General features: G+C 36.4%; 1 protein-coding gene and 1 non-coding gene across 2 annotated transcripts; one reads left to right on the top strand and one right to left on the bottom strand.

The window, feature by feature from the left end:
- Positions 1-3,108: 3,108 nt before the first annotated feature.
- LOC115934216 (small nucleolar RNA U13) lies at positions 3,109-3,212 on the bottom strand. Its single transcript, XR_004070037.1, has one exon. It is a non-coding gene; the product is annotated as a small nucleolar RNA U13 (small nucleolar RNA).
- Positions 3,213-8,417: 5,205 nt separating this feature from the next.
- DHX36 (DEAH-box helicase 36) lies at positions 8,418-59,461 on the top strand. The gene is made up of 25 exons (XM_019024430.3): positions 8,418-8,743; positions 16,733-16,857; positions 17,612-17,846; positions 21,186-21,224; positions 23,010-23,180; positions 26,545-26,624; positions 27,675-27,749; positions 27,871-28,037; positions 29,413-29,494; positions 34,219-34,359; positions 34,654-34,756; positions 35,429-35,516; positions 40,047-40,102; positions 41,574-41,638; positions 42,673-42,816; positions 45,224-45,341; positions 46,086-46,184; positions 50,074-50,247; positions 50,392-50,478; positions 51,798-51,881; positions 54,205-54,304; positions 54,397-54,487; positions 57,357-57,477; positions 58,189-58,341; positions 58,732-59,461. Exons 1-25 carry the CDS (start codon positions 8,501-8,503, stop codon positions 58,915-58,917), a joined length of 3,027 nt encoding a protein of 1,008 aa, XP_018879975.1. The 5' UTR covers positions 8,418-8,500; the 3' UTR covers positions 58,918-59,461.
- The last annotated feature ends 675 nt before the right edge of the window (positions 59,462-60,136 follow it).

Below are 60,136 nucleotides of genomic sequence, written 5' to 3'. Positions count from 1 at the left end.
TAACATGAAATAAATTACACATTTCTTAAAAGCCTATCTATGAAGTCTGTAGCTCGAGGGAAAAACAATTATCTCATTTATTTTCTGTCAATACTCTGCAATATCTCAATGTTTCTCAACTCCTTTATGTATCACAGAGGCTAGAAGACAGAAAACTTTATTTCCAAGACCTTCTTTTCCGCAAAGTTCAGGTTTCGCATCTAACAATGAGAGGCATTTGTACAAGATTTGGAAGGCAGAGAGCAGCAGCAGTTAAATGAATGTTCCTTATCAGTAGGGCCTTTCTTCTTTAAGATATGGTTCAGGGGCCTAGGTTCATGTAGTTTTACATTTTTAATGTACGGTTCTTATGATCATTATGCTCATCTGCATCAGCTGACAGATGGGAAAAGGACATGAAGGATTCTGCACTGGAGTGCTTAGTGAGACTGGCTTGGAAGAACTGCACCTCAGTCATTGCAGCTTCTGCTATTGGATAGAACTCAATACAGAACCACAGCTGATTCCAGAGAAGACTAGGAAATATATCTAGCTGTGTACAGGAAGAAGAACCCAAAATATGGTGAAGAGCTAGCTAGCCTGTCTCTGTTACATGCCCTGTAATTAACTAGACAATCACATACTATACCATAACAGAATGTAAATAGCGCTCCCTGCCCATTTTTATAAGCTGCAGAGGCAGAGGCACTGCACACGGTAATTGAACAATGATACATTTTCCCAACTTTGAATTGTATGGTCTTAACCCTGAATCTGTGATGTCAACACTCTAGTTCAGACTATACTGCTCCAAATGTATGTTAGTTTATACAATCTCTTTTATAGTTTAATATACAAAGAAGATCATATCTACTAGTCTTTCCTACAGTCTTGAAGTCTTAATTTCAAATACATAGAGAATACACATTCACAAACATTCATACACATGCATAGAAACATACATTCCTCTCAAGAATACACAGTCACTTTCCGGAATTGAGCAGTCAAAGATCCAAATACAAAAAAACTTTGAACACAATCTTTTGCAATGTCATATAGAGCAGTTTAGATATCCGGAGGCATGTCGTTTTTGCAACACTTTGTTACAGAGGAGGATCTTTGCTCTACCTTCACATATGCATAGTCTCACTGGGTAATTTTTCAAGAATAAGGGAAAAAACATGCCTCAGAGGTAAATTGTATTCTCTACCATTTAGTACAAATAGAACTTCCAAAAACTTTCTTTTTTCTTTTTTTTTTTTTTTTTTTTTTTGAGACAGTCTCCTTCTGTTGCTCTGGCTAGAGTGCAGTGGTGCGATCTCGGCTCACTGCAACCTCTGCCTCCCAGGTTCAAGCAATTCTCCTGCCTCAGCCTCCTGAGTAGCTGGGATTACAGGCACCTGCCACCACACCCAGCTAATTTTTGGTAGAGACGGGGTTTTACTACGTTGTCCACGCTGATCTTGAACTCCTTACCTCAAGTGATCCACCTGCCTCGGCCTCCCAAAGTGCTGGTATTACAGGCATGAGCCACCGTGCTCAGCCCCAAAAACTTTCTAATGTCAGGGTCAAAAAATATTAGAGTTTAGACAAAGCCATGGTTACCTAGTTAGAGTGGCAAAGTTACATTATCTACTTGCTAACTGAAAACTTTAGGCCTTACATTTTCATTATCCTTTTTAAATTAAAAAAGTTCTATTCATTAAATAAAATTTCTTAGCACTCTTTCACAATATTTTTTCCTAAGAACTAAGATTGCATGCTTAAATTGGGTGAGGAAAATCCACCAATTTAATGAGATTCTGTAGTTTTAAAAGGAAAATGTTATGAAAATCTCTCAAGAGGGTCTTTAATGTGGATCTTGAAATCCTATGACCTCACAAAGTCACAATTTTTGTTTTCCTTTTTGTGGGAAACAGATGGAATTAGTAGGCAGACATGGCATTTGTTCATACAAATATCTGATTCACCTAGGATAGTGCTATTTTAGAGTTGTTTTCCTTCCATCCCACATGCTCTTCCTCTTCTTCCTTTTTTTTTTTTTTTTCTGAGACAAGAGTCTTGCTCTGTTCTCCAGGCTGGAGTGCAGTGGCATGAATGCACTCACTGCAGCCTCGATCTCCTGTACTCGAGCTATTCTCCCACCTCAGCCTCCCAAGTAGCTGGGACCACAAGCTTTCCACCACGATGCCTGGCTAATTTTTGATTTTTTGTAGAGCAGGGTCTCCCTATGTTGCCCAGGCTGGTCTCTAATTCCTTCATCCTGCTCTTCTAATGTGACTTTGGCTCTACTCCCATGGTGTGCTAAGGCCCTAGCCACCCTTAAACCTAAGTGGACATCTGTAACTGCCTCAACTAGTAAAACACAGTGGAAGTGATGCTACGTGGCATTTGAGACTAGTTCATAAAGATGTCAAATGTCATGTACTTCCACCTTGCTTGGTGACATTTGCTCTTGAATCCAGCTGCAATGCTGTGAGGAGGCTCAAACTAGGCCATACAGAGAAACCAAATGGAGAGGTTATGTGTAGGTGTTCCAGCCCATAGCCAGACTTTATATTCTATAGAAGGGTAGGGTCACTTTTATCTTCATGTCCCTATCCCCACCTCCAAGTGGAAGTAGAAGTTAAAGATTTCATTTTCCAGGAACACTGAAGAAAATCTCCTTCACCCCCATGCCTTTGTGAATATTACACCTATGAATAAGTTATATAAGAGTTGTTTCCCAGGGTACAGATAAAAAAAAAAGATGAAGAATTCATCTTTAAGGTATTCAAGCAATACCTTAAATACTTCATGCTGAAGAAGTATGGAAAACATAGTAATTTTACATTTATAACTAAGAATCTACTTAGGATGAGCAAACATGAGGCGAAGGGCAGTAAAACAATTTATCAGAAAATAAAGATAACACTAACTTTCTCTGGGGCTGTCATGAGGATTGTGTGAAATGAGATAAGGAATTGTATTACTTTTCTAGTGTAGCCATAAGAAATTACTACAGTCTTAACTAACACAAATTTACTATCTAACAGTTCTGTAGCATAATGTTTTGACAAGAGTCTTCATTGGGCTAAAATCAAGGTGTCAATATGGTTGTATTTCTTTTTATTTATTTATTTTTCTTCATGTTAGATGAGCAATGTGCCGATGTCATAACAAGGTTCGAGGGTGGCACATCTCACACATGTGCACGAATACCCAATCATCATGCTCATGAACTGCAAAAGGATCAGTATGGTTGTATTTCTTTCTGGAAGCCCTGGGGGAGAATCTGTTTTCTTTCCAGTTTCTAGAGGCTGCCTGAATTCTTTTGCTTGTGACCCCTTCCTCCATCTTCAAGGCCAGCAACAGCTAGTCAAATCCTTATGTCACATCACTATGACCTTCTGTTCTACCACCCTCTTTCACTTTTAAGGACCCTTATGATTACATAGGGCTCACCCAGATAATTCAGGGTATCTTCCTATTTTAAAGTCAGCTGCATTCATCAGGTTTCCCAGAGAAACAAAACTAATAGGACAGATATAGATACACAGAAACTGACCTATATCATGAGAGATTGGATCACATGATTATGGAGACTGAGAAGTCCCACAATATACTTTCCATAAGCTGGAGACCTAGGAAAGCTGGTGGTGTAGTTCTAATCCAAGCCTAAAGGCTTGAGAACCAAGAGTGCTGATGTCCAACAACAGGAGATGGATGTCATAGCTCAAGAGGAGAGAGTAAATTAGCCTTCCACCTTTTCATTCTACTTGGGCCCTTAATGGATTGGATGAAGCACACTTACATTAATGAAGGTGATCTTCTTTAGTCAGTCTATGAATTCAAATGCTAATCCCTTCCAGAAATACCCTCACAGACCTACCTAGAAATAATGTTTTACTGGCTCTCTGAACATCCCTTAGCCCAATTAAGTTGACATATAAAATTAATTATCACATCGGCTGATTAGCAACCTTACTTTGCCCTGGCCATGTAATATATTCACAGTTTCCAGGGAGTTTCCATGAACATCTCAGCCAGGCACAGTTGCTCACACCTGTAATCTCAGCACTTTGGGAGGTTGAGGTGGGAGGATCAGTTGATCCCAGAAGTTCAAGACCAGCCTGGGCAACATAGCAATACCTCATCTCTACAGATAATAATAATAAAAAAAATAGCCAGGCATGGTGGTATACACTTGCAGTCCTAGCTACTTGGAAGGCTGAGGTGAGAGGATTGCTTGAGTCTGGGAGGTTGAGGCTGTAATGAGCCATGGTCATGCAACTGCACTCCATCCTGGGCAACAGAGTGAGAGCCCACCTCAAAAAAAAAAAAGACAAGGACATCTTTGGGGCCATTATTCTGCCACAAATGCCTGCCACTTAGTCTAATACCTAGCAAATGCTAAGTCACAAATAAACACTAATTCTCTTCCCCTCTGACTTTCCGTATTAGTCTGTTTGTGTTGTCATAACAAAACGCCACAGCCTGGGCAGCTAAAACAACAGAAATGTGTTTCTTAAAGTCTGGAAACTAGGAAGTCCAAGATCAAGGTGCCAGCTAATCCAGTTCCTAATGAGAGCTGTCAGCGAAGAGTCAAACTCTAAAACATTTGAAGAGATTTATTCTGTGCCAGATGCTAATGTCCATGGCCCATGACACAGTCCCAGGAGATACTGAGAACATGTGTCCAAGGTGGTCAGGGTACAGCTTTGTTCTATATATTTTAGGGAGACATAAAACATCAATCAATACATGTAAGATGCACATTGATTCCATCTGGAAAGGTGGGACAACTCAAAGGAGGAGGGAGTTTTCCAGGTCATAGGTGAATTCAAAGATTTTCTGATTGATTGAAAGAGTTTATCTAAACACCTGGAAACAACAGAAGGGACTGTCTGGGTTAAGATAAGGAGTTGTGGAGACCAAGGTTCTTATTGTGCTGATAAGATCTCCAAGGTTGCAGGCTTCAGAAAGAATAGATTGTAAATATTTCTTATTCAACTTAAAAAGGTTCCAGACTCTTAGTTAATCCTCTTCTGGATCATGGAGAAGAAATGGAAAGGGGGAAGGAGATTCTCTACAGAATGTAGATTTTCCCCATGAGAGACAGCTTTGAAGGGCCATTTCAAAATATGTCAAATAAATATATTTTGGGGTAAAATGCTTTCTTTCAGGGCCTACTACTATGTTGACATCATATTGCTACAAAGAGTCTGTTCTGTCAGTCTTAAGGTCTCTGCTTCAATGTTAATACTGGTCAGCTGTACCTGATTCCAAAGGAAGGAAGGTATAATGAGGCATGTCCAACCTCCCATTCCCATCATGGCCTGACCAAGTCAGGTTTACTTTAGGATGCTTTTGGCTTAGAGGATGGGTCCATTCAGTTGGTTGGGAGGGCTTCCAATTTTATTTTGGGGCAAGGTGTGGTGGCTCACACATGTAATCCCAGCACTTTGGGAGGCCGAGACAGGAGGATTGCTTACGCCCAGGAGTTCAAGGCCAGACCAGCCAAAATAGGAAGACCCCATCTCTACCAATCTTTTTTTTTAATTAGCTGAGTGTGGCAGTACACGTCTATGGTCCCAGCTACTTTAGGGGGCTAAGGTGGGAGGATCATTTGAACCAGGGATGTTGGGGCTGCAGTGAGCCATGATTGTGCCACTGCACTCCATCCTGGGCAACAGAGTGAGACTCCATCTCAAAAAAAAAAAAATTTATTTTTGGTTTACAGAGCTACTCCTGGAGCATGGATGGCTGTTTTGTCCTCACATGGCCTTTCGTCTGAGAGGGAGGAACAAGCTCTCTGATGTCTCTTTTTAAAGGGCACTAAACCTATTATCAGGATCTCACCTTTATGACCTCATTTTGCTTTAATTACATTTTTTAGAGGCCTCTGCTACAGCCATATTGGGAGTTAGGGCTTCATCATGAATTTTGCATGAACACAAAGATTTAGCCCATAACACTCTCACCATTTTCTTCCCACTTTGCCCCTATCATCTTCAATATGCCTACTCAATCTCATCTCTTAGACAATTGACATATTTTTCACATCAGGAGTGCCCAATTGGGATGCTTTTATAGAAACTATTCATTCCTACGGCCTTAATCACATGTGCCAAGGACTCCCAAAACATAATTTCAGTCTACTCTCTTTGTACTTTTAACGTTTCAACTTTTCTTTTTTTTTTTTTTTTTTTTTTGACAGAGTCTAGCTCTGTTGCCCAGGCTGGAGTGCAATGGGACGATCTTGGCTCACTGCAACCTCCATCTCCTGGGTTCAAGTGATTCTCCTGCCTCAGCCTCCCGAGTAGCTGGGATTACAGGCATGCACCACCATGCACAGCTAATTTTTGTATTTTTAGTAGAGACGGTTTTGCCATGTTGGCCAGGCTGGTCTCAAACTCCTGGCCTCAAGTGATCTGCCCACCTTGGCCTCCCAAAGTACTGGGATCACAGGTGTGAGCCACCACACCTGGCCTCTGTGCTTTTAACTCTTACAGCCTGATTTCTAGATACTCCGTTTGTATGTTTCATAAGTTCCTCAAAGTCTACATGTACAAATAAAACACATTAACTTGCCCTGCCCCTCACCCCCAAAATGCTCCTTGTCCTGTGTTTCTCATCTCAGGATACAATGTGCCTCCCCATGGGTTAATAATTCAAATCTTAAACTTGGAGTCATTTAACCCTTCCAATTCTCCACATTCAATGAATCATCAAATTTAAGTAATTTTACCTTCTAATGTCTCCTGATTCCAATTCTTTCCTCATGTAATGCCCTGTCATCCCATTTTGCCTCCCCTACATCACATTAACTAGTTTCCCTGTATCCACTCTTGTCTCCGCTATTTATTTCTAATTGAAGCAGTCAAAATAACCACTGCTCTGCATAAACATATCACTGTTCTTTAAGTGGCACATAAGTTGTCCATAATCAGACCCCTATCTACCTCTTTGGCCTTCCCCATCAGGCTTTAAGGTTCAGGGTAGTTGTCTAAGTTCTCCGATGTCTCACATCATTATCTGTCTTTACACATTGTTCCTTTCACCTGTCATACTTTTCTTCTGCCCATTAGTCTGGCAAAAGTCTACTTATCTCAAAAGTTGTTGCATAACTCACCTAACTCCAAAATTAAATTCTTTTGCTGTAGTATCTCATGGCTCTTAGGGAGGAAATACTTTTTGTCTACTTTCTTAGATTCAGTGTTTGCAGGCCCCAGACTTAAAGTGACAAAACAGATTAGCAAGAGAAAAGACAGACTTAACCACATACATAATAGAGTTCACAGAAAAAGGTGATTCAGGGAGGCAGAGTTCTGACTTATCTACCATCTTAAAAGGGGAAGGGAAGGGGAAAACAGCACTTATGGAAAAAACAAATGACTTTTAGTAAAAATAAATGACACCTTAAAACAGATGCCAGATATGATAGCTTTGTGACAATGTCTATTCAAGTGTGTTGCCAGCTTCTAACCTCCAGTGATAAGAGTCAGTCTTCCTGGGTTTCCCTCCCAGGGAGGAGCTTGATTTGAATTCTTCCGTGTGGTTCTGCATTTAGACAGGTATATTTCAGAAACTCAAATGTCTTTGCTCAAAATAATTTTTAGGCCACAATGGTGTATTGTAGACCCCTTCCTGGCATACAGCATTTCCCTTTCTTAATTCACTGCACAAAGATAGCCTTTGTCTTTCCCTTAAGACTGTAGGCAAATAAAAGCTCATGCCATACTTGCTTTGTTCAGTGAGTATTCCCAGCACCTTTACATCAGTTAACTGTAACATGAGCTGGATATCTCCTGGTGTACATCCAAGCCTGTGTGGCCCAATTACTTGATTATTCAAGAACAGCTTGTACAAAACAGTCAGTGTGCTGGTTAATAAACAGTATGTGGCTTCATATGAACACATGAATCTTCAAAGTAGTTTATTTACATTGCCTAAGAGCTCTGCACTGAATTTGGGTAGACACGCTCATCTTAACACTATTGGATAAACGTACTAAATAGTGACAACACTTTCAAGGAGGTAAGGGTATTTTAAATTACATATTTGAATAGTTGTCAGGCTGTTTCCAAGACTAGAAGAACTCATTTTTTAGAGACTTTTCTTCAGAAGACGGCGAATTGATCCAAGGGTTCTTTTGTTTCAATCGACGTTTACTACCCTGGGACCTAAGTGCAAGAAAACTGCGGATTTACCAGGAATAAGAAAGTAAAAACCAAAAGCTATTGGGTCACTTGCTGGGCCTAGGGAAAGAAAATCTACGAGCCTTTGGCTGGCTGTTGCTCCAGAGGTACAAAGATAAACAACTCGGGGGCTCAGACAGAACCTGATCCCTGCCACCCTCCAGACCACCGGGGGTCATCCTCCCGTGACGTCACCAGAAACCACTGCTTGTGACGCTAAATGGCCCGCCCTCTTGCGCGGCGCTACGGAAGCAAAACGGAAGTGGGCGCACAGTGGCTTCCGGGCCCGGACGCCATTTCTAGCGGTTGCTGGTTCTGAAGGGTTGTAGTCCGCCGGGACAATGAGTTATGACTACCATCAGAACTGGGGCCGTGATGGGGGTCCCCGCAGCTCCGGTGGGGGCTATGGAGGGGGGCCAGCAGGGGGTCATGGAGGTAACCGAGGCTCCGGAGGAGGCGGCGGCGGCGGAGGGGGTGGTCGAGGCGGCAGGGGCCGGCATCCCGGGCACTTGAAAGGCCGCGAAATCGGCATGTGGTACGCGAAAAAACAGGGGCAGAAGAACAAGGAAGCGGAGAGGCAAGAGGTAATCTCGGATTCAGTAGTGGAGAGGATGAGGCAGCACAGGTTTTCTTCTCTCTCCCGCTGCCCCCTTTTTCCTGGTTTCGTTTCTTAAGTGATGCACGTGTTTTGTGAAATGTAAATGAGGCGCAAATATATTATGCTGGCGCTCCCCGTAGCGGGTGTACTGCGTAACATTAGCCATGCTCATCTGACCAAAAACAGGCAGGATTTATGCAGGCTGAATATATACTTTGCTTAAAGGAGTTGAGAACTGTGACAAAGCAAATGTTAAGTTCACGTTCCAACCGAAATTAACTTTATTAGGAGTGTCGTTGTATCTCTGGCCGTCCTTTCCCTTAGAATAATAATTGTCACTTTAAGGTCTTTGCCTGGTGAAGAAGCACATAGCGACCTTTCTACATTTGAGATAGGTTTGCGCGGAACAAAAGCAGGCAGACACTGTTTTGGATGTGGATCATTCAGAAAAATAGTCCAGCTTTTATTATTAGTGTGAAAATTATCCGCAAACCTAGGTTTTTGTTTTTTACGTTGGGGTGGAGAAATCTCTATTGATGAGCAGATTCTCTTTGAAAAGGAATCTCCAGAGATGATTTGGCTTACTCTCCTCTCTTCAGGTGATTGTCAGGTTGATTTGTGTCTTAAAGATCTGTAGTAAAGGAAACAAAGTTCTCCGAGTGACTAATAAATAAAATTCTAATAAAAGATAATTTTTATCATTAAGCAGGAACTTTCTTAGTATAGGCCTTTGGTGACTTTTTAAAAGCACCTTATGAAATGTATTATAGAGTGTAATTAGATCATCATTTAGGCAACTTTTTTTTTTTTTTAAGACAGGCTCTCACTCTGTCGCCCAGGCTGGAGTGCAGTGGCGCGATCTCAGCTCACTGCAACCTCCGCCTCCCAAGTTCAAGCGATTCTCCTGCCTCAGCCTCCCGAGTAGCTGGGATTACAGGCGTCCGCCACCACCTGCGGCTAATTTTTGTATTTTTAGTAGAGATGGGGTTTCACCATGTTGGCCAGGTTGGTCTCAAACTCCTGACCTCGGGTGATCCACCCACCTCGGCCTCCCAAAGTGCTGGGATTACAGGCGTGAGCCACCACGCCAGGCCTAGACTACTATTTTTAAACCGTTCCATTTCTTTTTATTCTTTTAACCATGTCATGTTCATTCAGGTGTTTTGGGGGCCTTATCCATTTATCTTCATAATTTAAACTTTTCTTTAAAAAACAAATCCATTTCTTTTACAGCCCCAAATTAACTTTTTCGTTGGGCATACTGGCTTGAAAATCAGGATACGGACGTCTAAGTAACTTTACAACTTTTATTTATTAAGGCTCTGTTTCAAACAAGGTTTTATGCATATTGCTCCAGGGACTTGAAGAAATGTGGTATTCAAAGAGCTTACAGTCTAGCTGAGAAAATAATACCTAAACAGATGAAAAGTTAAATAAGTCAGGAAAAAATGTTCATTATTGTTTCCACATGAAGGGTATAGCCAGTTGTGCGGTGGATGTTATGAATAGAACTTTTGATTTCTACTTTCGTTCCCATCCTCCTTTTAGTGGTGACATGACCATTTATTCACTTGCCAGGGCCAAATGAGATTTATCTTTGCTTCTTCCCCTTCATTTCAGCAAATCTCTGCCTTGTTAATATATCCCAATCTAACCACTTATCTCCAGAATAATTACCATAGATCAAGCCACTGTTTGTTTTCTGTTCTTGCCTTCTAACTAGTCATCTAGCTTCCATTCCTGCTCTGCATTGTCTGTGCTTTACAGAGCCGCCTGTGGTGATCTTTTAAAAGGAAAAATTAGATCATTTTATTACCTAATTCACAACTTCAGATTGGAAGTCATGTCACTTCTGTCTCAGTCTGATATATTTCAGTTGCATCTTGACGTGTTTTCTGGAAATCTTGGTAATACGGCTTCAACGTAACAGGTTTACCACTGTGCACATTTCTCTGAGCCCATGTCTCCAGTCTGATATAATTATAGTTTTTTTAGGCATACTTTATTTTTACTTTTTATTACAGTGTCATACTGTTCTCCTGTCCAAAATGTACCTTTCTTTCTTGTTTAAATAGGAGTATTTTTCAATGGGCTCGTCCCAGCTCTTCTTTGACCACCTTTAGCTTGATATCATTGTTTCCCAGTCAGAATTTCAGTAGCTTTCACTTCTAAAGTCATGTCATGTGTTTTCAAAATGAAGACTTTTTTTTTTTTTTGAGTTGGAGTCTCACTCTGTTGCCCAGTCTGGAGTGCAGTGGTGTGATCTTGGCTCACTGCACCCTCTGCTTCCTGAGTAGCTGAGATTACAGGTGTGTACCACCACACTTGGCTAATTTTTGTATCTTTAGAAGAGACAGGGTTTTGCCATGTTGGCCAGGCTGGTCTTGAGCTCCTGACCTCAGGTGATCCACCAGCCCCAGCCTCCCAAAGTGCTGGGATTACAGGCGTGAGCCATGGCTCCTGACTGAAAATGAATACATTCTAATGATGCATTCTTGAACAAATGTTCTTTCAACAAATATTTATTGAGGACATTATTTTTGTGATAGTATCTTAAGCACTGTATTAATTAATAAAATAGATATAGGCTCTACAGAGATTGTGGTGTGTTTGGAGCGATAAATAGAATACAGTATTAAGGTATTAGAGAATATGGGCTATCACCTAACTCAGGGCAAGGTATTTTAGAAGATTTTTCAGGGACAGTAACCCTTAAGCTGAAACTTGAAAGATAACAAAGTGAATGTACGTGTGTGTGTTTGAAGTTTGGGGTTTGGAAAAGATTCCAGGCAAAGGCAGTAGCATGTGCCATAACATAGAGATCAAGGAAGCACATTTTCAGTTCGAGAAACTGTAAAAGATAAGAACATGGATGTGGAGTGTATTGAGATGAGGTTAGGGCAGTCAATTTCAAACTTGTTGGCCACTTTGCCCAAAAAGGAATGTATTTGAGTTTACAACCCAGTACACACATATGTATAACTAGATGAAAAGTTTTGTAAAATAATATTTAATTATCTGCACATTGCTTTGAGGTTTTTTTGTTTTTGAACTTTTCTGTTCTCTTTTTATTAATGCTGGTCATGATCCTTTAATATAATTTCAGAAACAGCAATTTGAAAATCTCTGGGCTAGAAAAATACGCGGGGCCTTCAGATACATTGAGTCTTTCTAAGGACTGTAGCAAGTCATTAAAACGTTTTAACAAAGAATGAAATGAGTGGATTTTAAATGTTTAAATTCACTCTGGTAGCAGTATAAGGAATGGATTGAAGAGAGGTAATCCTGGTTCAGGGGGACCAGTTAAGTAGCCCTTGCAGTAACTAAGGTGAGAAATGACAGCTTGAATTAGCACGTTGGCAGTGGAGATGGAGGGCAGTGGACAGATTAAAGTGATTTAGGAGGTAGACTCAAAATGATTTTGTGATGTATTTTATCTGAAGGGACGAGTACAGTGTTAATGATGACTCTTTTATGCCTATCTGTAAGGATCAGGCTTGTTGGAAGAAGGTGATAGGCTCAGCTGTGGACACTATGAGTCTGATATTGTTATAGGGCATACAAATGAGGATTTGCAGGAGGGAGAGGGCTGTGTAGATCTGATGCCTAGAAAAATCTAGACTGGAGATAAGTATTTGACAGTTAATGGGCTCATGGGTAGTAGTTGGAGTGTGGGAGTGAACAGTCAGAAATAGAGTGGGCCCAGCCTGAATTCTATAGACCATTGCTTCTCAGACTTGAATGTGCATAGGAATCACCTGACATCTTGTTAAAATGTAGGACACTGGTGGGATCAGAGATTCGACTTTCGTTACAGGCTCCCAGGTGATGCCAGTGTTGCTGGTCTGTAGATCACTGAGGCTGTCAAATACGGAAAATGAAAATTTAAGGACAGGCTGAGGAAAAGAAGGTTACAAAAGAATCTAGGAAGGATCAGCCAGAGAAGAGAAAAATAAGGTGTGTGTTGTTTTGAAATCTAAGAGTAGTGTTTAAAGGAAAGAAGAGCGTATCAACAAGAAGTAATTAATAGTGGCAAGCATGCACAAATGATGTAAGAGCAGAGAATGTCTATTGGATTTATCAACAAGGTCATTGATGATCTTAATGGGAGTCCTTTCTGTGGCATTGTGGAAGTAAAAGCCAGATTGCAGTAGGGTGGCAAGTGAAACAGAGATTCAGAAGTGGAACATTTTCCAGTGGTTTTGCTGTGAAGATGAGGAAGAAAAATAGTGCCGTAGCTGATAGGGGTAGGGGAATTCACGAGAGGGTTTTTTGTTTTTAAGGTGAAGAGATTTGACCATGTTCATGGCCTGAGGGAAGCACCCAGTGAAGAGGAAATCAAAGTGGGCCAAATTATGCTGCAGTAATAACCAACCCCCAAATCTTAATGGTTTATAACAAGCAAGGTTTGATTTTCTACCACATTACTAAAAGAAGCAAACCAGAATATCGGTTGACTGCCTAATGTCTACTGGAGAGGTTAGAAATTTAGGAAAGCAAGGTAAATTTCAGTGAAGGAGGTGGCCCTGAGGACATGAAAGGAATTGGACTGCAGAGCTCAGGTTGAGGGGTTAGCCTTTAAAATGCACTTCTTTTATAACAAGAAAGAAAAGAGAAAAGGATAAATTCTGATACAGGTGGGTTTAGGTTTGGTGATAACCAACTGAGGACCTTTTCTTAGGGCTTTTGTTTTGTGAAGAACGCCTGTGAACGCTGAGGGCAAACAAAAGGGTGGTATTGGCCTGTTACAGAGAATGGGGAGACAGTGTGAAGTAGTTGCAGATAATTAGAAAGCTGATAACATAAATTTGATGGACATCATTTAGGGTTTTTTGCCAGGAACTGAAAACTAGAAGCAGGGTATTTGAGAATGTCCAAGAAAGTGGGAAATAATCAAAATTCTATGATAAAAGAAAATAGTCATGAAAAAAATGTGTTTTGAGATTCTCCAGGCAAGGAGTGAAATAAAGTGAAGCGTGGTAGAACTAGAAGAAGGTTGTTGAGAGGGGAGAGAGGCATCCTACAAAAAGGCAAGATCCAAGTTTGGAGTTAAGGTATGTTCTCTGCTACCTGCAGCATCCAGAAACTCATTGTGGGGAGAACATCATTAAAAATACAAATGTTTTTATTTAGAGTGTAAATTACGTTTTCAAGGGCTAATCATACATGCTCATTGTAAAAGATTCAGCTGTTTATTCCTTCCATTGACAGACTTCTCTGGGGCACATACCATGTGCCAGAATTATATCTGGCAGAGACACTGCAAAAAGTATAGGATATAGAGAGTGAATAACCTCTTTTCAAATTAATAGTAATAAAAACAAGATCCTACTACACAACTGACTTATTTAATACTTTGGTCATCTTTCCTGTTTGTATACTTGCAGAAAGATCTACCCACTGTTAACCACTGGGTGTACTACAATTCAACTAATTCCTTATTTATTAGCAGATGCTTACTTTGTACATATGCATTGTGTAAGGTATCTTAAAGTCTACCAACTGATGTTGACTTTTTAATGAAAACGAATTTTGTTGTGATAGTTTGGACTGAAAGATTGTGTAGATCTGTTTATTTTCAGTAGACTGTTATGTTATCCAGTAATTCACCTTTCCCGGGGGCGTGAAATCTCATAAAATTAGAATAATCTTTTGTGCTGTTATGGGCAGGAGGTGGGCAATGTATTGTGAAATGTCAATCTAGGAAATTGTTTACTAAACAAAATACAGAGTAATGAGTTAACATGGAAAAGTGAGAACTGTAGGAATAGCAGATATAGGTTATATTCTAACTAAACAGATACATCAAAAAACCTTAAGAGGACTTTTAGTAGAGACATTTTATGTCCTGACAACTGAAATTAGCCACTCATTTTCACTTCAAAAAAGGAGGAAACATATAGTTCATTTGCTTTGCTTCTTCAGGTTTGTTGTTTTATCACTGATTTCTTATATTTATTACATTAGGTTATCCTCCTACCCATGTAAACTTATTTGAGCTTTCACAAAGCATGTAATACTGATTAGAATTAGAATGTCTTATAAAACCCTCTCTCTTGTCTTAAACATGCTTATGTCTTGTTCTCCTGGGACACATACTCCTCTACCCATCCTGGGTTTTCAAACTTTATGTTAAACTTTGTTGTGACCCGCTATTTTGGTGTTTGTTTAATTGGGATAGAATACAGTGAAGAGAAGATAAGAGTTGCACTGTACAGAGTAAGGAAAGTATTTTGTGAAATTACTTACTTGTATATGTGTGTACTGGGTCATTAGTTTTACTGTGGATTGCTATAAAAAAAACAATTGAAATCTATTGCTCTAGATTTTACAGTATTTTACACATTGCCTTCTGCTTTCATCAGTCTCCTTACACTAGCTCCTGCTTCCCTCTTTTCTCCCCAAAAATCAAAACCAAACCTCAAAAACCAAAAATACCTTGAAGATCATGCCCAACTGCCTAGTTGTTGGATACAGTAGTAATTTTTTCAGTTCTCTGCCTTAGTTACGTCCATTTTATACTTCTGAGTCCTTTTTTAACACCTTTCTTCACTTCATAGGAGTGGTTTTCTCACTGTGTGCTCCTAGTCTTTTGTTTGTTCTCTTGATTATTCCTCTGACTTATTTTCTTGCCTTGGCCCCGTGAATGCCAGACTTGGTCATCCGTCTGTCCTCATCTTTGGAGGTGGTATTATTTGTAAATTAAGAGAATTCCTGTGTCTCTGTGATTTCAACTTTGCAGAACACTCCAAAATTTCTATCATAACTCTAAAAACAAAACCTCTCAGAGATCAATTTCCATATATTCATCTACCTAGTCATTATTACAAGTCGGGAAATTTCATCTTTGTTCTTAATTGCCTAAAATCCAAACTTAGCATCCTTTTGTGACCTCCATCACCACCACATGTACACAAAAATGTACAGTAACACAGAGCCTCCTTTTAATGATTCATCTTACTGCTGCTCTCTCAGGATCCACCCTTGAATTTGAAAACAGTTCTTCTTTGATTCTTTCTTCCTTTTTGTCTCTCCCCAACTTCCACCAAATAGTCATTAAGTCCTATGGTTTCTTTCTTTCGATTTTTGACTGTTTTCTTTTCATTTATACTTTTACCTTCCTCCTCCTTTGGTTCTTTAACCTAACACACTCTAATTTTCACCACTCCGTGTGTGTTTCCTTTTGCCTGTGGATTTATATGCACGTTAGAACCTAAGGTTTGTAGTCCCATAAATTTTGAAGAATCTGTTTTTCAACTTTTCAACTTACTGTATCTAAATATAAAAGTCTCCAAAGAATTGGGTTTTGGCATTCATTCTCTTTTTTTTTTCCACCTTGGACATTTCTTAGATGCGTAAAGTTTCTGCAAAGTTTCATAGTTCACCAAGGACCTTTATCTTTGTCCAGTCTGTTGTGTTTTATTCTCATTCTTTGAAGCAACTGCGTCATTTGCCACATTGGATCACCTTATAAGCACTGATGAATTTTATTTACTCCTTCTGAGCTCAGCCTTACTTACCAATTTATTCTTCAGTTTAGTGTAAGAACTTTCAAATGTTCATTACAACCAAACTGTTTCCAGTTTTCAACTTTTTTCGTAAACCATTTGAGTTTTAATAACTTTGAAATTTTAAGATAAGGAGAAATTCATAATAATTAGTATGTGAGGGTTGGGGGTAAGAGAACCAGAGTTGTAGGAAGAGACATAAATGAGCTTTCTTTGCCAATCATATTAGGGCTAATTTTATAAATGCTTGTTGGAAAAGGTCTAGAAGGATATGTATGGAAAATTTTAACATTAATTAATTAGGTCTGGGAAGGGGGGAATTGGGCTAGAGGACACGTGTGGATAACTTTCTTTTATATGTATTTGTTGAACATATATTACTTAGCCTTTATTTTCTTCGGTATCAAATAATTTTTGCATATGCTTTCTTATGTTGACAAGGATGCTTTTTTCTTTGCACAAACTAGAGAGCTGTAGTACACATGGATGAACGACGAGAAGAACAAATTGTACAGTTACTGAATTCTGTTCAAGCGAAGAATGATAAAGAGTCAGAAGCACAGATATCCTGGTTTGCTCCTGAGGATCATGGGTATGACAAGAAATTTTTTTTAAAGAATAGGCAAAGAGTAACACTTTAATAATAAAAATAACATCTTTATTTTCTTCGATAAGTGAATTTTAACCTTGACGTACTTCTTTTCCTTATGTAGATTAAACAGATTTAGAAAATGACTTTTAAAAATTTAGATGGCATGTTTCCATAGGAAAGCTAAATGGTATGAATAACAGTGTATCTGGATATGAGATGTATTAAGTTGTTATTTATTGTTCTCCCTACCTGTCCTCTTTGTATTTATGAAATTATTCTGTCTGGAAGATCTGCAAGAAGTGAAATTGCTACCGTTTTAGAAAGATTACAAGAACTGTATCATTTAGAGGAAAAATTAGTACAAGTATTTCAAAGACTGTGTATTGTAGCATCCTATTTGTAGCTCAGAAAGGGTGGCAAGAAAAAAAGATGTTGTGACATAAAACAAGTTCGAGAAAACCAGAAAAAGAGAAACACTGTAAGTAACCGCAGTGAAGGAATGACTATTCTGTGGATTTTTATTTTTAACTATCACAAGGAATAACTTAATCTGGCAATATCTATTTAAAGGGAAGAAAAACTTGAATTTATTATAAGAATCTAAGTATATTTTCATAATTACTGTACTAAGAGAAAAAAGCTTTGGATTTGGATGACTTTGAAATATTTCAACAGCATATTGTTTTGTTTTGTTTTGTTCCAGTGTTGGAGTGGCTCATCTGACCTTTCTTCCTTTCTTATTTTGTCAAAACAGATACGGTACTGAAATTTCTACTGAGAACACACCACGCTCAGAGAACAAACTTGACATCCAGGAAAAGAAGTTGATAAACCAAGAAAAAAAAATGTTTAGAATCAGGAACAGATCATATATTGACCGAGATTCTGAGTATCTCTTGCAAGAAAATGAACCAGATGGAACTTTAGACCAAAAATTATTGGAAGATTTACAAAAGAAAAAAAATGACCTTCGGTATATTGAAATGCAGGTAGTAGAAAGATGTCAAAAAATATTTTGTCATTTTTTTCTTACACTTGATAAAAATGTATGTATGGTTAGAGGTAGCTGCATGGCATAGATCAGTGAGATCCTCAACAAGACATCCTCTGTGGGAATTAATTTCTTTTCGAATGGTAGAGAAAAGCAGTGGGAATGGAAGTTACACATAACCTACGGTATCCTATCTCATCCACAGAAGCTTATGTGGTGAGAAGAAATGTTTGAGAAATGCTAGTGCCAATGGAAAAAAAACTTACTCTTCAGCTTTTCTAGGCCAGTTTAGTGAGGTGCCATGTGCAGTAAAGGCAGTTAAAATTGTAAAGCTTGTTCCAGATTACTTAATACATCTCCTTCTTTTTATAGATGATAAAATTAAATATTTCAAAAATTATGTGATGTGCTTTGTTCACTAACATTTTAAATACAGGACTATCACAACACCTGAGATTTCCTGAATTCTGATATTTTCTTTCTATGCTAGGCAAGATATTTTAAGGTCCCTTTCAGTTAAAACATAAAATTGTGTGATCTGTGGTTTTTCTAGAGATGTAATAAAGTGGTCTCATGTATGTATGTATATTTTTAAGAGACATTACTGAGGAAACTCTTGAGGGCCATATCTTTAATATGTAAATACATACTGCTGTCTTTGATAAAGGAAGGATATAGCACCTCCTATAGGAAAGAAAGGATCCCTTGGCTCACTGATGAAAGCTGAATTTCCTTAATAGGAAAGAAAGGCTCCATTGACTGTTACTGATGAAAGTTGGATTTCCGTATTAGAATAGATAAGCTGAGGTTGTCCAGGGCCAAATTGTATAGCTCTTTGATGCCTGTTGGGTAAAAATGTGATTTGAAAATGGAGGAAATTTCAGGATGAATTAATTCAGAATCTTCTGGTTGAGAAGAGCTGCTTTAACAGCCTTAACAAGGGGAATTAGTGTCTTTCTCTTTGCTGTATATGATGGACAGAACTCATATACTAAAGATGGGTGATTGATCTAGTTCAGAGAAAGAAAAATGTGTAAAACATTTAAAAAGTTGGTGGTCTTCCTATTTCCCATATGTTGTCATAAATGCTTCATGTGTACTATATTATTTAAGCTTCTCAACAACCTTGAATAAGAGACTACATGTCTGTTGTAGATGAGGAAAAAGATTTAAGTGACCTACCTGTTAGGAGCATAGCTCATAACAGAATCAGATCTAAAATTCAGCTGTGTTTAAGAACTCAGCTTTTTAATCATTTTTAGCATGTGCAATATTTTTTCTTTATGTTCTGTAATAAACATTAATTTTCTACTTACTGGATGCCAGTTACTGTGCTACATATGTGTGCGTGTATGTGTGTATATATATATTTAAGACAGGGTCTCACTCTGTCACCCAGGCTAGAGTACAGTGGTGCCATCATGGCTCACTGCAGCCTCGACCTCCTGGGCTCAAGTGATCCTTCCACCTTAGCCTCCTGAGTAGCTGGGACTACAGGCATGTGCCAGTACGCCTGGTTAATTTTTGTATTTTTTGTAGAGACAGGGTTTTGCTTTGTTGCCCAGGCTGGTCTTGAACTCCTGGGCTCAAGCAATCCTCCTACCTCCTCCTCCCCAAATTCTGTAATTATGGGAGTGAGCCACACCAGCCAGTTATGCTTATACTGTTTTTGAAGAGTAATAAGATATTTCCTGTCCTCAGAGAGCTTATAGTTGAATTATCTCACATCTTGGTTATGGTCAAAAGTTAACAAAGTAGAAACTTTGGCTGCCTTGGGAAAGAATATTGGACTATACCTCTCTTTCCAGTGGCATTTACATGTATAAAGCAAATATGATTAATGCCAGTTTGAAATGCAGTGGGAGAGCTTGTGTATAATTGTGTTAAGATGGTAACATTTGACTACCTGGGGTGTTAATACTTATGTCATTAAAAATAGTTTTTAGATAATTTAAAAATTATTACAAGATAAGTTATTACAAGGTAAGATAAGTGTGGTAGCTTTTGTTATTTTAAATGACTAGAATTCATTTCAGTCTTCACATTGACTGTTATTTTTATGGTATTGGTAAGAATTACCTGACCATAACAAACATGGCAATAATATAATACTAGATTACCAAAGACAGTTCTTTATTTATTAATTATATATATATATTTTTTAATTATTTCCTTTTTTTTTTTGAGATGGAGTCTTGCTCTGTCACCCAAGCTGGAGTGCAGTGGCACGATCTCGGCTCACCACAACCTCCACCAATTCTCCTGCCTTAACCTCCCAAGTAGCTGGGACTACAGGCGTGTGCCACTATGCCCAGCTAACTTTTTGTATTTTTAGTAGAGACGGGATTTCACCTTGCTGACCAGGCTGGTCTCAAACTCCTAACCTCATGATCTGCCTGCCTTGGCTTCCCAAAGTGCTGGGATTACAGGCGTGAGCCACCACACCCAGCCAGTTTTTTCCATCTTAATAAAGGGTGTTTGTTAAAGCTGACTTTATTTTTATGCCACTGAAGTTTTTTTTTTACATTATATGTACCTAGTTGAATGTAAACTACAGTACTGCTTCTTAAATGTTTTTATGTAATATGGGTATAGAGTTCCATAAAAGTTTTCAGAATTAGGAAGAAATTGTCACATAAATATAGGAAAAATAGTCATTCCTTTTGTAGTATTCTAATTGTGATTTAACACATTTGAAATTCATTGAGTAGCTTATATGTGTCAGAAACTGGTATTTGCTTTTTATATAAAGGTTTTTCATTTAGATCTTGTGGCAACAGTATGAGATAAAATCTTTGAGGCATTCATACTTTAAGTTTGACTTAACTGAGATCACAGCTCTAAAATGGCAGTACCAGATTTTCTGACTGCAGATATTACTTGTTTTAAGTTTTCTCTTACACTCAAAGGCAAGTATATCCTGAAATTTTTGAATCTGCTCCAGTACTTAATGTATTAGTAAATAGTGCACTGTTGGGTGGGAAAAACATAATATAGAAATCAAATCTAAGATGAATATATAAAACATATTGAAAAATAGTGAAAGTAATTTAGCAATCATTAGAATACTGTTAGAGGACAGATCCGATTTCATTTTACTGCCACTGACTTAAAGCATTGTCTCTATTTTGCTGGATGTAATGGAGTTCTGGTTTTGAATGTTTCAGACATAAAAGGAATTGGTAAATTATTCTTTATAATGTTTTTACACAAGCCATGAGATAATAAAAATACTTCCAGATTCTAGCGAATTAACCCTGTGATGTATCCTAAACACCATGATTATAATTTGATTACATATCTTCTGTGAAAATTTAAAACTTTTTTTAAATTTCAGCATTTCAGAGAAAAGCTGCCTTCGTATGGAATGCAAAAGGTAAAGTGCTTTTTTCCACTATTTAATTTGATTTGCAAATTAAATACACAATTTTTTTTTAAAGCTGTATATCAAGAAAAAATGTAAATTAATGAACTTTCTTTTACAGGATAGTATTGGAAGTTAATTTTATTCTTTTGAATTAAGGACAAAAAGAAAAAAAAAGTTCATAAACAATTTTCCTCATGTTTGCTCCTGTTTTTGTCCGTAATTGAAATCTTTGAAATTTAAAAAGTAAAATTTCCTCCTATAAGTTAGTTTGGATAAATACCTTGCAGTTAAGTCAAGACCAAATACTTCAGTTAAAAATAATGTACAAATTATTGTATTAATTAAAATCAATGTACAAAAAAAGTGATACTAAAAATACAGTTAATTTTAATTTATTACACTATATCTTAACATATGATTACCCTATGTAGAATAATAGGATCTCTCATCCTTCTCTGTTTTCTCAACCTTATTTTATTTTATTTTACTTTATTTTTTACTTTTCATAGCACTTGTTACCACCTGACATCTGTTTGTCTTCCCCTCCCACGCCAGTGTAAGTTCTTGAGGATAGGATTTGTTTTGTTCACTCTGTGTCTCCTGACTCAGAACAGTGCCTGGCATTCTAAAGACTTCCAGTAAATAAATTTATGATTGGATGAATCACATTTCACTTCTCAGTATTTACCAGCTATAATTTCAGTGTTTAAACTTAAAACTTTTTCTGATATATACACATCTATGTATGTATAATGTGTTAGAATAAGTGGGGAATATTTATATATATATGTACATATATGTGTATATATATATATATATTTTTTTTTTTTTTGAGAGGGAGTCTTGCTCTGTCGCCAGGCTGGAGTGCAGTGGCGCGATCTCGGCTTACTGCAACCTCCCGACTCCCGGGTTCAAGTGATCCTCCTGCCTCAGCTTCCCGAGTAGCTGGGGTTACAGGCACCCACCACCACGCCCAGCTAATTTTTGTGTTTTTAGTAGAGATGGGGTTTCACCATGTTGGCCAGGATGGTCTCGATCTCCTGACCTCATGATCCGCCTGCCTCAGCCTCCCAAAGTGCTGGGATTATAGGCGTGAGCCACCATGCCCGGCCTAAGTGGGGAATTTTTAAAAGGTAGGTTTTCAAGTTAAATTGTTTTATACATGAAAATAACCCCTAACATCCCTTTGAGGTAGTAAGATGACTTTGTTTATACAGTGAATATTATTATTAAAAATATTAATGTATACAATTTGGAAGAAGAACGTCTTCCCAAAATATGAGGTTTTCTAGATAGCTTTGGTTTAGATATTCAATGACTTTATTTTAATTATTTGAAAGGAAGTAATTTTAAAATACAATATTCTCTTCCTTGCTCCTAAAATGGCATACAAAACTTGTTCTGCAGACAAAGCCATATTTATGAATTATGATATAAATTTGTAATGTCCTCAATAGTTGTTTAGGCCAGGAGTTTGCTTCTGTACTCAGTAGCCCCACATATCAACATTATTTTAATTCTTCTCCATGGAACTTATAAGCTGTTTCTTCTTGTTTATGTCAATATGTTTTTCTTTAACAGTGCTTTGGCTTTGTTCTTTATAATTTGGTGCACTTATCTCTTGCAGGTTGGTAGATCCAGATATCCAAACTGCCAGTGTTGGATATGGCAAAATTTAGAAAGCATTAATATGTTTGTTAAAAATAACTATCTTCAGTTTGGTCGAATTTTGATTAATATCTTTTTTCAGACTTAGTCAACATGTGATATTCTTTATTTTCCCTTTTGAAATAGGAATTGGTAAATTTAATTGATAACCATCAGGTAACAGTAATAAGTGGTGAAACTGGTTGTGGCAAAACCACTCAAGTTACTCAGTTCATTTTGGATAACTACATTGAAAGAGGAAAAGGATCTGCTTGCAGGATAGTTTGTACTCAGCCAAGAAGAATTAGTGCCATTTCAGTAAGTAATCTCTTAACTTATTAAAAATTGTCTTTTTAAAAGTAATCTTGCTAGAACCTACTGATTCTGAAGGTGTGGAGTGATTCTTAATGAGGCTTAGGATTGGTGACTATGAAAGCAAATATTTGCTTAACATGTGTAATAATAAAGCCCAAAAAATTGAGTAACCTCTCTCTTAACAGATAATAGATATTTATGAATTCAAGATAAAATTTATATCCAGGCAAATTTCAGTACGTGTTCACAAGAATGAAATAGATAAAATATTTATAGAATTGATTACAAGCTTCAAATAATCTCCATCATTTGATTCTTTTAATTTTACTACTTGGTTTATTTAATTTTTTTTTTTACTTCTGTCATTTTTTTGAGTATGTAAATACACTGAATGGTGGTGAAAGTGGGAAACCTTGTTTTTTTTTTTAAGCTGCATTTCTGTAGTCAGTGATTTATTTATTTATTTTTTGAGACAGGGTCTTACTTTGTCACTTAAGCTGGAGTGCAGTGGTGATAACATGGCTCAGTGCATCCTCAACCTCTAGGGTTCAAGTGATCCTCCTGCCTCCGCCCCCCAAGTAGGTGGTACTATAGGCATGTGCTACCATACCTGGCTAATATTTGTATTTTTTGTAGAGATGGGGTTTTGCCACATTGCCCATGCTGGTCTCGAACTACTGGGCTCAAGCGATCTGCCCACTTCAGCCTCCCAGAGTGCTGGGATTACAGGCATAAGCCTCTGTGTCTGGCCATAGTCAGTCATTTTTGAATGCAGCTACTCAGTAAGAGGAAATTTATGAGGAAAAATAAGGTATTGTTTCTGGTTTGTCAAGTCCAAAATTTTGGGAAGGCATACTTAAGTAATAGTTTATAAGTAACTGTTAGTTCAGGTTCACTATACGAAATCCAGAATGCTCCCAAATCCAGAACTGTTTGAGTAGCAAAATGGAAATGCTCACTAGAGCATTTCCCATTTTGGATTTTCAGATTTGGGATGTTTAACAAGGGCAAGTATAATGCAAATATTCCAAAATACAAACCGGAAACACTTCTGGTCCTGATCATTTTGGCTAAGGAATACTCAGCCTGTACATTGATTTTGTTGTCGTCGTCGTTTTTAGTTAGATGACCTAGTTAAATATGTGAGTTATATATTTTTTAAAGGTGTTTGGGGTTTCTTGTCATATTTCAGTGTGCATAGTGAATTTATTTATGCTATATAATTCTGTGTATAAATTATAAAGATTTGTGTTTGTCTTTGATTTTATGGCAGTGCTGTTTATCACATGTCTAAGTCATTTAATATAGAATCTGTGGTTAAAAACATTACCAATTACGACAGCACTTGGCAGTAAATACAGTATATGTTTTAAGCTTTGGTTTCTAAGAAGTACTATAAAGAAAGAGCAGTAGACTTCACCCCTTTTTAAAAAGAAGTGTGTAAATTTATGGGATACAAGTGCAATTTTGTTACATGCATAGGTTATGTAGTGGTTAAGTGAGAGCTTCTAGGTTGTCCATCACCCACGTCATATACATTGTACCCATTAAGTTATTTCTCATCATCTATCCTCCTCCTGTCTTCTTTTCTGAGTCTCCATCGTTTGTCATTCCACACTCTATGTCCACATATACCTGGTTTTTAGCACCCACTTATGTGAAATATGATATTTTGTCTTTTTGTGTCTATTTCGACATGATTTCACTCTTACAGCTAAATAGTATTCCATTGTGGTGTATATATACACCACATTTTCCTTATCCAGTCATCCATTGATGAGCACTTAGATTGATTCCGTATCTTTACTGTTATGAATAGTACTGTGATAAACATGCGAGACAGGTATTTTTTTTTTTTTTTGATACATTGATATCTTTTCCTTTGTGTAGAAACCCAGCAGTGGGATTGCTGGATCAAATGATAGCTCTATTTTTAGTTCTTTGAGAAATCTCCATACTGTTTTCTATAGAGGCTGTGCTAATTTACATTCCTACAAACAGTATGTAAGAGTTCTCTTTTATCCATGTCCTGGCCAAGATCTATTATTTTTTGACTCTTTAATAGTAGCCATTTTGACTGGGTTAAGATGATATCTCATTGTGGTTTTAATTTGCATTTCTCTGATGATTAGTGATGTTGTGCATTTTTCATATACCTGTTAGTCATTTGTGTATCTTCTTTTGAAAAATGTCTGTTCTTGTCTTTTGCCCTCCTTTTAAGGGGATGATTTGTCTTTTATTGTTGTTGTTTGAGTTTCTTGTATATACTGGGTATTTGTCCACTGCTGGATGAATAGTTTGCACATATTTTCTTCCGTTCTGGAAATTATCTGTTTACTCTGTTGGTTATTTCTTTTGTTGTGTAGAAACTTCTTAGTTAATTCCCATTTGTCTATTTTTATTTTTGTCGCCTGTGCTTTTGAGGTCTTAGTCATAAATTCTTTGCCTAGACCAATGTCCAAAAGAGTTTTTCCCTAGGTTTTCTTCTAGTAGTTTCAGTTTCAGGTAGTCTTCACCCTTTTATGGGTATTATATTCCAGGAAATTGCATAAAATTACAGAATGGTGAAAAATAAACCACTTTTGTCATAACACACTTTTGTAGCTAGACTTAAATATTTTCACTAATATATAGCATTTACTGTATATGCTGATAGTAGGAAGAAATGCTAAGTAGGTAATTTTTCTCTTCTGTTTTCCACCATCTGTTGGAATTTGAGTAGACAGGTTAATGTGGTCTGTCGGTGTATACTAGATATACTTATTGGAAAGTTTTACTTCTAAAGTATTATTTCTTACAAATTATGCCATTTTCTATTTCTAATCCCTTATTATCACTGTTCTGTCACAGAATAACTGTTGGTTACTTTTAGTTATACAAATCAGTATTAGATTATAACATTTCATCTTTCCAAATCTTATTTTTGGCAGTCATAACTTTCAAAATATGACCAAGAACTAGAAATTCAACACCAGTCCCTACCACAAACAAAAACACAAGGGAAGAGTATCAATATGTAATTACTTTCAAATTACACATAACTTCTACAAGTTTAGATCTTGATTTACAACTCTTAGAAAAGACAAAAAAAGTATAAATTAATGAGAGGATGCTATAGAAAGGCACTTTGAAACTAGTGATGAGAGAACTTGGCCTTAAAAGACTTTATAAGAGGAAATGAAAAATAAACAAACAGCTCTTAAGAGAGGCACACACTGTTTTAGATACCTCAGATTTTAATATCTATTTTTTTAACTCATTTAGAAATCTGAAGAACAATTTTTCAACAGTCCTAGATTTTCATGGACATTCAGGATATTTGTTCTAAAGGAAATTATATTCTCTTTATATTTTATTTGAATTAAAGGTTGCGGAAAGAGTAGCTGCAGAAAGGGCAGAATCTTGTGGCAATGGTAATAGTACTGGATATCAAATTCGTCTCCAGAGGTAAGAAATGTTCACTTCTTATATACAGGCAGATTTTAGTGAAACTTCGAAGCTGGAGATTCAAAAGAAAGGATATTTTCCCCATTTTTGTGATGGTTATTACTATTACAATTACCATTTAAAGTAACTGCAGCGTAGATGGCTTGCTGTCACAAATTTATCTTTTAACCCCACATCAGACTTGGATTGCCTTTTTTAAATGATGCTTTTATATTTGGAATGATTAGAAAAATAAACATTTTTCCTGGACATAGATTAGTAGACCATTACTCTCTCTGAAAAGATTGTGCTCTATACCTTTCAGTACCACCTCCACACACTTCCGACTGACTTTTTATTGATTTTGATATCTTAACCCCCTATCCATCTCCACTGTGCAGTACATAGTTGGTCCTTTTCTGGAGCTTAGGACTCCATTTGCCTTTTTATGTTTTAATTTACTTAATGTTTTTTAGAGATAGGTTCTCACTCTGTTGCTCTGGCTGAAGTGCAGTGGTGCAGTCAACTCACTACAGCCGAAGACTCCTGTGCTCAAGCAGTCCTCCCACCTCAGCCTCTCAAGTAGCTCGGCCTACCGGCGGACACCACCACAACTGGCTAATTTTTTTACTTTTCGAGCCTGGATCTCGCTGTGTTGCCCAGGCTGGTCTTGAGCTCCTGGGCTCAAGCAACCCTCCCATCTTGGCCTCAAAGTGTTGGGATTACAGGCCTGAGCCACCATGCTTGACACATTTGCCTTTTCAAATGAGCTTTCCAATTACGAACCAAATATTTAGGCCCCATAAGTAATTCAGTTGTTGTCTGAATGTCAATGGTCGTATCTTTTAAAAGAAATTAACATTATATCAATGACAACAAAGATAATGTATAATGAACTTGAAGTATTTCCCATTACCCCATTGTGGTAGGTGTTCTTATAACTAAAAAATTAAGTATGAAGATTTTCATTAAAACTGAAAGCATTTCTAAAATTGAAGATATAAACCTTTGTGGTAGTTAATTATTAGAAGAGAAAACCAAGACACATTAATTCATGTCTTTCATTCACAGTCGGTTGCCAAGGAAACAGGGTTCTATCTTATACTGTACAACAGGAATCATCCTTCAGTGGCTCCAGTCAGACCCGTGAGTATGTTTCAATTAAGGAAATATAAGTATTATCAAAAGATGTAATTATTAAATTGGATTTTACTAGTTGTTAAAGAAAAATGGTTTTACAATTTTGTACTTCGCACTTCTGCCTTAGGTATTTGTCCAGTGTTAGTCATATCGTACTTGATGAAATCCATGAGAGAAATCTGCAGTCAGATGTTTTAATGACTGTTGTTAAAGACCTTCTCAATTTTCGATCTGACTTGAAAGTAATATTGATGAGTGCAACATTGAATGCGGAAAAGTTTTCAGAATATTTTGGTGAGTAAAATGTATAGTTATTACATTAGAAAAGGTACTAGAAAAACAATTAAAAAATTAATATGGTACTAGGTAAAGAGTAGTCAAAATGAATGTTTAGCTATTAATTTTATTTTAATATTATTCTACCCTCCAGTTTCGTGGATTAGACAATTGGGTCTATTTTTAAATGGTGGCATCATCTCTCATAGTGAGGACAGGTAGCTTCTTGTTGTTCAATGGCATCATTGAAGTCAAACCACAGATTTGCATAATTTTATAAACTTCTTTCTGTCATTTTTCTGTGGCTTTTATCACAGGTTAGGGTGGCAGTTTGCTGCTAATACTGCTAGTGACCACTTATGGAACACCTTCAATGTTCCAGGTAGTATATTTGCCACTTTGTCTTCCTTAGTCTTTATAACACTTTATGAGGTAGGTGCTATTATCATTCACATTTTTACAGATGAGAAAGCAGCCTCAGAGCAGTTAAGTAGGTTTCCCAAGCTGAAGCTAGATTGGACCAGCTGCAAAGCACATTCTTTTAAAATTAATCCTCACTGTCTTTCCTGCTTATACTTGTGAAGGAAGGAGGGGGAAAGGGAGGGAATTACAATGTAATATATTTATGTTTAATAAATGTTCTTGTCATCAGCTTTTTAAAAGTCCTTTAAAATACATCCCAGGTAATACTGAAAACCATGTAAGATTAGTTGGGGTAGGTGTTATTGTTATTTTTAAATGAGACTTCTAGAACTAACATTGAGTACTTTGCTCAAATGTATGCACATCATGGGTAGAGCAGTGATACCTACTTAGGTATTTTGACCTCTGATGTGATGTTTGCTTTTTACAGTGTGTACTGCTTGTTTCGCTTGTTATGAAATGTAAAGAGCATTTAAATAACAGTACCGAAGTGATTTTTTTATTAGTAATTCTGAAATAGTAACAATCTATTTGTTTAGGTTTTGTTTTGATTACCTTTCTCCGCTAATTCCGGGTTCTACAAGTAGTAATGCTTATCTAGAATTCAGTAAAACTTTGATATTCTGGATATTCTATTATGGTACCATCTGGGTTAATGATGAAGAGAAAATAGACTTCTAACTAATGGATTTTGAGTTCAACTTAAAACTCTATTCTTTGATATTCTGTGTTATTTTGTAGAACTGTGAGATGTGTGTACAGTTTGGTAGCAGTAAAATGGTATTGAGTGAAGACTAGACTGCTGTTTTTTATTAAAGTAGATGTGGAAAAATAGGGTAGAATTGTAAAAGCTACAGGACCATTTTCTGGAATTAATAGTAAGTAATAGAGTCATTGTCCTATTTACAGTATATTAATGTTTTTAACATTTGAGTACAAATTTATGCTTATATTTTGTCTGCCGTAATAGGTAACTGTCCAATGATACATATACCTGGTTTTACCTTTCCGGTTGTGGAATATCTTTTGGAAGATGTAATTGAAAAAATAAGGTAAGTAAACATTAGGAAATAAAAAACATTAAAAATTACTAACTAATATATCACTTTTCTCATGTCAAACTTTAGTCTCAGAAACCCACCATTGACTACTTCCTTGTAAAACATTTTTCTGGGAGTTAGCCACACTTGGCTGCACATTAAAATTACCTGGAGCTTTTTAAAATCCAGATGCCTGATTTATACTCCCTACCTAAATTATATTACAGTGTCTGAGGTAGTAGCCAGGCATCCGTGGTTTTTTTTAATTGAGACAGAGTCTCTCTCTGTCGCCTAGCCTAGAGTGCAGTGGAGCAATCTCCACTCACGGCAACCTCCGCCTTCCAGGTTGAAGTGATTCTTCCACCTCAGCCTCCCAAGTAACTGGGATTACAGGTGTGTGCCACCATGCCCAGCTAATTTTTGTATTTTTAGTAGAAACTAGTTTCACCGTGTTGGCCAGGCTGGTCTCAAACTCCTGACCTCAAGTGATTTGCCTGCCTCAGCATCCCAAAGTCCCGGGATTACAGGTGTGAGCCACCACGCCTGGCTGGCGTCAGTGTTTTTTGAAGATTCCTGGGCAGCAAAGTTTGGGAACCTTTGTCTTTAGTGTTTGAACCCTTTTGCTGGTTCTCCTGCCTGATTTTCACTTTCCTTTGTTGGCTTCCATTGCCGAACCTTTAAATATAATTTCTCCCAGTCTTCTCAATCATTTATGTTTTCACTGTGCAGACCTGTTTATATCCCTGACTGTAGTTCTGTATTTTCACAGCTTTCAGTAGTATAGCTTCAGAACTGAAGCTTCTCCTGATCTTCGAACTGGCTTTCTGCTCAATAGTATCCTAGTACCACAGATGCCTTGAACCTAACATTTCTCAAGCCTAAATCATTATCTTATATTCTCCCACCAAAAAAATAAAACAATGTATCTTGCCCAGCATACTTTATAATGGTTAATAATTATCCTCCACTTAGTTTTCTGACCTATAAATCAAAAGTTAGTGTGTATCAGGCAGTTATGTACCAAGGTATGGCAACTGTTTTACACAGTGAGTAACCAAGTTAAACCAAGTCATTTTGTACTGCCTTCAAACACACACAAACTCTGGGAACTTTCTTCTTGAACATGCCTTCTCATTTTTATTTCTTTGCTAAGGTCCTTACTATCTCCCCTGTGCTAATACAATAGTTCCTCTTTTGGTACTATGTTCTTCACTCTTAGGATTGCTGCCATATATTTTCCTAAAAACAATTTGTTCATGTGAGCTTTCTTCTCCTGGGCAAGCTCCTTGCATATGTGATATCTCTTTAACAAACTGTTAAGAACCTTTTTTGGTTTGCCATGGCTATAACAGAGCACCTCAACTGGTATGCCCAAGTTACTGATTCCCCCGGCATTCTGACCACTGGCCTTTTGCTGCTAGCAGACTTCTCCAGGAGCTTGTGTAGAATTGTGTTTGTATTCTTTGATGGGAAAAAGCCTGAGAAGCACAGCCCCATAGGATCAGGTTCAAATTCCTTAGCTGGTCATTCCAAGGCCCTTTACAGTGTGTCCCCGTCTTCTTTTCTAGCCTCATTTTCCAGTCATGTGTCCTGTGGCCTGTTTGTGCTAAGTATACCATTCCATAATGGTGTATTTAGCATGCCATGCCCTCTCATTCATGAATTTGCCGTTATGTTTTTCTTCCTCTTAGACCTTTATATGCCATCTTCTCCATCCTTTCATGTGTAAACTATTGATTATATAAGAAAAATCCCAGCTTCATTGCTTGTTAAGCCTTCCCTAGTACCTCTCACAGACTTGAATTCTTTCTTTCTTTCTTTCTTTCTTTCTTTCTTTCTTTTTTTTTTTTTTTTGAGACAGTCTCATTCTGTCGCCACGCTGGAGTGCAGTGGCGTGATCTCTGCTCACTGCAACCTCCGCCTCCCAGGTTCAGGCAATTCTCCTGCCTCAGCCTCCCGAGTAGCTGGGACTACAGGTGCACGCCACCATGCCCAGCTAATTTTTGCATTTTTAGTAGAGACGGGGTTTCACCATGTTGGCCAGGATGGTCTCGATCTCTTGACCTCATGATCCGCCCACCTCGGCCTCCCAAAGTGCTGGGATTACAGGTGTGAGCCACTGCGCCCGAACTTTGGTTCTTTTTCATCTGTATTTCTATACCACTTGTATCATATCTCTTATAACCCTTATGTTATTTGTTGTATAGTATATCTCTATATTTGCCTCTTGCACTAGATTTCAAACTTTTCGGGGTCCAGGATTTTGTCTTGTTTATTTTAGTAACTAGTACATAGCACAGTGCCTGACCTACGGTAAATCTGAATGAAAAAAAGGGTAGCCAGGCATGGTTGCTCATGTCTGTAATCCCAATGCTTTGGTAGGCAGAGGCGGGGCGGATTGCTTGAGCCCAGCAGTTCAAGACCAGTCTGGGCAATGTGGTGAAACCCCGTCTCTACAAAAAATACAAGAATCAGCTGGGTGTGATGCCATGCGCTTATAGTCCCAGCTACTCAGGACGCTGAGGTGGGAGGATTTCTTGAGCCTGGGAGGCGGAGATTGCAGTGAGTGGAGATCACACCACTGCACTCCAGCCTAGGTGACAAAGGGAGACCCTGTTTCAAAAAAAAGGGGATTGGGGGATAGATGTAGAAACACTTGGGATGAGATTTTTCAAAACTCTAAAGTTCTCTTAAGAAAACCAGGAAGTGAGAGTGGAAGGTGAGAGCAAAGGTCCTACAACCATTTTTACATGAAGAAAAATCTGCTGAGTTTTGACCAGACATTTATTTCACAAGTATTTATTAAGCTTTACTCTATGCCTTGCACTGTGCTAGGGTCTGAGCATTAAGCAAGGAGAGACTTGGTATATGCTCTCAGAATTTATTTGTAGACAGGGAGACACATAAGCTATTATATATAAAAAGTCTAAGGGAAGTGAAGAGTATATTGGAAATTAGATTATACATATTAGGTAGAGACTGGGCAAGTTAGGAAAGCAGTGGAAGTCAAAGTAGGAAAGAGGGAAATGTATATATCAGAGAAGGTAGAACATAATAAAAGCCTCAGAGAGACAGCATGTAATGGTCTTCCATGTCCTGATTTTATCATCAGTGGCCATAAATTTTCTGTACACTCCCTCTTCATTTCCACTTTTTACCATGTGTCCCATATCCTATCATGGCACATTTAGCAGTTGCTTGCCAGGAAAATAAGAGGCAACTGCTTGGCAACAATGAAAACAAAGTTTTGAGGATCAATAATCTGAAGGCACCTGATGGAAACTTGCTTTCTTAAGCTCCCTGGATGTCAGGGAACGCATATGGAATTGTAGCCAAGCAGTCTCTTGAAGCAAAAACATGGTATCTGTGCATTTGCCATCTGCTCATCAGCTCTAAGAGGAGAGTTGAATGAGGGTAGTCCTTGGTTAGAGATTTTCATCAGAAGCTCCTGGCTGTCCCCTTCCCAGAAGAAGAGCTGCACAGAAGGGAGGTAGCAAAGAAAATACAATGACCAGAACAAGAGCAGGGCAAGATGATATGGAGGGTTGTGATTGGAGGTGGGAGGTTTGAAGGTTACCTCTGTTTTGCAATTTCTGGGAAGGGAGCCGACTGTGGGTGCATCCTGCTGACTAGGACCAATCTGTGTCTCAGGTTGCCGTACCTCAGGTAGGTGCCTCTGTATGTATCGAAGACTTAGGGGAATTCTGGGTCACAGGTACTGAATAGGGGAGGGGATTAACACTTTCTGGGTATCTGCTATACATGAGGCTTTATCACTTTTTTTTTTTTACTTTATCACATTTTTAAAAATTTCATGCCAGTACTGTTACAAACATTAATCTCTCAAATAAGATAACTAAAGGCCAGATGTTTAATGCCTTGTCTAAGGTTACACAGCTAGTCAGCAGCAGAGCACGGATATTCTGACTTGGGAGTCCATGCTCCAACCCCTCCCCCATTCCATCTAGATGCTGTCCTCTAGTTGAGCTCAGAGACGCCTTGGGGTTAAAGTGTGGGTTCATTTTTGTCTTTTCCCACCTCGTGCCTCACAGGACTGACAATGAGAAGTAGAATTATTGTCCAGATGCGCCCTCTATGGTTTTAGCAATCACTACAGGATGGTAGTAGAATCATAGTACAGCACTCGATTGACATATAAGAGACTTGAATATTGATTCTGGATCTGCCATTAGCTACAACTGTGTGACTGAGCAGAATTAAATAGTTCTCTAGCGTGGGTCTGTAGATCTGGATATACTATCTGAATCTCCTGCAGGCACTAATTAAAATTCTTAGATTAACAGACCCAAGGCATACCTACCAAATCCAAATCATCAGGGATAGGATTTAGGAGTCTGTATTTTACAAGCTCTCTGAGGGATTCGATTCTTATGTGCAGTCAGGTTTGGACTTAACATTAATATTAACTTTTGTTCTAAAGCAAACTTAAAATTGAAGGTAAAAGTTACTTACTTTGGTCTTTTTCTAAATTTTTGACTACTAAAAATGATCTATAGGTTTATATACTTCAATAAAAAAGAAAGATTTTTATCCAAAATATCAGGTTTTATAAGTTAATGAACACAGACTGATATTTTAGCTAGCATTCACTTGAAAGCATAATGAAAATGTTTTTTAGAATCCTTTTTGAAAATCCTAAATATAAAATGTCACAGATTTTAGCTAAAACTAGAGTTTCAAAAAAGTGAAGATATTCAAGAATGTTTTTATCTTAGGTATGTTCCAGAACAAAAAGAACACAGATCCCAGTTTAAGAGGGGTTTCATGCAAGGGCATGTAAATAGACAAGAAAAAGAAGAAAAAGAAGCAATATATAAAGAACGTTGGCCAGATTATGTAAGGGAACTGCGAAGAAGGTAAGTTTATTTTGTCTGAAGGTGAGAAATCAGTGGCTAAATAACTAAAACAAAAAGCCAGAGGCTGGGGGCATCTTCTTGAATCTGTACATACTTAAAGGAGAGCATTGTGAGTCTCTTATTCGAGCTAAATATTGTGCTGATTTGACTTTTAAGCAGTAATTACCCCAGTAATTCTCTCCGATCTGTAGATTATGTTCCTCCATTTGCAGATTGAGTTAATTTTAAGCTTTTATAGCAAGTTAACAGAAAACTTGATTAAGTATTTCATGACTTTGTGTTTAACTTTGATAGGTATTCTGCAAGTACTGTAGATGTTATAGAAATGATGGAGGATGATAAAGTTGATCTGAATTTGATTGTTGCCCTCATCCGATACATTGTTTTGGAAGAAGAGGTTAGTTTTGTTTATTTTTCTTTCTTCAGTTAACATAATTTTAATTTTATTAACGTATCAAGGCCATGAAAAATACAGTTTTCTTAAATGCTTATGAAATAGACTGGAAGAAATTACTTTTGATACTAGAAATCATCTCATAGTAGCAAAAGATTTAGGCATTTGACCTGTTTGAAGAAAAGACTAAACAAATATATGGATTATAAATCTCATTTTTTAAAAGTGAGCTTAGCTGAATGCAGTGGCTCATGTGTGTAATCCCAGCACTCTGGGAGGCCAAGGCAGGTGGATCACTTGAGGCCAGGAGTTCGAGACCAGCCTGGCCAATGTGGCAAAACCCTGTCTCTACTAAAAATACAAAAATTCGCTGGGTGTGGTGACACAGGCCTGTAATCCCAGCTGCTTGGGAGGCCGAGCATGAGAATCACTTGAACCCAGGAGGCAGATGCTGCAGTGATTCGAGATCATGCCATTGTACTCCATCCTGGGTGACAGAGCAAGACTCTGTCAAAAACAATAATTAAAAAAAAAAAGCTTATGTACTTTTAATTATTAACGAAAATTATCCTGAGCTAGTATAATTTTAATGGAGACTTCAGTGTGCACACAATTTTACTGTTACTGCATTTTGTTGATGTGATCCTTTGTAATGGTTATTTCCCCTTCATATAGGATGGTGCGATACTGGTCTTTCTACCAGGATGGGACAATATCAGCACTTTACATGATCTCTTGATGTCACAAGTAATGTTTAAATCAGGTACTATGTAAATGTATTTTACTGTAATTCAAAGAGTGGTATTTGAATTATATATGACGTGTATTTTTTTCTTTTATTCAAAGAAGTGTTGCTTCTACTAGGTCACAGATGAAGGTGAAGCTTTTTATTTAGTATTATGAAGAGAATATTTTCTTTCTTTTTCACAATTTGCCTAATAAAATTGGCTCTTAAAGCATAGGTATGTGAGGTTTTTCATTTTTTCACTTACTGCTGCAAAAAAGAAATCCCTTGGCCCAGTGTTTCTGAATTCTGAATATACAACAGAGTCACCCATGGAGCTTCTTTAAGATTCAGATACCTAGACCCCATCATCACCCCAAATCTAAGAATGTGACCTGAACATCTGAAGTTGTTAAAATTCCTCAAGTGATTTTGATCCTGTATGAACAGCATATTTTGAAACATATAAACTCTAGAGAAATGAATGAGAACCTTTTTTTCTATAAAATTTAGAGTATTTTCAGCAATCATTAACTTCAAATATAAAAACTACAAAGAAAATTCTATTTAATTTTTACAGTTCTGAATATAATTTTTTTATTTTGAGATGGAGTCTCGCTCTGTTGCCAGGTTGGAGTGCAGTGATGCCATCTCGGCTCACTGCAACCTCTGCCTCCTTTGTTCAAGCAGTTCTCCTGCTTCAGTCTCCAGAGTAGCTGGGATTACAGGCATGTGCCACCATGCCTAGCCGACTTTCTGCATTTTTAGTAGAGATGGGGTTTCACTATATTGACCAGGCTGGTCTCGAACTCCAGACCTGAAGTGATCCTCCTATCTCAGCTTTCCAAAGTGCTGGGATTACAGGCTTGAGCCACCACGTGTGGCCTCTGAATATAATTTCTAACCCTACTCTGTTGAAGTGCTTTTGACAAAATTATTTATTTATTTATTTATTTATTTTTGAAACAGCATCTCACTCTGTTGCCCAGGCTGGAGTGCAGTGGTGCGATCTCGGCTCACTGCAACCTCCGCCTTCCAGGTTCATGAGATTCTCCTGCCCTGCCTCCTGAGTAGCTGGGACTATAGGCACTCGCCACCACGCCCGCCTAATTTTTTGTATTTTTAGTAGAGACAGGATTTTACTGTGTAAGCCAGGATGGTCTTGATCTCCTGACCTCGTGATCCACCCGCCTCGGCCTCCTAAGTGCTGGGATTACAGGCATGAGCCCCCACGCCCAGCCAGACAAAATTTATAGGCACTAGAAAATATTTTGATCTAATTGTATTGACTAAAATAATAAATGTATATATTTATTGTTTGTTAAATCCTGTTATGCTCTGAAAGCATTCTCTGTAATTAAAATTATTTACTATCTAGCTTGCAAAGTATTTTGATCTAATTGACTTCTCTATAAAGAAATACTGCTTTCTGTTTTCTTTTTGTGTGATAACTTTATAGAAAAATTTGTCATGATTAGACAGCTGAATTTTTCAAACAACTTTGAATTTTTCAAACAAGAATTTTTTTATTGGCTAAATCTAACTCTGGCCTTTCCTTCCCCCATTATTATAAACATTATTGTATAGTGTACTTATAATTTTAAAAAATGTGTGTGCATATATTTACCAATGAAGATAAGATATATACCAAAATATAACGTTATCATTTAGTGTATGTGATGGAGAGTGGGAAAAGGGTATGATATTATAGATTATTATAATTGACTTCGTAAACTTTCTAGTTTGAATTAATTATTCTCAAGGAAAGAGTTGCTAATGTATACACTTCCACTACCAGCTCAATTCCTTTTAAAGGAAATCTTTCCAGAACTTAAGTGTTTCTTCTCAAATTATGTTGAAAAAAATTTAGCCTTGATAATCAGTTGTATAGTTAACCACTATCATGGGGAGAAAATTGGCCTAACTCTGTGCTGAGAAGTTGAGTTTTGAAACTCAGTTTATTAAATGCTTATCAATTTCTTGTTTTTTTCTTTTCATAAGAGTATAGATTTTGTTCTCATTAACTCTCTTAGTTGTATAGTGTCAGCAATATAAATTTTTTTTCCCAATTATATAGTCTTCAACAGAATTGTTTTTACTTTTATTATCCCTGGCTAACTTTTTAAACTTTTTATAATGAAACATTTTAAATATACAAAAAAACTAGAGAAACTTTTTTTTTTTTTTTTTTTTTTTTGGAGGTGGAGTCTCGCTCTGTTTCCCAGGCTGGAGTGCAGTGGCACGATCTCGGCTCACTGCAACCTCCGCCTCCCAGGTTCAAGCAGTTCCCTGCCTCAGCCTCCCGAGTAGCTGGGATTATAGGCACCCATCACCACACCTGGGTAATTTTTGTATTTTTAGTAGAGACAGGGTTTCACCATCTTAGCCAGGTTGGTCTTGAACTCCTGACCTTGTAATTCACCTGCCTTGGCCTCTCAAAGTGGTGGGATTGCGTGCGTGAGCCACTGCACCCAGCCAAAACTACAGAATCTTAATGAATCCACGACTTCAGTGCCAACAATTATTTTTTCAGTCCTAGTTTTTTCTTAAAGTCAATTGCAGCTGTCACATTTCATTTCTAAATGTATAAGCAAGAATCTCTAAAGGCAATTTTCTATATAACCATCATGTCTTTATCATGCCTAATCCTTAATACCATCTGATAATCCATTCTGTAATCAGATTTTACCATTTTTCTGAAAAGTGTCTTTCACGACTAGCCTGCTTAAACTATAGAAAGTGTCAACATCTTTTGATCTAGCTCTAGAACATTGCTCCCCTCCACTCCCTGCTTTTCCTCATGGTAATAAAGTCATAGAAAAGACCAGGCCATTTGTTTTCTAATAAGTCCAACTTTCTGAATTTGTGTGACTCTTTATGCTATCATTTCATTTGATTCTCTCTTACCTTTATTTCCTGTAACTCGAAAGTTATATCTGAAAGCTTGATTCAATTCAAGTATTTTTGGCTTGAATATTATAGTTGTAATATTTCATACTGTCACAGAGACAAGTAATTCAGAGGATTCTTTTTTAGCAACATCAGTTGCTTGGCGGCTGTTTACTACTTTTTATTTTTAAGATTTGTAAAATCTCTTCACAGTCAGAGTCCATGGGGATCATCATATCCTTTAGATAACAACAGTTCTTTTCTGGGGAATTATAGCTGACTTGAATCATTTGGACATTTAAGTCAGATTGTATTTTTGTAAGCATAGTTAAATGTGAAATTAACCCTTGCTTTCTTGACACTCTCCCTTTCACCCATCACTGTATTACACCAGACTTTCTGTGTTGGCTAATAATCATGAATGGGCTTGAGCTATTTCATTTGGAAACTTAAAAAGTAGGAATTTCTTATATTTTTAACAAAATATGTGTAAAATGTGGGTCACTTTTGGAATGTATTATTATTATTATTATTATTATTTTTGAGACGGAGTCTCGCTCTGTCGCCTAGGCTGGAGTGCAGTGGTGCGATCTCGGCTCACTGCAAGCTCTGCCTCCCAGGTTCACGCCATTCTCCTGCCTCAGCCTCCCAGGTAGCTGGGACTACAGGCGCCCGCCAACACGCCCAGCTAAGGTTTTGTATTTTTAGTATAGATGGAGTTTCACCGTGTTAGCCAGGATGGTCTTGATCTCCTGACCTCGTGATCCGCCCGCCTCGGCCTCCCAAAGTGCTGGGATTACAGGCATGAGCCACCGTGCCTGGCCTGGAATGTATTATTTTTAACAAGGACTATTTTATTATTTTCTAACTAGGACATGGGTATTTAATAAGTAATTTGCTCTAAAAATTTAGATGTTATCGGTTTGATTAGAATAGTGAGGATTGCCAGGTGCAGGGCTCATGCCTGTAATCTGTAATCCCAGTACTTCGGAAGGCTGAGGTGGGTGGATTGCTTGAGCTCGGGAGTTCAAGACCAGCCTGGGCAACATGGCAAATCCCCATCTCTACAAAAAATACAAAAATTAGCCGAACATGGTTGTGCATGCCTGTGGTCTCAGCTACTCGGGAGGCTGAGGTGGGAGGATCACTTGAGCCCGGGGGACAGAGGTTGCAGTGAGCAGAGATCACATCACTGCACTTACCCGGGCAACAGAATGAGACCCTGACTGAACAACAAAAAAATAGGATCACCCAAAGTGTACAAACATATTCATGTTAAACAGAATTTTTGGCTATTCATTCAGTTTTTATTGGTGTAATTTGAAAAGATTACTCCCAACTTTTGAGAGTTCTTTAAGAATTTGGGGAAAATACTTATCAATATGAAATAAACTAACAGAACAAAATGTTAGCTTGAACTTGGAGCGCTCAGAAAACAAGACTATAAAGAAATTAAGTTGGTCTGTTTGTATGTAGAAATATAAATAAAGAATTTTTGGTTCACTTAAACACATGGGCAGTTTGTCAACTCAGATGGTTTAGCTGTTTTCATTAAATGTTCAGTGTCTTATCAAAAAAAAGAATTGAGTGGTTCAGGTTCTGAATTCATTGTCTCATATGTCTTTGATGGAGCTTTTCTGCAACTCTTTATCTTAAAATTTAATTCTCTTTAATTTTCAGATAAATTTTTAATTATACCTTTACATTCACTGATGCCTACAGTTAACCAGACACAGGTATGTTAAATGGATACATTTGTTAAATGTATTTCAAACTGAGGCAAGCTTTAAGGACTGCTTGTTATGTGTTTTCCTTTATTTTTTTTAAGGAGCATTTTCAAATAGTAATTCATGTAAAAAAATACTTCTTTGAGAACTTTGCAAATGAGTCTTCAGGGGCTGATTGCTCAAAAACTTGAATATCAGCGGATAACCTACAAATCAGATTAGTTTTGTCTACATTAGGAAAAAGTTTAAAGAATTGGTTTCACCAGTAACTTGGTTGGGTTTCCTGAGTAAGAGAAAAAGGTCTGTGAGTACTACTAAAAGTAACCAAACCTAGAAATTAATGATCTGTGACATACTACAGTTTGATGATGATTTGAGATTTAATTTCACAAAATTAGTATATTCACAGGTATAAAATTTCTTGTTTTAATAATGTATTATGAGTGTTTGGCTCCATCAGATAGAGGCGCTTTCCTAATTAGAGTGAACACTACATTCTCAGAGGCAGGATAATGTTATGATCTATAGTATTTGCAGGCTCTTGCAAAATGAAATTGATTAGAAAACCTGCTCCTCCCCCCGTTTCTAGTTTATCCTTTTCTCTTTTTATAAGAAAATACCAAGATACTTTTCTTTGAGACCCTTTTAATATTTTTGTTGCTGGTACCTTAGTCATGAATTAGATACAGAGTACATACCTGAGAGAAGAGAGGGGGCAAGAAAGTAACTCTTGATTCCAAAGACTGAAAGAGTATCCAGCATGGAAGTATTCATCTTCCACACCATAACCTAGTAAATTATGTATTCCTTTGCTGGAGAGTATGTGAATAGCTTGGGAAACATTTTCTGTATTGACTACCAGTTTTGTAAATGAAGGGATAAGTTTTTGCTTTTTCTTTGTTTGCATTATCGCCAGTGGTACTTGATTACCTATCTTCTTTCTACTTTAGTGACATTGTCGGATTGTGGGGCAGTATTTGTAGAATTCTCCATTTAAAGAGGATTTTTTTTTTTCACTCCAATCTGATCTCAAGCTAGTAGACAGTGGTTGGTACAGCTGCACAGTTGACATTTATTCTGCTGGGTTGGGCATCTGCCTGATTATTCAGTGTTCTTACCCATGGAGATTTGACTTCATTATTCTTGTCCTTAACAGAAATACCCCTCCCTCTACTTTATAACCTCCAGTTTTTGTTAAAAAACTGCTGTAAATTTAAATAATGACATCTCATTGGAAATCTTGTTTGTGATAAGATTGTGACATCTGTGGGAGATTTAATGTGGTTTACCAAAAGATAATTTTGTAATATTGAAAATGATCTATACTTCATAAATACATCGATAAATATTAGATGTATATGTCAGTGAATGAACATCGAATGCTAAAAATGAACAGTATCTGAGGTAATTCCTCTATTTACAAATATAATGTATTAGAAGTTAGTGTACTTTTGTGATTCTGATGTATTTGTTTTTACAGGTGTTTAAAAGAACCCCTCCTGGTGTTCGGAAAATAGTAATTGCTACCAACATCGCGGAGACTAGGTAAAAGTAGTTTTAAATATCAAATACTGATGATTACATAAGTTTTAAACACCATAAAGTGTTTATATACCTTAATCTTTTTTCTCTACCATATACCTTGTAATTTATTAAAAATAAAACCTTTTTTATGGCAGTGAGCATAGTTTTATTTTTTGTGGGCTTTTTTGAGACAAGGTCTCATTCTGTCACCCATGCTGCAGTGCAGTGGCACGATCATGGCTCACTGCAGCCTTGATCTCCTCTGCTCAAGTGAGCCTTCCACCTCAGCCTCCCAAGTAGCTTGTACTACAGGCTTGTGCCACCACACCTGTCTGATTTTTTAAATTTCTTGTAGAGATGGAGTCTCAGTATGTTGCCCAGGCTGATCTCTAACTCCTGGGCTCAAAATGATCCTATTGCCTCAACCTCCCAAAGTGCTGGGATGACAGGCCTAAGCCACCATGCATGGCCAGTTTTGTGGGGTTTTTTTAACCTATAGTAATGCTTTAGCTCAGAAATAGCATTTTAGGTATTGGTTTTTGTTTGTTTTGTTTTCCCAAAGAAGCATGGGAGCTGAGGTAAATTTTGTCCTTTTGCCTGTTTCTGGTTGGGGGTAGTATTTGGTAATTAGTTATATCCAGCCTTTAAATGTTCTTGTATTCTCTTGGAGGTACTAAGACGTAGTTTAGACACTGAAACAGATTCTTTTATGGAAGCTGATATTAAACCATGCCGTTGGGGCTCCCATAGTGCTAGGTATGAGGCAACCTGTGATATTTGACTGTAGGCAAGTAAAAATTTAGTATATGATCTGAATAACTAATACTGTGCTGTCACTTACAGTGCCTGACACTGCCTACTGTTAGGTACTCGATCCCTATAATATTGGTAAATATGGGTGTGAAGAGTAGTGAAAATCCTGAATGGCTAAAATCATTTGATGTAATAAAAAAAAAATGCTCTGAAATCCCTATTTATAGGTCTTTTATAGGTTAATAGTGCTTTTGATGTGTGTGTGTGTGTTTTAACATTTTATATATCTGTTTTCCAAACAGCATTACCATAGATGATGTCGTTTATGTGATAGATGGAGGAAAAATAAAAGAGACACATTTTGATACTCAGAACAATATCAGTACAATGTCCGCTGAGTGGGTTAGTAAAGCTAATGCCAAACAGAGAAAAGGTCGAGCTGGAAGGTAAGGTGGGAACTCTGTCCAAAGCTTTTAGAACACACAAAAATTTTGTGTAACAAAATGTGATGTTGGCATTTAAAGATATTTATTAAAAGAGTTACCTTTCTTATTATTTTGAGCTTATTGCAAAACATTTTTAAATAGGAAAGTTGTTCTAATTGTAGTTTGTTTGGAAAAGTATCTGCCAAGTTTTCTATTTTATGAATCTTTTGCCTTCAATTTCTAAGTTTGATTAATAAGTTATGTTACTTATAATAGTTGGTTTTCATTTTTTTAAAGCATATATTGTGTGATAATAATAGCAACTAATACTTTTTGAGTGTCAGATCATCTCCTGAACACTTGATTCATATTAACTTTCTTAATCCTCACTACAGTACTATGAGGTAGGTTATTATATCCATTTTACGAATAAGGAAATTAAGGTACAAGGAAATTAAATGACTTGTCCAAAGTCCCATAGCTTTCTAAATTACAGAGCCAGGATTTGAATCCAGGCATTCTGACTACACAGGCTAGGCTCCTAATCACTGAATTTTACAGCAGTACTGATTTTTCACCAGTAGTTTTCAATGAAAGCACCAGGAAAGTACTTTTCCTCATAATGTCATAATAACTTAAGAAGTAAAACTATCTCTGTCTTAATGATAGGAAAAATGATTTGTCTTGAACTTCTACAAAGAATTGGACTTTAATGCATATTTCACAGTATTTCTGCAGTTATTCATATGAGTGATAAGAGCCATATATGGACTTTCAGAAGAGGGTTTTTCTTTTGCCTCTTACAGATAGAATAAGAGATTTCCATTAATCTTTCGATACAGACTTAAGAAAAGGAGAGTTGAAAGAAAACTTTACAGGCCATTTATCAACCCCTCGTTTTAAGTTTGTACAATATCCGTAAAGCTCTGACTGACTTGCTGTAATCTTTGCACATTATCCCAGTATAATTTGATTTCAAGACAGTTTATTAGATAGTTGATGCTATTGAACCAAAATCGTGGTTTAGTCAAAGAAGTATACCCTCCTAATAATCAGTTATCAGGGAATAACTTGATAAGGGACCCAGAAAGACTGAGGTTTTCCCATGTAGACCCATCACCTCTAAATATTGATTCAAAAACTATTCACCATAGTGAACAGGTTTTGGCACACCTTTATATGTGAATAATAAACATACTAAGCCTTAGATTTGTTCCATGAAACAATAATAGAGCTAAATACTAATCCTTCGTCCTCACTCCTGTGCGGTAGGTTAACTGTGGAATTGCTGTTTTAATTTAAAAGGAAAATAGTCTTTTGTAGGCTCCATGGATAAAAATTCCTTCTGCGAACCTTATTATTTTGGAGATCAGAAAAAGCTATACTATGTGGCTTTCAATGGAGGTACTCTTATTTTAGTTTCTACTGGAGAGATATTGAGGTATATTATATAATAGACAGTGGGTCTATGTAGACTCATGGAAAAAATAGCTAAGATTTTTAGAATTCATTTTTGTTCCTATAGCAGCAAGAGCCTAAAGAAATATCTCTTCTACTTGAGAATACATGAATATGGTCACCTCTTCACATCTAGTTTTTTTTTTTTTGGGGGATGAAGTCTCGCTGTGTCACCAGACTGGAGTACATGGCACGATCTTGGCTCACTGCAACCTCTGCCTCCTGGGTTCAAGTGATCCTCCTGCCTCAGCCTCCCACTGGGACTACAAGAGCACACCACCACACCCAGCTAATTTTTTGTATTTTTTTTTTAGTACAGATGGGGTTTCACCATGTTGGCCAGGCTGGTCTCAAACTCCTGACCTTAGGTGATACACCCACCTCGGCGTCCCAGAGTGCTGGGATTACCGGTGTGAGCCATCGCGCCCGGCCTACATCTAGTCTTATCATTGTTCAAAAAATGATATCATTCATGGCTCTAGTTACATACATAAAACAGAAACTTTTAATATCCCTCTGAGAACTCACTAAATAGAATATATAGTACTTAAAATGTTTTTCAGTGATATAGACAGGTTAGCATAATGCCAGGATTCATTACATAATATGATTGATCACAAGGCATACTTGACATTACTATTCTTAGCCTTAACCTAGGTAGACTGCTGTTACTGAGCACAGTAATTTGGAATCTGTCAGAAATAGGGAAGCAAATTATTGGCATGGGGAGGAATTACTGTGTATCTTTCTTAAAACTGTGATGAGGGTAGAGGGTGTAGGGTTTTTCTAAACAGAAGAAATACATGATTCATAAAAAGGAAAAAATAATTATGTACATTAGCTATTATGTGGCATGTAAGAAATTGATATTGGCTACTTCCGTGCCTAGTATTTTCTCTGCAGTTCTAAAAAGTCATTGATGACTGTCCCTCTTTGTTTCATTTTTTTTTTTTTTTTTTTTTTTTTTAAGAGTTCAACCTGGTCATTGCTATCATCTGTATAATGGTCTTAGAGCAAGTCTTCTAGATGACTATCAACTGCCAGAAATTTTGAGAACTCCTTTGGAAGAACTTTGTTTACAAATAAAGGTAAATTAGGTGGGAGAATGAAGAAACTAAATGGAAGTGATCTCATTTTCAACATCTTTTATAGAACAAAGTACTGTATTAATCTCCAAGAAACAATTATTAACTCACAATTTATTTCGTGTGTGCATTAGTAAATTGTGTGTTTAAACTTCCTTCAAATGTATATTCAACACTTTTAAATTATATACTGCTCTAGAGGAGGCAGGCTGCCTGTGTTTGAATCCTGCTTCTACCCGGGAAAAGCTAGTTCTGTTATATTGGGCAGGTTGTTTAAATTAACCTCCTAAAATCCTTAGAACAGTGCCTGGCACGTGGTAAGTGCTTAGTAAACATTAGCTACTGTTATTACATGTTAACATGTTATCCTTCATTATAAACTACTTATTTCAGTATCTTGTGTCTTTTGATATAGTTAGCCTTGTTTTGAAGATAGTGAGTAATCAGCTTTTTCACTGAGATTTTAGCCAGCTACTTTTGAAGATAGTGGGTAATCAACTTGTTCATTGAGATTTTAGCCAGCTACTTTTCCTATTAATAGAGTTGATGGTAGAAAGTAGTAATATATATAGGACTTTAAACATGTTTTTATAGAAATACAAATATAATTTTAATTCATCTTGGTAAAATAACTTGAAAGTCATGTATAAATTTGATGCTTTGAGTCATCAGCCCAGGTAGGACTAAGTTGTAATGCTAATATATTAATATTATATGTGTTTAATAATATTTGTCTCCCCCACCTAGATTTTAAGGCTAGGTGGAATTGCTTATTTTCTGAGTAGATTAATGGACCCACCATCAAATGAGGCAGTGTTACTCTCCATAAGACACCTGATGGAGCTGGTAAATTTGTTTTCTTGTTTTTTTAATTCTAACTTAGAATACTAGAGCATGTAAGCCAGTTAATTATAATGTTTACTCTCATTACTGCAAAGTAGACCAATAATGTCCAATGCCAAATTTGATTGGCTATTTGACTATCAATTTAGAACTATCAGGTTATGAGATAGGCATTAGAAAGTTATAAAGTGATATCTTCGTAATCTTAAAAGACTAGGATCTTTTTGCACATTTTTTTTTATTGTAGGCCTGATTTAAGATTACATAAAATTTGAAATTTTTAAGTTACTGGTCTTTAATTACTGGCAGGTAAAACAAATATGCAGCTAAATGATTTGTCACAAAGGAAGGACTATGTAGTAATTACTTACATCAAGAACATTCCCAGTATGCTAAAAGCCCCCTTCCTACCCTCTCGTAATCACTCCACTGTCCCTTAATCCCAATCATGATAGATAACCTCTATCATGACTAACTATAATGGCTTGCTTTTTTTTTTTGATGGTTTTACAAGTATGCATCTTCATAAAGAGTTCAGTTTTGCCAATTTTGTGAACTTTACATGAACCCATACAGAATGTGTGTGGTTTTTTTGTTCTTTGAGGGAGCAGAGCTCTGGATTATTTCACTTAATATTATGAGATTCAAATGTATTGTTGCTTTAGCTATGGTTTTTTTTCTTTTTCCTCTTTTTTTTTTTTTTTTTGAGACAGAGTCTCACTTTGTCACCCAGGCTGGAGTATACTGGCATGATATCAGATCACTGCAACCTCCACGTCCTGGGTTATAAGGTACATGTATGATCAAGTTGGGTAGGTAACGCCCAACAGTTTTCCATGGTTGCAAACCACTTAAACTCCTACCAGTGGTGGATGAGAGTTCCCATTGCTTTGTAGCTTCACCAACCGTTCTTATTAATTGGCCTTTTATTCTAACCATGCTGGTAGGTATGTAGTGGTTTTAATTTGCATTTCTATGACTGTCATTGAAGTTTTCAGCAGCTTTTTTGTTTATTATCCATTTGTGTAGTCTCTCATAAATTGCTAGTGTCTTTTTCTGTTAGGTTGCAGATCATACAGTCCTTTTGTACTCTTGATCTGCGCTTTTTATTGGTTGTATATTGCATATCTGCTTTCAACTTTCCTTTTTTTAATACCTTGATAAATTCCTTTTTAAATTTAATTTAATTTTATTTTATTTTATTTTTGGAGAGAGTCTCACTCTGTCACGCAGGTTGGAGTGCAGTGGCATGATCTCGGCTCACTGCAGCCTGCAACCTCCACCTCCCAGATTCAAGCGATTCTCCTGCCTCAGCCTCCTGCTGGGATTACAGGCACCTGCCACCGTGTCTGGCTAATTTTTGTATTTTTCGTAGAGATGGGGTTTCACCATGTTGACCAGGCTGGTCTGGAACTCCTGACCTCAAGTGATCCGCAAACCTCAGCCTTCCAAAGTGCTGGGATTATAGGCATGAACCACCACTCCCAGTCTAAATTCCTAATTTTAATGCAGTCAGATGTATCATTCTCAGAGGTTATTGCTTTTTACACTTTAATAAGTCTTTTCCTGAGGTCATAAAGATACATTTAAAAAAATTTTATTGTTTTGTTTATAATGCATCTGCATGCAGTTGATGTGTGTTGGGGTTGAGGTAGAAATAAAAGTTTTTATAAATAAATGTAGAGCATTGACTGAGCACCATTTATAGAAAAGTTCATCTCTTTTTGTCCTTGTTCTGCAGTCTTTGATAGGTCAATGTCTGTGGATTTGTGTGTCTGTTTCTAGGCTTATTTCTCATCTGTTGGCCTGTATTTCTCTCCTGAGCTGGTATCACATTGCCTTAATTACTCTAGCTTTATGATAAATCTTGTTTTCTAGTGAAACAAATCACTCCCTTTCATTCTTCTTCAAAAATGTCTTGACTCTAGAGACTGAGGTGGGAGGACTGCTTGAGCCCAGGAGTTTGAGGGACGCAGTGAGCTGTGCTTGCACCACTGCACTCCAACCCAGATGACAGAACAAGACCCTGTCTCTAAAAAAAATAATAATAATAGTAAATTTTTTTAAAACAGAGTGTCTTGGCCCTTCTTGGTGCTTTGTTTTTCCAAATACATTTGAGAATCTTTGGAGTTTGATTTTGATTGAATTCCATCTATAAATCAGTTTGGGGAGAACTGACATCTTTACAGTATTGAGTCTTAGCAAAAAGATCATCATCTATTCCTCTGTTTATTTGGGTATTCAGTCTCAGTATTTTAGAGTTTTCTTTGGGGTTTTATATGTCTTTATTTAGATTTTTTAAAATTTATATTTCAAATATTTAAAAGCAGAATCCAAAAATACCACTAACCTAGAAGATTAGTGGTATTTTTGGATTCTGCTTTTAAATATTTCATCATCTTTCGAGTCTGATAATACAGAAATAAAGTTGCTTTTTGAATGATTGACTGTATTCATTAATGCTGTAAAGTCCCCTTATTCAAATAACTTTATGTAGATTTTTTTGTGCATATATTATCACATCTTTAAATAATTAGTTTTATTTATTCTTTTTCAAGTTTCTGGGACCCTTAATACAGTGTTGAGCAGAAGTGATATGATAGTGTGCCTTCTTGTCTTATTCTTCTTCTCAAAGGAGAAGCCATCAGCAAGTCATTGAGAGTAATGTGTTTGTTGGTTTTTTGTGTTTTTTTTTTTTTTTTTTGGTGTGTGGAAGCTCTTATTACGTTAAGTTTACTAAGACATTTTTATCTTGTATGGATAATCAGTTTTATCAAATATCTTCTGCTTCTGATGAGATTATGGTATGACTTCTTTAGTTGGTTCGTGTATTCAGTTAAACTGATGTTTCAAATATTAAACAAATTTTTCTTTTTAGAGTAAACCTAACTTGCCAGCATTCAATTTGCCATTATTTTGTTTTGTGATTTTCATATGTAAGTTTATTTAGTTTTCTTCAGATGTCCTTGTAAGATTTAGATATCAAGCTATTCTAGGTTCAGAAAACAAGTTGAGGGTTTTACATTTTTTTTCTTTTTCTTTTATTTGAAAGAGGTCTTTAAAAAAAAAAAATTAAGGGTATTTTCTCCAAAACTGTTTAGTAAAAATCTGTGTCTGATGGGATGCTTATGGGTTCTTTTATTATTATTTCTTGTTTGCATCTATATGTCTAGTTATTTTAATTGTGCACTGGAAATTCTGTTTACAAAATTCTTTATAGATAAAAATTTGAAGCTTGGGATGAGGGTAGCTTTTTTTCAGCAAGGATTTATGTTACTTTCTGCCAGGAAAAGAGGCCCCAACCTCTGCACTCACCTCCCCTAGATGTCTGTCATTCCCTAACCTCTTGATTTACAATTCTTTGTTAACTCCTTGTATCTTCAGGCTACTTTTCTAGCTGTCCGCAGTGGGGTGGTTGGACCAGATGACCTAGGGAATCAGAGCAGAAGTCACTCCCATTTTCTGTGGTTTTAGATAGTTCCTTTTTCTTTTGCTTTTCTGTCTCACGTCACCTAAACTACTAGAATCTAGAGAGTGTGCATTATGCATTCCAAATGTATAATAGTGTATCTTTTGTTTTTGTTGTTTGTTTCTACAACTTTTATACTTTATTAGGTGACTTTATTTAACAGAAAGTTTGTCATTTCTGGTATTTCTCTCAACACACAAAAGCCAAGTTGTGTGTTAATTTTGGTTTTGTTTAAATAAGTTTGTAACCTTTGCTGACCTCACAACTTATGTTTTGGTAGGGAAAACTAAAGCTGAACAATATTCGGGCATTTGGACTTAGAAGAGAGAGTAGTGGCTTGTTACTCTTTTTAAAGCAAGCTAAAATCGTTTTAAATGTAATGCTTTACAGGATCTGTATTAAACACACACTCTTCCTTTACAGAACGCTTTGGATAAACAAGAAGAATTGACACCTCTTGGAGTCCACTTGGCACGATTACCTGTTGAGCCACATATTGGAAAAATGATTCTTTTTGGAGCACTGTTCTGCTGCTTAGACCCAGTACTCACTATTGCTGCTAGTCTCAGTTTCAAAGATCCATTTGTCATTCCACTGGTAAGAAAAATGGAAATAAAACCGAGTTATTTTAGATGTGAACAGGAGTTGCTTAGATATATTTTTCATTAGCGTTTTATTAGAATGTCGTTCTCCATTATAGCATCAGAGCAATTTAAATTGGCTATGTCTGCTATTTTTAAGGGAAAAGAAAAGATTGCAGATGCAAGAAGAAAGGAATTGGCAAAGGATACTAGAAGTGATCACTTAACAGTTGTGAATGCGTTTGAGGTAAAAAAAAAAAAAAAAAATTTTTGTCCTGGATTATGATAGTTTATTCAAATGAAATGCTAATAATAGAATAAGGATCATATTTAACCTTTTGAAATCTGTGTTATAAGGCCGGGTGTGGTGGCTCATGCCTGTAATCATAGCACTTTGGGAGGCTGAGGCAGGTGTATCACCTGAAGTCAGGAGTTCGAGACCAGGCTGGCCAACATGGCGAAACCCTGTCTCTACTACAAATACAAAAATTAGCTGGGCGTAGTGGTGGGCATTTGTAATCCCAGCTACTCAGGAGGCTGAGGCAGGAGAATTGCTTGAACCCCGGGGCGCGGAGGTTGCAGTGAGCTGAAATCATGCCACTGCACTTCAGCCTGGGCGATGGAGTGAGACTCAATCTCAAAAAAAACCAAAAAACCAAAATCTATATTATCATAAGTATTAGGAGTAAATTACTGAGAATGTTGAAATTTAGCTGAACATTTGAAAAAAGTTATAATTCATTTTTAATTTTGTAATAGCTCATTACATTTACCCTTTTGGGGAAATAATAGTTTTTGGTTAAGAATGAACAAGTGAATAGTTTATTTTAAAATTTTGTATTTAATAATTTCTTTGTATCTTTGGCTTATTAACGCTAATGACAGTCTCTTTCTATTCATTAATAAACTACCCTGTATTCGGATTTAACATGTAATAGAGGATCATAATCATGTACATAATTCAGATTAAAGAGACATTTTCTGCTCCCAAAAGCCAGATGTATCTGAGGGTAAACATTTATCACCTATCTTGGTAAAATTTAAATGTAATTTGGTTTTTAGAGGCAGTATCTTTTTTCTGTAGCTCTACATTCTGTTTCATGTGACATATTATGGGAAAGTTCATGTTTTTTGGTCTTTGAGCTTATTCAGCTTGTCTTTCCTTTTTCCCCATTTCCCTCCTTTAAAAAAAAAAGCAAACTATAAAGAAAATTTGTGAATTTGAAAATATATAATAGCATTTAAGTCAGTTTAATAGTGTGTTCTTTTTGATTAGTGTATTATGTACAGTTTGGATGCCATTTTGTGTAAAATACATAATTAATATATTACTGTATACTTAATTGTATAAAGGTCTGGAACTTCAGTGGTGGTTATCTCTTAAGGACTAGGATCATGGGGAGTGTATGTGTTTTTAGTTTTATCAGTTATAAAATTCTTTGAATTTTTTACAAAGAAAATTAAATATTAGTAGAATATTAAGCTTTTACTAAAATAAAGAGGGAAACCAGTAGTAATCTTTGTTTGCGGGAGAAATATAGATTTCTTCATTTCTTTGCCCCATAGGGCTGGGAAGAGGCTAGACGACGTGGTTTCAGATACGAAAAGGACTATTGCTGGGAATATTTTCTGTCTTCAAACACACTGCAGGTAATGGTGAATGTCTTGCAGTAATTATTATATATGCTAGATTAGAGAATATATATATACATTTTGTACAATTAGATCTATAGCAAAAAAGTCAAATATATGGAAATTGAGTATATTTGTATATATACACAAAGTAATGGGGGATCTTTCTTAACTGCAACAAAACAAGGAAAAAAAACACGGTTCCAGAGGATAAGAGCAAGGCACAGTAGGGTTCGATTTCTGTTCCTGTCCCCACATTCTAGTTGCTATTTTGATGATTCAAACTGAGAATTTTTGCTAACACTCCTAAAATCTGTTGAAAAGTATCAAATAGGATAGATATCAGTAAGTTTTCTGGTTTAGTATAGTGAAACACCGCAGGCAAGCATTTGTAAAACAGAAGAAAACAGTAAAGAGGGCATATGCCATCACATTTCAGACTACACTGAACTGGGTATTCGAAGCCAGTGAGAAAAGAAATATCCTCATCTTCTCCCAGTACACATACACTCCAGCTATGTGACATGAGGCCTGATACTGGACATTTAACAGATCTACAAAGTAGTAAACAAAAAAATCTAACATACCAAATCAGAAGTGCCCAGTCATTAGCAAAATGGAAAAAAAGGATCACCACAATTCGGAAGGAAAGGAAAAGAAAAAAAAAGAGTGGAATGCCATGTTTCAATAGAAAACACCTTTAAACTGTTTCATAATATGGAATAGCTAATAAGAATATGAATTCAGCAAAACATAGGTTAGAAAATAAACAGTAGAGTGAATGAAAAGACACCTGAGCTAAGAAAACAAATTGAAGATCAAAAGAAATCACAAGGAACAGAATGGACACCCCTTAAAAACAAGTTATTGCCATAGGAAAAAAGCTTGAAGTAATCACAGTTTATGGAGGTACCTGAAAAAGACAAAAATTAAAGCAATAAGTAAAATCTTAAAGACAGGAAGACAGGACTGATCCATTATGAGGACAGTAGATATTAGTGTCTGCATACACATCCTGTGTAATTGAATGTTTATTTTGAGATGTATATAAGAACACTTTTTGAAATGGAAATAATGAAATGAACAGAGAAATGAACAGAAGCATGAAAACATAACTGAATCCAAGTGTTTGAGAATGTCATGTCCAGTCAGGATATGAATTCAGGTGTAAAGAAAAACAACAGGCATTCAAGAAATACTGTACCCCTGAGCTCTTCTTGAAAAGCCCATTGACGGTGAAATGCTGTTAGTTAAAAGGGGAATCACAGTGGAGATTTCAGGAATGGAGAGTGCATGCTTAATCAGCTGGTGTAGTATACATTAGAAGTATTTAAATATAGAGCTAATAACAAAATGGTGTTAGGAATTACACATGCAAAATAGAATGTTAAGATTATTATCCTGAACAGTATAAAATAATGGCAGTAAAAACCAGGAGGTGTCTAAGAAAGTCAGGTGTAAGAAAAATTAGGTGGGGAAAGTCACACCTTTCCTAAAAGGGATATATACTTAAATATAACCAACTTTATGTTTCATAATCTCTAAAAGGAATTCCTTAGGAAATATTTCTGTTATGAAAATACAAGATTCATCTGGTCATTCACTTTCATTTCTATTTAACTTTTCTTTAAATTGTACTAAAGTTAATTGTTTTATAAAGAATTTCTATACTATGATTCTGTTATTAGGATGCATTTCTTCTATCAGTATATATACTCATAATGGGTGTCTGCAATCTTGTTTATTTAGAAGACTGAGTATTGAGGCAAGGGAAGTACTTTTCTATGTTACTTGAATGCTTTGTAATAAGCCATGTATCATTATTTAAAAAAAAACAAAAAATCTTAAGCTTACCTGCCATTGTTAACCATATTTAATTCTCAGTAACAGAAATATGGATGTGGATTATTTTCTTTATGCTTTTCTATATTTTTTTAAAAATGGGGGTGGAAAGTAATTTTAAGAATTCTATTAGTCTTTCACAAACTAGAGTAATCCTTAAACATCAGTGGCTATTCCTTACAACATGCAAACTTTTTCTATGAAAAGTCGGGTAATATTTTAGGCTTACAGGCCATAAGATCTCAGTTACAAGCATTGACCTCTGCCATTGTAGTGCAAAAGCAACCAAATGTAGATGAATGGGTGTGGCTGTGTTCCAATAAAATGTTATTGACAAAAACAGCTTTTGTAGTTTGCCAACGCTTGCTTTAAAACATGTTTGCTAAAGTGTTTTCATAAAGCAGGGATAGCTTACAACTCAATTTATCTATTAGTGTATGTTTTATAGCCTCAATGTGTGAAAGGTATTCTAGTTCTATTTGTTACCATTGCTCCCTAGATGCTGCATAACATGAAAGGACAGTTTGCTGAGCATCTTCTTGGAGCTGGATTTGTAAGCAGTAGAAATCCTAAAGATCCAGAATCTAATATAAATTCAGGTACAGCAGGAAACAGAGTGTAAATAAGTGTCTTTTGTCTATTGTATCAGTATTTTACTTTTCTTTTCCCCTCTACCTTCTCACCCCCCTAGATAATGAGAAGATAATTAAAGCTGTCATCTGTGCTGGTTTATATCCTAAAGTTGCTAAAATTCGACTAAATTTGGGTAAAAAAAGAAAAATGTAAGCATTGAAGATTATTATTAATTACTTGTAATTCTCTTCTTAAACTTTTGAAATCTGCTCATGTAACAAGGGTTATATTATAAATTTGTTCTTATTCATATGTGGGTTATATTCTTGTTCTTTTAATCATTTCAGAGAAGGTGAACTGTTTAGCCATTGGTATCACTTTCCCTCACAACACATCCTGGAATCACCTTCTGATAACCCATTATTCACAAAGAATGCTACCACATGATACCAGTGTAAATATTAGAAAAGCCAGCCTGCTAGTAAATACCAGTGGCTGGATAAAAATTGCTTAGAGTAGATTTTATTTCAGAAACTTTTTTCCTCTTGCCTTATAAATGGATAACTTAGCTCTTTGAATAAAATTGTGATTTCACTATTTTGAGAAATAAAGTATAATAATATATGTACAGGTAGCCTCAGTAGTAATTGGAGACAACAGTGAAGCATGAGCTAGAATGAGCTCATTCTAGCTAAAGGATACAGAGAAACTAAGAGTCACAAATGGCCAGTAGTGTGGTTGCTACTATTTTGGAAGACACTCTGTATTAGAATTATGTATTGAGTCATTAAAATAGTCACTGACCCAGTGCATTAGTTTTTAATTTAATAGATGTGTCTTAAGGAAGTAATTTCAAATGTTTTCTAACAGCTATATTGTAAATAATATAGATTTCTAGTAGCCATGGGAAAATTGTGGTTTTATAATACTGTAATGCGTCTCCATAGGTGGGCATTAAAACAGTCATTGTGTAGTAACATGTAAAATATTTAAACTGATGTTAAATGAAAGTTGGATATTCTAGAATTATAAACATGAAAAAATAAAGACTTTAAAGATAGGCCAAAGTGCAGACATTGTTCTTGGGCAGTGGTTCTCAACTGGCATGATTTTGCCCCCAAAGGGGACATTGGAAAGTGTCTGGAGATACTTGTGGTTGTCATAACAGTGTGTCAGTAGTACTAAAGTCAAGAAACCCTATTCCAAGGTATAAGGTAATGGGTAGCTGATGAATTTTAATCATTGTGGTTGGATTATTCACATTTTAAGTGACCTAAGTACTTTTTCAAAATAATACGTGGCCAGAAATTTTTTTGTATGTGTGTACCTAACTTTACAGGTAGCTTAACAGTGAGTCACTTTGAAATTCATTTTATTTTCCTCTCTGCCGTCCTGGGAGGGCTTTCTGAAAAAATGTAGTTTTCTTTGGACTGGTGCATTGTTTTGGTCCAGACTAGGGATCAGCAAATTTTGACCTATAGGCCAAAAACTTGTTTTTGTCCCTTTTTTGTTGGAACACAAACATGTTGTTTTCATGTTGTCTATTCTGGTTTCCTTCTACACTAGCAGAGTTGGACAGAAATTATAGAGCCCCAAATATAGACCCTAAAATATTTACTCTCTGGTCCTGTATAGAAATTTGCTGGGCCAGGCACAGTGGCTCACACCTGTAATCCTAGCACTTTGGTTGGCTGAGGCTGTTAGATTACTTGAGCCCAGGAGGTGGAGGTTGCAGTGAGTCAAGATCACACCACTGCACATTGAGAGATCATGCTACTGCAGTCCAGCCTGGGTGACAGAACGAGACCCTGTCTCAAAAAAAAGAAAAAAGAAATTTGCGAAGTTCTACTGCTCTAGTTATGCAGGGTGGCAGGATAGCATTAGTAAATTGACTTGAAGTGAGAAAAAATAATTTCTGGTTTTATTCTAAGTATTTAAAACTGTAAATTCATAACTATGATTCATGATTTTGATTACAAGTCTTATGAATTCTTAGAACTTCAGAAGTGGCCGGGTGCGGTGGCTGACACCTGTAATCCTGGCACTTTGGGAGGCCAAGGTAGGCGGACCACCTGAGGTCATAAGTTTGAGACCAGCCTGGCCAACGTGGTGAAACCCCATCTCTACTAAGAATACAAAAACTAACTGGGCATGGTGGTGGCACATGCCTGTAATCCCAGCTACCCAGGAGGCTGAGGCAGGAGAGTCGCCGGAACCCGGGAGGCGGAGGCTGCAGTGAGCTGAGATTGGGCCACCGCACTCCAGTCTGGGTGACAGAGCAAGACTCCGTCTCAAAAAAAAAAAAAAATAAACTTCGAAAGAGACACTCGTAAAAACAAATAGGAAAGATTAGTGGATTATTAGCTTTTATGCTGTTAGTTAATACAGGTAATTAACATTAACTATTTAAAAATAAATTATTAAACATTTCCCTGTTGAATAATACTAAAGACTTTTACAAATTGAGATGAAATGTGTATGACTATCAAAAAAAAAAAATGACCTAGGAATTGAGAGATTGAATTAGAACTGTCAACATGAATTTAAACAGAATTCTTAACTTTTCATTTTTTATTCATCTGGGTCATACTCTGTAAAATGTTTAAGTTGATAATTTTACAGTTATTTTGTAAATCAGGGGCTGTTTATCAGTATTATGGTTGTCATAGTAAAATGTATAAACTCTTCTCTTGGTATGAATCACTTAATTATTTTAGGTACTTTTTTGTTCTTTATTCTTCAGTGGTATGGTGTGCATTAACATTAAGGAAAAGAATATTCTGCCATTTTTCTAAAATGTTGAGTAATTATACCTGCAAGAAGAAGATTAAGTTACAGGATATAAATTATTCAAACTGATAGCATTTTTTCATATATTTTTAAGGAAATTATGCTCTGTCCTCAAACATAAATATATTTTTTGCAAAAATAAACTGAATTATTCTCTGGAGTTTTTTTAGATTCCGGGATTTGTTTGGTTTTTACCAAGCTCTTCTATCAGTTTTTCAAGTAGTGTAAAAAAAGAAAATCCTCTAGAAGACTTCTTTTTAACAAACTGCATTTTAACTTTTTTTAAAGGGTAAAAGTTTACACAAAAACCGATGGCCTGGTTGCTGTTCATCCTAAATCTGTTAATGTGGAGCAAACAGACTTTCACTACAACTGGCTTATCTATCACCTAAAGATGAGAACAAGCAGTGTAAGTGAACATTTAAAATAATTAAGGATCTGATTATCAGTCTCATTGTATTTTTATGATTGTGTAGTTTTAACAATTATATACAAAATTTTCTTTTTTGTTGTGTCTTATTCCTGTGACATGAGTAACTTTTTCCCTCTAACAAATAACCTATTCTTTTAACTTTCAGGTCTGTAATGATGGATCTTTGTATTTTAATTAGTTAGGACAGTTATTTGATTGCATAATTTTCTTTCAGAACTTGCTTTCAAGAAATATTGGCATATTTTATGGTATACAGGAGTTTACATTGTATAGAAAGTTTTGTTAGCATGTCAGTATACCTTATAAGTATTGTTCGGCATGTTGAGATTCTGTTTATTTATATTTTTCTCTTTAGAACAGTAATTTGAGATGATTTATAAAAAACTGGATAAAAATAACTTCAGCAACATTAGTGTTTTGCTTTTGTCACTCAGAAAATATTTTGTTCAGAGTAGTGCTTAGTTTAAACTAAAAAATATTAAAATACCTATGTTCTCTGAATAATGAAGATGCCTCATTTAAAATGGTATTTCTTACAAATTAATCTCTGTAATTACAATAGAAGGTTAATATTTTAGAAGGAAGATACGAAGATACTCATTAATTAATACTGGTAATATTGTTGAATTTATGTAGTAATCTTTTCAGACTCCTGAATGTATTAATTCACTTTAATTTTCATTACAGATATACTTGTATGACTGCACAGAGGTTTCCCCATACTGTCTCTTGTTTTTTGGAGGTGACATTTCCATCCAGAAGGATAACGATCAGGAAACTATTGCTGTAGATGAGTGGATTGTATTTCAGTCTCCAGCAAGAATTGCCCATCTTGTTAAGGTGACTGACTTTATGTGATTATCTTAAATCTACATGTAAGTCTGCATGTGGTCATGTGGTTTTGTTCTAACTGTTAAATAGATTAACATTTCTTGCTCTATTTCAGCAGAGCAAATAATTTTGAAAAAATGATTCCTGGTTTTTCTGAATTGTGTTTTGAGATGGTAACAAACCAGCCATTCTAAATGGCTCAGTGTGATTGCAGTGTGAATTTTAACTGCACTTTAGCTATTCACTCATAACCACACTTCAGTTGATTGCTCACTAAATGTTTTAGCTTTTGAGCCATCGCTTGTGAAACTCCTTGTATCAGGTAAATTAGTTTCATTTATTATGTTATTTGGTAATATATCTGCCTTTGTTGAACATGTATAATTTTTCCAACCTTAGGAATTAAGAAAGGAACTAGATATTCTTCTGCAAGAGAAGATTGAAAGTCCTCATCCTGTAGACTGGAGTGACACTAAATCCAGAGACTGTGCAGTACTGTCAGCTATTATAGACTTGATCAAAACACAGGAAAAGGCAACTCCCAGGAACTTTCCGCCACGATTCCAGGATGGATATTACAGCTGACAGCTTTTCAGGGGTGGTCTGAAAAGCCAGTTTGACAGCCATTCTTCATCATTGTTTAAATTTTGGCTGGATGCCAAACCCTGAGACATGACCAATTTTCATGTGTAAGGTAGAAACCTTCAGTAGGTAGTAAAGACTTAATGTGCATGACTTGATGTTATATGTAGCTATATACATACATACATACATATATATATATATATATATATATATATATATATATATATATATATACCATAAAAGCAATATGTTCTCTGATCATATACTCTGCTGTGGTCATGCCCACTCTTTGGGAGTATATTCCCTTTATATATATTGAGTATTGTACCACTTGAGAAATTCCTTTGTTCTGTTATACAAAATTAATCTTTCTGCTCATAATGATTGATGATACCACCAGTAAAAATAGGATGTTTACCCAAAACAAGTGTCAATTAAGAATTTGAACACAACCACATTTTTTAAAATGAAACTTCTATCAGAAGTAAATTAATTTGTTGTAATAAAGTCCAGTATTTAATAAAATGTACAATGTTAAATCTCAGCCAACCTCTTGGATTGGTTTCTACATTTTCACCTATGGCTTGGTTCATTTGATATTTTTACTGTTTTTAAAACACATGTGCCCTTTTTATATCACCCTGTGCCTCATAATACAGCAATTGAGAGCATGGTCTGGAGCCTGATTACCTCAGTTCCAGTCTCAGCTCTGTCACTTAGTCAGTCTCTTGGCTTCTCTCTCTTTTTCCTTATCTTGTAAGATACAGTTGGCCCTTCATATCCATGCATTCCACATCTGTGGATTCAAATAACTGTGGATAGAAGATATTTGGGGAAAAAAAGGATGGTTGTGTCTATACTGAACATGTGCAGACTTTTTTCCTTGTCATTCCCTAAACAATACAGTTTAACAGCTATTTATATAGTATTTACATTGTATTAGGTATTATAAATAATCTAGAGATGACTTAAAGAATATGGGAGGTTGTGCCTAGGTAACATGCAAATACTATGCCATTTTATATAAAAGACTTGAGCATCCATGGATTTTGGTATTTGAGGGGTTGGGGTTGGAAACCAGTCCCCCACAGATACTGAGGGACAACTGTACACGTAACAGTTGTGAGGATGAAGTACATTAATACATGTAAAGCACATAGGCTAGTGCCTGTACTCTCTGAATCTTAGTTGTTATTTGTCCCTGAAATATTTTCGTAAA

Source organism: Gorilla gorilla, chromosome 2 (assembly GCF_029281585.2).
Source record: "Gorilla gorilla gorilla isolate KB3781 chromosome 2, NHGRI_mGorGor1-v2.1_pri, whole genome shotgun sequence".
In the NCBI taxonomy this organism is placed as follows: Eukaryota; Metazoa; Chordata; class Mammalia; order Primates; family Hominidae; genus Gorilla; species Gorilla gorilla.
This window is presented reverse-complemented; position numbering and strand designations above follow the sequence as displayed.

What these genes read in the sequence shown, in the direction of transcription:
- DHX36 (XM_019024430.3), top strand. Translation starts at nt 8,501, where the DNA reads ATGAGTTATGACTACCATCAGAACTGGGGCCGTGATGGGGGTCCCCGC. An exon ending in TATCAAATTCGTCTCCAGAG is followed by an intron (nt 26,625 to 27,674) that starts GTAAGAAATGTT and finishes TTTCATTCACAG; the next exon opens with TCGGTTGCCAAGGAAACAGG. An exon ending in AAAGTTTTCAGAATATTTTG is followed by an intron (nt 28,038 to 29,412) that starts GTGAGTAAAATG and finishes CTGCCGTAATAG; the next exon opens with GTAACTGTCCAATGATACAT.